Source organism: Chlamydotis macqueenii, chromosome 5 (assembly GCF_036417535.1).
Source record: "Chlamydotis macqueenii isolate bChlMac1 chromosome 5, bChlMac1.mat, whole genome shotgun sequence".
Lineage (NCBI taxonomy): Eukaryota > Metazoa > Chordata > Aves > Otidiformes > Otididae > Chlamydotis > Chlamydotis macqueenii.
Genome location: NC_141560.1, coordinates 20,344,109 through 20,416,197, shown reverse-complemented (window position 1 = coordinate 20,416,197; position 72,089 = coordinate 20,344,109).

Genomic DNA, 72,089 nt, shown 5'->3' with positions numbered 1-72,089 from the left:
GAATTGGGAACATTTAAAAGCTAATTACAGACAGCAAAGATAGTGTATTTTTCAGTGCACTAGTTTTCAGATGCTCAAAAAAAAGAGCAAAATAAGAGCTTCAATAAAACTCAGCAAGGCAAGAAACTGTAAATAATGTGGGTAAAAAAGGCTTGAAATGTCAATATGTTTTGTTATGAGATTCCCAATTCAGCCCTTCTGCGGTAAATGAATTATAACGAGAATCAAGACAATGCCAAGTCTTTGATAAGCTTGTTGAAATTGTGATTTACCTTTTGAGTTTGTCCCACCTATTATATCAAAGAGCAGCCACTGGGGAAAGGGCACTGAACAGTGACATAAGCATCTCTCTAAATCCTGTATATGCCTCTACACACAAATATTTATAAAAATAGTAGTCAACGCTTTCCAAGGCAAAGCTGGTAAATTCATACCTAATCAGTACTCTGTGTTCTTTTGAGATTAATCCACGCAGGGGAGCGGCAGTCCGTGTCTATTCACACTGTCTGAATGGCAGCAGCAGCAGAAGGCTGGCTGTAGGCCAGCTGGTGTGAGCTGGCTCATGACCAGCTCCCAAGGACTCGTGCGCTCTGAAGTAGAGCCACTGCAAAACGTTTGCTCCAATTCTCCTCCGGGCCTCTCACACAATTACTTTTTTGGTCATTTTCCATTTCAAAGTGCCCAAAGTAATGAAACAGTACTTCAAACCTGACAGAGTAGTGTTTTGGTAGGGTGCTGGTTTTTTTTCATAATGATTTGATATTAACTGTGCTTGTTTTGTGCCCCAGAGCGAGGCATGTAATGCACACTTTTGTTCAGCTTGTTAGCCCTTCTTTGCAGAGTTAATTAGATTGTGCTTGTTTAAAGCTAGCTCAGATACAGCTTTCCAGTCACAACATCCATTATGTTCGCAGAAATTAAAACCAGAGGGAAAGATATTTCCCTTCCTATCCGGTAGCACGCGTTTTGCACTACAGGGCCACCTAGTTGTGTTTACAGGCCAGAAGATGAAGCCTGGAGCTACGTCCCTCTAGTCCTGTACAATACTACTTTAGGAGAATGGTACTTCCAGAAGGGACCTTAGGGAAATGTCTCTGTAGCATATATCTGTATCTTGGGCTTCCTTTTACTGGGCCTCCCTTTCCCAATCTATAGAAATAAGGTCATGATCTTAATTTGCAGATTCCCTAAACTACAGTCTCTGTGGATCATCACAAAAATAAAACTTTCAACGCTCTTCTCAGAACACTTCCAGCCAAAAGGCAGATTAAAAAAAAAAAAGAAAAAAAGTCAAAGCCATATAAAGCCAAGGCAACTACTGCATGAAGTACTTTGGGTGAGCAGATAAGTGAGCCAGCCAGCCTGCACAGCCTCTACATTGTCAATAGTGAAAAGAACAGCACCACCAAGAAAAAAAATGAGAATAAGAGAGCCTGTGATATGAATGTACGAATATGGCTCTCCTCCTCTGCCTGGACACCTGCTGCCATAAGAAGCCTTGGAAAAGTCTGAGAAATGTGGTTGAACTAGATGAATGAACTCAAGAAGTTCAGAGATCCTTCTCACAGTTCCTAAGGAAGCAAAAACTAAACCCAAAAGGCCGACATTACTAGTATCTTTGTCAGTCACGGTAAGTGTAGCTCTGTCATTTTCCCCACTATCCACAAATTTCCTTTCTCTCCCTTTCAACTCTTTCTCATTTGGAACTTAATATATTTATTTGCCTGCTACAGCAAATCTTTGCACCTCTAACACTATCATTGTCTTCTCAGGGGATTATGTACAGGGAAGATTCCCAAAGTTGAGGTACATGGATATGGTACCCTATATCCATGAGGGGAGAGAAGGATATCAGCTAACCCTTTGACAAAGACCTCTGAAAACTGGAGTTTTAAACAAAAATTTAGGGAATAAGGAAGCTCATCTCTTTAAATGGGGTCTCGCTTAGATGAGAAGGGATACTTGAAATCTAGATACTGTTAGAATGTTATACAAATCTTAGTTAGACTGGCATTATTTGGAAGTAAATGCACGAAAATTAATGTCAGTGTACCAGAGCAACTGAGAGCTGAAGCATGCTTTCAAAAATTATTAGGAAAAATTGCCTTCTCTGCATATCATTTTGTACAGAACAGTCAAGCAGTGAAATACAGGAATCAAATACATCCATTAACTAGCCTTCAGAAATCAGCACAACTGATCAAGTGAGAAATAACTGACCCTGAGCAATTTTTAAGCTCTGCAAAGCTTGTATGGTTTCCATTAGGTCATGATTCTAACACAATATTGTTGAGACAGACAGGTAAAAAGACAGTGTCCTCAGGTGGTGCCAAAGAGCAACACAGTAGTACTCCTTAAGAGAAAATACAACATCACCTAAGTTACCAAATAGGAAAGAAAGAAAAGTGAAGATATAAACAGTCAGTTTGGGTCAGTGCCTGATTCTGGATATACTGCAGGTTAGTGAACAGCATGGACTCCAGCTAAGCTGCTCATTACTTGAGAGGAAATGAAGTTTTCCTGAGTATAATTTTTTCTATTCCAATTGCCATGGCAAACCTGTTTCAGATCTCCTCCTAAAGACTGCCTGCGCTAACTTGTATGCACATAACAAACATAGGAGTTGACAGTCTCTCATATCAGAAGCACTTCCAGTCCAAGAAGTAATCTCCAACAATGGGCAACACCAGCTACATCAAGACAGAACAAGTTTTACAAGGGGCAACTGTCTAACACACTGTTCAAAGCATGGTAAGATAGGAATCGCTTCCATTCATTTATGTGGGAGACTCTATATGTCATGTGGCTTGGAAACTATATTAAAAATGTCCCTGAAAGGAGATATATTATACAGCAGCAAAGAGTTATAGTGGTAGATTTAAAAAAAAAAAAGTTTTCACTAAATAATACTGGGATAAAAAACTTCTAAATCACCTTATGATACCTATGAGGTATCATATAAGGGTGCACAACACCAGCTCTTTTGTTCTTAATATACTCAGTGGGATTATTCTGTGGTATGTCAATGCATATCACTAGGCAGAAAGAAAGCAAGCAAGGTAAAGTGGTGACATGCAGTGGTTTTCTGCAAATAACACTCTGTTTTTGTTGGCAGAATTGAATGGTATTTGTTTGACATTTAATTAAAACTCAGGACCACTAGACTCAAAGGCCTAATGATGTCACAGCACTTAATTTGTTAGAAAATACACTTCTAATGGCTCTTTACTTAGACAGTTTAGGAGAAAAAGGGAAAATAAAAGGTCAACAGGAGGATTTTTTTTAGATGCTTCTAACTTCTTCCCTTATCAATAAAAATAGCCATTCAGCTTTCTAAAATGGAATGCATGAAAAGCCAAGGGCATGAAAATGCATTTACTCTCCTGTAAACTGGTAGCACATTAGTATGCTGGAAAGGAGAGGGAAGTATAGTTTGGGCTTGGAGAGCCATGAGATTGATAGCCACCAGGAAAATTGTTTCTTTAATTAATTTTCTTCTGAAAATTATCCAGACCATTAAAACTTCTTTAATACTTGCATGCAGCGAGAGTTGGTGCTAACTTATGAAAAGCTGCTGAAACATAGAAGACAACACAGAGCAAGAAATTCTGAAAGGTAACCTAATTAAGTCAGGTTTTTAACAACTTTCTTATTAACAAATAATCATTTTCTTTTTTTTTTTTTTTTCTTCTGCATCCTGCAGGCTAATAGTAATTCTTTCCTTTTCTGATGGAACATTTCAGGGTGCTCTGTCACTGCCTAATAAATGAGCAAGGAAATAAAAACATTTAAGTACTGATGTACTAGCATACAGAAGAAAGCATTTTAGGACTAATAACAATATTTGTAGTTACATAGCCTAAAATGACAATAAAGGAAATACGGTTCCATATGAGTTGATTCCTACTGGGAAAGGAGGATAATAGTCAATTGGCCTGTTGCAGTGTAGTGACACAAGGTGGGAAGGAACAGGGACCATAATCACAAGAATCACCAGAGATAACAGCAACATCAGTATTTGAAAATGCTTAAGTCAGACAGTTGATAATTTCTTCATTATAGAATTTTGGGTTCACATATAGCAAAAAAAAAATAGCGTCTCTGTAACAGGGTAAATCAGAGAATGCGTCAAAGTCATAAGCTAGACTTGGCATGCTTCTGGACTTCACAATGCACCTGGTTTAAGTTACAAGGAAAGGTCTGCAATTGCCCTGATTCATACCTATCTCTATTTAAACCTCTTCTATCCAGAGGCTCTTCAGTCTCCCCTCCTTGTAATTTCAGCAGATTTATATGCAGACCTGAAGCTGGCCATGCAGTACAAGGAAAACTATACCACAGCAAGCACTCCAGAAAATGTAGGCAGAGTATCTGATCTCTGAATCCTAGTAAGGCTTCAATAGGATGCAGGAGCTGACAACTCTGAGTATGCTCAGTAGCACAGCGTTAGGCACCTAGGCAAATTTTATGTTGGTGAGGGAAAGTTTAGCTGTCCCCAGTATCAGCTGAGTGGGAGCTTCTACAGGGCAGTTTTTAAACTTAGCATGAATGTAAATAGTCTAACCCTAGAGTAACTATAGCATGTTCTTTTCTTGCACCACAAAACAGAAATCCTTTCAAAACCATAATTTACTAGATTCAAGTTACATTTTAAGATCATTCATATGCATGCACTTTCACATCAAAAGTGTCAATATTTGTAGTTTTAATCCTGAAAGGGAAAAGAAAACCACACACCACAAGGGAAGCAGTCAAAAACCATTATAATAGGCACTGGTAACTCAATCTTGCAAATTAATAAGAGAAAGATGATTCAGCTCATGTTCTAGTCCACCTGAGACCTGCTCCCTACAAGATATTTTCTATTTCTGAAACATGTGTTGTTTCATATGGCCCAAGTGGGAAACTGCCCAGACAGCGTTCTGGAGTATATTTTCTGTAGTATGATGAGATATGTTCTTAAGATCTGTAGGTACTATTAGAACTGGCATAGAAATACAATCATACAAATACAGCCTAGTAGTTCTGGTTATCTCTCGTTTTGGTATCACATACTGACTTAGAATATAAATCATAAAATAAATTGAGAAAAAAAAAATAGATTGCATATGCTTTCCAGAGTTAGAGGCAGCATCCAAGATCTCTAGCAAGGCATTAGTGCTGCTGCATTTGGGCAGAGGGAGCCATTGTTCTCCATTCTCTGAAAGCAAAGCAGAACTAGTAATTCCATATGTAAGAGGCATGAGCGGTGCCAGGCTACGAATGATCTCTTTTTAAAAAATACCACTACCAAGGATTCTCCTGTTTGCTAGTTTCAGACCACTGCAGTTGGCCTAGTTCAAAGACAATACAAACAAAAGGAATCTCTTTTCCTTACAAAATCAAGATACAAATTCACTTTGCCTTGTGAATTGAGCAACTGAACACACCTAGTTTGAAAGGCAGAGCGCAGAGATGCACAGGAACAATGCAACTGGGAAGAAGTTTGTGGCTGGGTAAAGTACAGCAACACCCATCTTTTGTTCTCTACTGCAGTATGAATCTTCAGGTCTGGAGAAAGATACATGAACAAGTGTTTTGAGAAAGCATAAAGCAAGTTGCTAGGGTCAGCTTGGCACTCCTGAGGAAAAGCAGTGATTTGCCGCATTACAAGACGAGGATTTCTTTATGTCATAGAAAGACAAAGATGCTGGAAGCGGGCCAGCTCCCTGCCAGATACAAATCAGAACCTTCTTGTTTTAACTAGAATGAAAGTTTCAGGCTAAGTGGAAATTAAGTGAAGGCATGGGGAAGGTCAGATTTGAAATATTTACTTGCTGAAAAAAAAAAACTTTAAATAATTCTATTTATATCCACAAAAGTATTTTCATTAAAAATTCAATTGTGTTTCTCTGTCAAATATGAAGCATAACAGCTAAACGATGTATTATACATTATTCTAAGAACAGACATACAAAGAGTTGATGTACTAATAGGAGAAGAAACACGATTGCCCTACTTCAGATAAAGAACTAGGCATCTAAACAATGGCTTTCTGAAAGACGTCTTTGTCGTAGTAGAAAAGGCAATGAAATCATAATTGTCAAGAATTAGACATTCTTAGTGTGTCACTTTGTGGGTAAGGCTGAAAGTGTTCAAAACAAAGAAGAGTTCCATGTACAACACTACAGAAAAAATCATCTGCCAGAAAGTCTGCTCATGAAGGGCAGTGAACATTGTGGCAGGTTAGAAGAAACAGGCAATGATTTGCTTTACTATCCAAAACAGGATTTTTGAAAATTTCTCACATTTAATCATAGAATGGTTAGGGTTGGAAGGGACCTTCAAAGGTCATCTAGTCCAACCCCCCTGCAAGGAGCAGGGACATCCCCAACTAGATCAGGTTGCTCAGAGCCTCATCCAGCCTGGCCTTGAACGTTTCCAGGGATGGGGCTTCTATCACCTTTCTGGGCAACCTGTTCCAGTGTCCTATAACTCGCATTGTAAAAAATTTTTTCCTAATTTCTAATCTAAATCTACCCCCCTCAATTTTAAAACCATTACTCCTTGTCCTATCACAACAGGCCCTACTAAACAGCCTCTCCCCATCTTTCTTGTAGGCCCCCTTGAGGTACTGGAAGACCGCTATCAGGTCTCCCCAGAGCCTCCTCTTCTCCAGGCTGAACAGCCCCAACTCTCTCAGCCTGTCCTCATAGGAGAGGTGCTCCAGCCCTTTTATCATCTTCGTGGCCCTCCTCTGGACCTTCTCCAACTGGTCCATGTCCTTCTTATGTTGGGGGCTCCAGAACTGGACACAGTACTCCAGGTGGAGTCTCACCAGGGCAGAGTAGAGGGGGAGAATCACCTCCCTCGAACTGCTGGCCACGCTTCTCTTGATGCAGCCCAGGATGCGGTTGGCCTTCTGGGCCGCAAGGGCGCATTGCCGGCTCATGTTGAGCTTCTCGTCCACCGGCACTCTCAAGTCCTTCTCCTCAGGGCTGCTTTCAATCCATTCCCCGCCCAGCCTGCATTTGTGCTTGGGATTGCCAAATAGGAGCTTAAAAGATAAAACAACCCAACCACTGTAGCAGATGCCTACAAATATTTTTAATATTAAACCAAACATCATGTTATTAGCAAAACAGAGAGGTCTATCTAATTCTCTCTATTTTAAGCCCTTATTTGCAGTTGATTATAACTTTTCAAAATCTTTTGCTTTCTTTTTACCTTAGGTTATTTTGCTTTATTTTGAGAATTTAATCCAACATGGTTCAGCTGCTAGAGAATGTTGTTAGAGAAACAGTATTGCGTTGCAGACTTCCTTCTGGAATGTAGATTAGGCACTCGGAGGGTACGCGAACATTAGCTTTTTGGTTCAAATCCAGGGTTATCTTTTTCAAATGAATCCCTTATAGTTAGTCCTTTTATTTGCAACATGAAGAGTTCCTGACACTCAAACTGAACTTGTTTGAGATGAAAGTAAATCCAAAAAAACAATTGCCAACAGCATACCTAATGCATTCCAACTGCTAAAGGGCACCCAGACAGGAATAGTCCAACACACACCCACTGAAAGGTAAAAAGCAGACATCAGGTCCTCGGCACTACCTGTTTGGCTCTCCAAATCCCCTCCGTCATTCCACATTAACAAGCGATGTAGGCACAGCTTAACACAGGAACTGGCTCACAGAGTGACTTAGCAAACAAGTGAACAGCCACATCTGGCCAAGGCAGTGAGCCAGAGGACTGAGGCTTGTACCCAGTATTGTTCCAGGACCTCCTTGGTGTTCATCTGGTAGGTTAACACAAGTGAGCTCCAGAGTCTAGGCCACCAAGCCTGCACACCGACCTTTCTAGGTTCTTGGCCTTCCCACCAATTCAGGACACCAGATAAATGATACTCTATCAAAAAAACTTTTGGGTTCTGTCAGGATTCTGCTGAAATCCCATCTCACACATCATTCCTATTTCCACGGACTAGCATGTTCCAATGAAAAAACTTTCTCTTGCACTGTAAGCACTAAGTCAGCTCCCATGGCTTCAGCAGCTGAAACATGACATGCAAAGAGAGTTAACCATCATGGGAGACAGTGTAAACCAATATGCACACATTGACCAGCAGGAGTGTCTACATGGCTGGTTAACTAATGTAAAGAGCTGCCAAGACAGATATGAGTCTTCTTGGCACAGCTGTGGGAAATATACACTAGGGCCATGAGAGGAGGGAACAGAATAAAAAAGGTTGAGGCAAAAAATCAGCACACCAACTTTCAATCCAAACAGTAAAAGTTTAACAAAAGTTTAAATTAGCTTTGGAAAAAAAAAAAAAAAGTTTTTTAAAAAATCAGAAGCTGAAATGTTAATACCATAAAATAGTGCCAATTTCATTTGCATTCTGTAGTAACAATTTAAAATATGTATATTAAGCTATAGCTACATAGGGTTTCTACTAGCTTTACTTGCACAAAGCTCAGGTTATCCACTTCGGAAAAATACTGGCTAAACCTATTGAGTTCAGAGTGTTCTTTGTCTGTAAGAGATGCTGCTTCTTTTGTATCCTGGAGAATAAAAATGCTGAACTACAGTAATACTGTAGCACCTCTTCTCCAGTTTACTCCAAAAGAGGACTTATTTATAATTTCTTTTTTTCCCAACTGTCCATACATTTTATTTCTTCTCCTATAATTATTTCTAAAATCCAAACTGTTCTTTAAGGAATAAATAATAATATCATGTTAATCCAATAACATTAATTTTTTGTTTTGCTGTGTACTCATAAGTGGGTAAAGCTATACAAAAATGTGGAAAACTGCAAGTGTACATTTTTTCCAGGCATATGCCTCTTCCAAAATTGCAACCCTCAACTGGTGTCACAGTCAAATTCATTGTTGAGAAGCAAGGCATACTGCAGGCAACACAGGAGTGAAAGTAAAGCACAGATAAAGAGGGGAGGGGGAACGTAACATCCTTCTTTCTATCCCTCAATCCAACTGGTAGAATTAGGCAGATTGCACTAGAGTCCTGCATATAAACATGGGTCTGATGACTTGGCCACACAGCGTGACAAAAAGTCCATGAAGCACAACTAATCTCTGTCCCAAGAGTATATCTTCATTCCCTAATTCCCTCTCTAGTGGCCATTTGAATTGAGTCTTTTTTTCATTACAGTCCCTTTCAAAAAGGAACAAGAACAATTTTAGCCTTTATAATCAAAGCTAAACTTATCATGCATGTACAGTATACAGATACATTCCTGCATTCAAGCACCATCTTGAGAATACCTTAAAAGAAAGCTTAGTATGTGCCCAGGTGCATAATTGTTTCTTTGTAGTCCATCTGCCCTATAGCACCATCCCTTATGCACAGCCCTTTGCTAGAAGTGTCTCACCATAAACCACCACAAGACCAGAAAGTATGCGCGGGTGTTCCAAGTTCGCTCTGGATGCCAGCAGCTAAATTATAGGCAAAATATTAACAGCAGTGTGGACAAGATGGATGAGGGAGCACAGCAACCTTGATCCCACTCCCTGACCAGACAATTTAAGTTAAACTGAGTGAATCTGCTAGACATCGAGGGTTCAAGTACAAGTGATGATGCATTGCTCCACGTATTCATCAACACCGGTTCAACAACCCACACAGCTACCAATGCCTTGATGGAATTAACTCATAAATGAATAGCTGAAACCAAGCAAGATACAGACAAGCTTAGTGAGCAGAGGAAAGCCTTTGGAAGGGCACTTACAATACAGTCTCCTTTGGTTAAAAACATATGTCTATAATTAGTCACTTTGAATACTTGGTGATAGTAAGCTCCCATACTGGTAGAAAAAGACAAGTCACCGATTATTTATAACTTCACAACCTTCTGGTAGGCTAATCACAACATATTAGAGATTATGTTGAAATACACATGTCTACAAAATGTGGTAAGTGGGAATCTCAACCATAACAGAAATCTGAAACTCATCTCTTTAGCACCACAGATGGCACTAAAAGCTTTACGCCATTCCTTCACTGTAAAACAGCAAAAATAAGAGAATATGCAGTAAATGTCAGTTACACTTCTCAACACACAGTTGAAACACACGTAACACACTAAACATTACCAGATAATATGCCTGATACAAGAAAACAAATTCCATTCAAGATACCACCAATGCAGAGACAGAAAATATTCTCACTTAAAGCTGTCTGAATCTAAATTATGCTACTGTATCCATCTTTCATGCAGCTGTGATACCAAGTGGACTATGATGCATTGTATCTCCTTAACATCATCTCTGGAATCTAATGTGACAAAAATTATCTCTGTGGCATATCCTGCATTCTCCTTTGAAGACACTAGATATTTAAAATAAAGTTTACAGCATGGATAAAACTTTTATGTCTGGTGCTCCTCACTCCACACTTATGATTTGAAACATGGTTGGTATTCTACTGAATGTGTTTCTTTTGCCCTTCCTGCTAATAAGCTTTCTGGAACAGTGGGTATCATGTACACAGAACTAATACAGACTGCATGACAGATCTCATTTGCACAACAGATCTGCAGTGCAAACAAAAGCAAAGAGTCCTTCTCTGTTCATTCTAAAAAGCAGGAAGGATTCACCACACGGATAAATACTAGAGAGGTATTTGCATTAACAAAATGTGGGTATGTTTATCCTTGAATTTTCTCATTCTACTGCTAAACACTCAGAATCCCCAGCCTCATTATGGTGATACTATTTAAAAAAAGACCAATGCAAATCTGTTCATCTGCACCTCACCAAGAATGGAAGTCTAGTTTCCAGGAAGACAAGGACTATTTTGAGAAACACTTTCATGTGACAGAAAAAAAAAGAAAAAGGAAAAGAGCGTCCAGAGATGAAGGGAAGAGATACTTCATTAGACACAGAGCAAGATGCCACTTTCATTTAAATACATCTGACTGAAGCTCTGTTATCCACAAGTAGTCAGCATAAAGGAAAATACATACATTCTTCGGAAGCAATACTTCATGCACACCAACGCTTAGCTGAAGCAGATTAAAATCATTCAAAAATTAAAGGATGCAGAAAACATGAAAGGTCTTTATCTCTCTAGCAAGCAGGAGGAATCTGTTCATGAAAACAACCTGGTAAGCAGCATCATTCATATGGTAAGGAAACTGAGATCTTGAAATACCTTCACAGATAAGGCTGAACATGAATATCATCTAGTCTGACCTACACTCAAACACAGGACAGAGTTAATTCCTCAATGAATTAAAACATGACTTTAAAAAAGAATTTTTTTAATTATGGAAATACACTTTTTTTCAGTAGGCAACTAACCTACCCACCCTACACATTATTTCCAAACTGAATTTGTCCTGGTTCTAGCTCTAGTACTTCCGTTTTACACTGTTATGTTTTGTTACTGATTTTCTCTTTGTTATCTAAATAACTCTGTCACTAATACTGTCCCAGTATCATCTTACACTTGGTGACAGCCCTACAGCAGAGTAAATGAACAGGTGAGAGAAAAGCCAGACACTAAACCCTATTAAAAAATTACATGCCTTCCACCACATTGATAACTAGAGAAGCAGAGTACATAAGGGCTGTTGTAAGGGCTGTAAAATAGAGCTAGTGGATAACTTACCTTCGTCTCCTCCTCTATGCTGACTACTATCATATCTAAATACAGCAGCAGTCAGTAATATGCAGCAGAAATTAATCTCAAATATGTGACTATGATTTTGCATTTCTCAGCCTGGCCCAAAAAAACCACTATGTCTCTCAGTGACTACAAGTCAGTCTACAGTTTAGTCAGGTATTGCAGAAGTTATTGCCACAATAACCCCATGCAGCACTATAGGCTCGGAGCTGAGTGGCTGGAGGACTGTGAGGAGGAAAGGGACCTGGGGGTGTTGGTTGATGCTCAGCTGAACATGAGCCAACAGTGTGCCCAGGTGGTCAAGAGGGCCAATGGCATCCTGGCCTGCATTAGAAATAGTGTGGCCAGCAGGAGCAGGGAGGTAATCATCCCCCTGTATTCGGCACTGGTGAGGCCGCACCTCGAGTATAGTCTTCAGTTTTGGGCCCCTCACTACCAGAAAGACATTGAAGCCCTGGAACATGTCCAGAGAAGGGCAACAAAGCTGGTGAGGGGTCTGGAGCACAAGTCTTATGAGGAGCGGCTGAGAGAGTTGAGATTGTTTAGTCTGGAGAAGAGGAGGCTCAGGGGAGATCTCATTGCACTCTATAGCTTCCTGAAGGCAGGTGGTGATGAGCAGGGGTTTGGCCTCTTCTCCCAGGCAACAAGCAGGACCCGAGCAAATGGCCACAAGTTGTACCAGAGGAGGTTTAGATTGGACATGAGGAAAAACTTTTTCTCCCAAAGAGTGGTCAGGCACTGGAATGGCCTGCCCAGGGAGGTGGTGGAGTCGCCGTCCCTGGCAGTGTTCAAGAGGCAGCTTGATGAGAAGCTACAGGATATGGTGTAGTAGCTGTGGCAGCAATGGTAGTGGGAAGACTGTTGGACTAGATGATCTTATAGGTCCCATCCAACCATGTGATTCTATGAATTCTATGAAAGTCATCGTGTGACTGTGTTTTATCACCTCAGCAGGGGAGAGATAATGTAAAAGTTCTGCCAAAGGTCTGGCGGAAATAGGCCCAAAACTCCTTCTGGAGGAATTAACGATAAAGAAAATTGGGCAGCAGGGGATGGGGAGAGAGGGTCAGAGAGATGGAGAAAAAAAATGAGGAAGAATAATTATTTCCATCTGAAGTTATTTCTAAGAATATGTTTATATTTGGTATATGAAAAGGAAGCTGAAGTTACTAGATCCACTTTTCAATAAATCCAGCATGCAGAAACAGTTGCACAAAAACTATACAAACTAGCTTGCTGTGATAACTTAATAGATTCTCAGCTTAACCATAAGGAGTATGAAGAATTATTTTAATTTTCTTTTCACTTTTACTCACCTGTTTCCATAAAATTTGCAGTAACTTTGCTGCCAGTTATTTATAATATCCAAAGACCAGATTGTGTTAAGAATACTTTCAGGGTACTGGTCAGCAAATGCTATTTTTTAAGGTATTGTAACATTTTCCAGGATCTAGGAACCATGTGTTTTTCCTTCTGATTTTGAAAAGCTAATATGATATGTTATGCTTGCCCTAATAGGCTATTTTGAAGGAGCAAAGAAATCTTATCTAAAGACGGGTTTCCAATGGTTGATACTTGCCAGGAAGAATCCCGAACAGGTTGCATGGTAGTCAGAAATATGGCTGAACTCTGACTACACTGAAGGCACAGGTAACAATATTATACTAGATGTCTTAATATCAAAACGCACTACCAGTAACACGATAGGAAGAAAGAAATCACAGTGCTCAAAGTTGTATATAGAGAGTACGAAGAATAACAATCAAAGCAACAACAATACTGATAACCAAAACTGTATTCTCTTAGCAATAAATCCTGCCTTTTATCTTGGAACATGAATAAGTTGACCAAAATTTCTACAAACTCACAGCTTACTGCCATGAAAAATATAGACCAAAAACATCAGTAGACCATAAATCCAGGTGGACAACAAGGTGATAACTGCTTAACTGCCTTTGATTCTCAGGTATTATTCTTAGTAGAGGTCTCAGCAAAAATAGCAGTACAATTAAACACAGTGAACAAAAAAAAAATTGCAATTGCACAATTTTCTGCCCCCGACTCAAAGACTACTATCATACAATTTTATGGCTCAAAGAAAGTGTGACGGATGAGGAGAAAGGTGAATTTTACAGATCCATATGAGATGTGCTAAACAACACATGAAGGAGTGATGTTGTATTACTAACGAGAGATTTAAATGGGTTATGTACAATGTCTAGAGAACTGCTGAGTGGTTACTCAGTATCTGCAATAGTGCATGAAAAGATGAAAAAGTATAAAGTGACTGTATAAAAGGGCTTAATTGTCAAACTGCCAGAGAAAGCAGTTCTGCCAGGTTGTAATAAGGAAGTTATTGGGACCTGCTGATTTAAGAGTGCCTAGTTTAGTAGCTGTTACTTAATCTCCTTAATTACTGTTGGAAAACAAAGCATATTACTTCACCTAGTTCCTTCCCCCCGCTTCCCCAAACACAAATATTTATTGAACATGTCTGCCTTTTCTGCAGTCGCATGATCAATTCCACTACTGGCATCAAGCAACACACTGATAAAATTGTCAGGATTTATCTTGTTCTTCGTATATTTAATCCTCTTATTTTCCTTAATTCTGCTGATTATAAATTTCACCTTTTGTCCTTCTCTTATCAGTTCTCTGCAATTTTCAGTTTTTGATTTACATTATTAAATTCCTCTTTCATCCATTTGTTATATACATTTATTATTCATAATAGCGTTCACGTCCCCTTAGAGTCACTTTCTAATCAGTGTGATTCACTCTGCTGTGGCTTTTTGGGCATTTAGTAAAGTGAACATTTACCAATTGCCATTCCCATTTTCAGTCATAATTGTTTTCTGTTTTGTTGTAACTGACCCTTCCAGGGCACAGAGCCACAGGCAGTTGGTATCCAGTCCATCTGTGTACAACTAAAATCAAATCATGTTCATTTGCACCAAAGCTACCAAGGGATTCTGAGACTGTGATCAATTGTATGATATGTCAGAATGAAAGCCTTAACCTTAGCACAACCCTGTGGGTTAAGAGACAGCTAGTTTTATTTTGTTATGTTGAGATGTAACACTGATTTGGGAAAATCATAACCTGAACTTTCATATATTCAGAGATTTCTGAGTTGTCAGGATTGTCCATCTGTTCTAACACGGTGGAAGTGAATCACCCTAATACAGGTGAGCCATCACACAGTACTGTCAAACATACAGAAGCAAATAGTAGACTACAGAAAGCAACCAAGCAGTGAAGCTTTTCTTTCTGTCCACAGTTCTTCTGATCCCTATGCAGTTTCAAGCCCAGTGAAGCAGCAGCATTTTAATTTTAAATCCAATTAGATATGGCCATTTAGAGAAACCAAAGTTTTATGTACCCCACAGGGGTTAGCTTTACTAAGCTGCCTCCTGTAGCTTCTCAGAGGAACAATACAGGACTGTCCTCTGGGCCAGTGTTTTAATAACACTGCCTTGCTGAGTCTTGCAGGATTATTTGTCTAGTAGACCCCAGTTATGACCAAGTCCAGAGACATAACTACCTACATTGCAGGTATAACTTAGTCACATTTTCCATTATTCAGTAGTCTCCTTTCATGCACTTCCCCCAGTAAATTTACTTCTCTCCACGGCTACCCTAAATCAAGCTTTTGTTACCACAGTCATTGCTTCTTTCACCTACCTGTATCACAGGGCATCTGTAGATAACTTTGTGTCACATTCAGAAAACAAAGGAAAATTCTGACCATCTAACATTTCAAAATGTAACAGTCTAAACAAAATAAACTACCTGGGGAGATCAGAAAAACAAAAAAACAGGAGCTTTTTTTTCCATGTTGATTTTCTGAACCTTGCATCTGTGGAACATATACATGTATCATACAGAGCAGAAGAGAGAAGCCAGATCAACAAAACTTTTCTAGCATGATGAACTTATTTCATCAAAAGATACTATGAAACTTGTTTTTGCAGGCAAACACAATAAATCTTCTCTTCATCTAGATATATCAAAAAGTCAACAAGAAAAAGTGCCATGTTTAATTCATTGAGGAAGCTCTCATCAAATGTGGCATAGGCCATGATAGGTGTTCTACTGTAACACTAGACTTGAAACACAATAGAACTTACAACACCAAAGGGAGATAAGAAAAGGATTTGTTCTAAAGCACTGATTACAGCATAAAGATAGATTCTACAGAAATGGTATGAAGCTCCCTAGATGCACAGAATGGCGATGTCAGAGGAAGAATATTACCTTCATATTATTTCAGATTATATGTATGTATGCACACACACACAGGCACACTTCCTGACCAGCTCTGCTAATACGCTTTTTTAGTAAAGTTATTTAAATTGGTAAGTTTGACAGTAGAGCTGCTAAGTTGATTTGGTCTGACCGTTTTTATTTTAGTAGATAAGTTGTCTAAAATTAATGTAACATGCGAAAGATTTCACTGCCTGATTTAAAGAAACTTCTGAGCTGAATCCTACCAATCAAGAACTTCAGCTCATGCTTCCTAACAACCAAGCTTCCTACCTATCCTTTTTGAATAATACTCAAGCATATCAAAATCTTTTTAAAGTATCAGGAAAACTCAAATACTGTTATTCAAACAGCAGTGTAGGTATCAATTACTCCTAAATTATGGATTATTTTGATCAATATTAAGAAGAAGTAGATAACTAAATACTTTACTGATTATAGCACTGATGGAGGATATGGCTGGAAGACCTTAAGTGCACTATTACTAACCTTTTAACCGCAAACCTAACAAAACCTCAAACAAGTTCAAACCTAAACCAAGGCTTTACTATTTAAAGACATCCTTTCAGATATCATTCCAGGGGCTGTACCAACTTCCATACCAGTCTCTCAGGAGAGTATCAGGAGAGTGTAGCACCAGGGAAGGACAGGAGCAACTGGGAGATTTCATCTTCCTATTGAACATTGAGCAAAGCAAAATGATACCTTGCATCCAAGTTTAGCTAAAGAAAGCCATACCTTATGAAATTACCTTCAGTTCTGGCTAGAGGTATATATTTGTTTGTCTCTAAAAGGAACAGAACATTCTTTTCTTTCTTTAGTAGCATACTTCAAGGAATCATTTACTTATTTCAGAAATTCAGAGATGCTAAAACGTTTCCTACACCAAAACTGTTTGTCACACAGAGATAGGCAAGACCTTGCTAGTTTTTTGTGGTTTGGGTTGTTTTTTTTTTTTTGCCTTGGCATGTCTCAAGATCTATTTTACCATATATATATAGGTAAACATATATATACAGGTAAACATTAATTTACAATCTTGTCAAAGACTTTGGTTTTTTATTGATGCTATTCCCATAAGGAATTCTATTAACTCTTAACACAAAATAGTTCCAATTTGCTCCCTGCATTGTGTTAATCCCATTGTCTACTACAACTCATGGCTTCATAACAACACATCTGCACTTTTCCTTGTGAAACTTCAGCCACAGATTTCTATTTTCAGACTTATGTTTCTCCTTTCTTTCAGCTATATCTTTTCAAATACTTTGAGTCACTTGTGTTTGACCTCATTAAGGTCTCTAAAAAGGCATAAAAAAAAACCACCACCAAAGATGACTAGTACCTGTCAGTGCCAGACACAGAAGTATGACTCTGAGGAACTACACCACAGATTCGTTGTAGAAAAATACCACACAAAGGGCTGAATTGTGCCTCTCCACTACCACAGTTAAGCTTTAGAAAGTATGGTTACTTATACATACAGATAGTTCAGTTATTATGGGCAGGGTAACAGCTGATGCTACAAAATCATACCTTCTTAAAAATCCAGTCATCAGTGAGAGCCCAGAGCTGGCTGATGCTGTATATGCTAACTGGAAAGCCTGGCAGTAGCTAAGGGCAGGAGTACCAAAGCATGGGCTCATCCAAGGGGACTGCCATGCCTCAGTATTGTTGTTCAAACACATACCACAGCACCTGCTCACTTAGCCGACAACTGTTTATTTGTACTTCTGGCAAATCTACCCTGCCCAATTTTACCTGTCCAGATGGCATGGACTACAAATACAGGATGCGCTGGCTTCCTACATGAGGGTAATCAGGTTAGCCAGCATGAATCTGCACATTATTTTCACAAAAAATGTTCTGGAAGATGATACAGCTACCTATAAATGCTTACTCTTTCTGTTTAGGGCTCATTCCAAAGTTTGAAGAACATTAGCACTGAAGCTATGGAGAAACAGTTTATTACACTATATGCACTAAAAATCATAAATGCATCACTTTTTGAAGGAGAATGTTCCTGTTCCCCAACACATTCAGCCAAAGCTTGTGTTCAAGGACTTTTTTTCTCAAATATCTAGAGTTTTGATATACTGAAGAAATGCTGTTAATTATTTTCACTTCCACACTGGGTTCTGAAATAACTTCTCCAAAGATAAAATATTAATGAAATATTCCCAAACCTACCTCTTCTGTAAACATATATTAAGCAAGTTAATTAAAATAGACATATAGTACTGAAATAAGTCGCACTGTGCATTCATAATGAATGACATAAGAATAATCTAATAAACTATTACCATTTGAAGTACTAAGTAAAGATCATGATGGACTAACCAAACCTTCTGCATACTCAGGTCTTAGGACTGACAGATAGCTTGCAGAAGGTAATGTCATGGTTTGGAGCTGTCAAGAGGATAACAAGGAGATTATTGCCCTCCACCTCTTCTTTGAAATTGTAACAATAAACATGTGACATTTGCCTATTGTAAGATTTGAAAGAGGGTAAATAATGAATATCACTAAGGACATTTGTCATTTTTTTACATTTGTTGGCCCACTATAGAGAAAATTAATAATGACTTTCTATAAATATTTCACAATTGCTATGCAGCAACAATGTCTAAAAGAAGGAAATGAGACAAATTTCATTTGCAGAACTTTGTTTCTCTACATTTCAGCTGGAATAGTAATACAGTTGTGCTTACTCTCCTAGAAGAGAAGAAGGCAATAGAACCCAGTCAGATATGGGACAAGATAGAGAAAAGGAAATCCAGCAGCTTCAGAAGCTAGGAGTTGACAGCTCTGAGGCTAGAGAGTCTTGAAAGAGTTGAAAATAGTGCTACCGAGGAGAAAATAAAAGATCTAGCATGACTTTTCATAGCTAGGGTTGGGATTCAAAGGTGGAAAATCTGGGGTGGGGGCGTGTGCATTTATATATATGCATGTTTGTTTATTTTTATGTACATACACATAGCATGAAGTTTCACCTAACTCACCCATTGTTATACAATTCTTTATAGCTACCTTAAACCTCTGCAGAACAAGGCATATTATGTAGAGATGTACTGAATCTAAACAAACAGACTCAAGAGTTCAAATTCGATGCACCCAAAAGAGAACTGCTTTTCAATAATGTACCATTGAAAACCCGAAGCGTCCTAAACCCATGTTCCTGAATAAAAACAACCAGCTTCTGTAGTTTTATTATGAACAGTCCTAAATTAAGTTCCTAAGACTCCATAAATTGGAGAAGAAACATTTTGCCACTTCTTTCAGAGATTAGGTTAGGTTCTTTAAAGTCACCAAGATTCTTGAAGAAACAACATCATACAAAGCAGAAGGTAACATTATTGACACTGCTGGAAAATGGAAAAGTGACACTGCCAGCAGTACAGCCATCAAAAAGATTGTACTGTTCACTCAAATTCTCATAAAGATTCTAACATATATTTCATATTAGTAGGTATATTACAATCTTCTCTTTAAAAAGAAGTCTAATAGGATTCCATCCATTGGGCCTTTTTCACCTATACTCCAGTGTTCAAAAGAATAAACAGAGTTTACATATGAAACACATGAAAATAACCTTTGCATTTGGTGGAAATATTTTTTTTGTTCCAATAGGAATATATTAAGGATATGAGTTTTTGCAATTAATTAGAACTGTCTAGATGCTAAGTAAGTGCCTCTTGCTCTTTCAAGTTTGGTACCATTTTGCCATCTAGCAAGTCAATCCTGTTTCCATGGCAAAAAAAGAAAAGGTCGGTTGCAAGGTAGATTGGTCATGCTTGATTTAATTTAGGATATTTGAAAAACACTGCAGAAAACATTAACGGAGATTTAGAATAGCTACAAAAATAGAAAGCCAATGTAAAATAAAAATGTTCATCAACTGACAAGCCACAAACCTTCATTTAAGAAAAAAAAAAAAAAGGCAGCACTGAGTTCATGATATTTTATGAAACTTTAGTTTCTCTTTAAATGGGAAAGCTATACAAAAATTAAGCTCATCAGCAGCTGTCGTAGTTCAGCCCCAACGGGGACCAGACTACACAGTCTCTCTCTCACTCCCCCCACTCTCCGAGAGAATAGGAGGAGATTTGACAAACAAAAGAAAACCAGGAAAAAAAAAACCAAACACGTGGGTTGAGATTGAACAAAAAGTAAATTTAACAGTAATGACAGAAGAAAACAAGAGAGTGATGGAACACAAATACAGTATAATAGCTCACAACAGATCTCCACATCCAGTCTCTTCCAACTAGCAGGGCCTCCCTTCAGCACCCTCCTCACTTATATACTGAGCATGATGTCAGATGGGATGGAATAGCCCTTTGGCTAATTTGGGTAAATTAACCCCAGCTGTTAGCTAATTAGTTAACTATCCCAGCCATAGGGGCTACCAGCTTCAGTTCTCCACCCAGCTCAGGTAAATATTAACTCTATCCTGGCCAGAACCAGGACAGCAGCATAGAATCCAAATGACTTCTCAGTGCTGATGCTTAAAACTGTAGTTATGTAATTTTTGTTCTTCAGGTTAGTAACTGCAATCAAAGCACTCTTCTTTCCCCCTCAGGAAGTATCAAGAAACACATACAGAAAAAAAAAAAAGTAGCGGTCATTATTTTGTTACCTTTGACAATGTCTAAGATATTTTGAAAATATCTGGAGAGGCACAAATGACAGACTATATGCTGTTGACTAGCCAGAGTACTTCCATTCATAAAACCCTATGCCAAATAAAAATTTGGTGTGATTCTGAAGTCTCTACTGCCACCTGATTCAAGAGAATCTTGTTAAGTTCAGTAAAACATTCAAATGACTAAGTATTCCCACCTGACCCATGAAAGACAGTAAATTAGCTAGAGACAGGGAAAGGGACGGTAAAGTTTGCTGCCTAACCAGAAAAGGAAGGCATCATAGGCAGGAAGTGAAATTCTGGATGTAACCAAACATTAGACTTCCCAAAACTGCAGATGCTGAGAATTAGTGGACAAGTCCCAGACAGAAGTTAACATTCCTCTGTTGGCTAATGTAAAACAAAAAACAGATGACAGAATAGCGATCAGCAAGGTCTAAAGCATACTTGTGCAAGCTCTAAAAAAACCCAGGAATTTAATAAAATTGCAAAAAGTAGAGTTCACACGCAACTTCAGATTCCCCAGATCTTACCTGTGAATGCACCGGTTTAGGCTATAATAGAGTTAATTTTCTTCACAGTAGCCTATACAGTTTGGATTTGTGCTGAAAACAGTGTTGATAGCACAGGAATGTTTTAGTTATTGCTGAGCAGTGCTTACACAACATCAAGGCCTTTTCTGCTCTTCATCCTGCCCTGCCAGCAAGCAGGCTGGGGGTGCACAAGAAGTTGGGAGGGGACACATCTGGGATGGCTGACCCCAACCGACCAAAGGGATATTCCATGCCATATGATGTAGATCTTCAGAATAAAAGCTGGGGAGAGGAGGAGGTAAGGGAGGACATCAAGAGCAATGGTGTTTGTTTTCTCAAGGAATCATTATGTGTGATGGAGCCCTGCTTTCCTGGAAATAGCTCAACATCTTCCTGCCCTTGGGAAGCAGTGAACAAATTCCTTATTTTGCTTTGCATGCACATGTGGCTTTTGCTTTCCCTGTTAAATTGTCTTTATCTCAATCTGTGACTTTTCTTACTTTTACCCTTCCAGTTCTCTGCACCATTCCAGAGTGGGGGAGTGAGGAAGTGGCTAGATGGTGTTTAGTTGCCAGCTGGGGTTAAATCACAACAGTGAATAAGATTAAACATAAGACACTCAGCAAAGGAGTCATGCACATGCATGATTTTGAACATTTACAGTTAAAGTCTCTTTTCAAATGATTTTTAATTCTGCATTGAGAAGGATTTTTTTAACACATGGAGGCCACTGGTTAGGCAGAGAAGGCACAGTAGCCATTGCAGCCTCCAACTCTTTGAAATCTGTAGTTTCAAATGCAGAAAATTACTAGGAAAAGACCATAATACCTACATTCTCCTCAACAGGCTGCTAGTATATCCATCACAACACTGGGACCACAGTTATAACTAAATCTCATGCTTCAAGTCACCTGTAGAAATTAGGGCAAATTCCTCCAAGGCTGCCCTTGCACAGATGAAGTAGGTGCAGCCTAGGGATGTTGGAGGTTAGTTTTTCCCATGCCTACAGTTTCTTCAAAAAGGAAGTTTTCTAAACAGGGGAAGGAAGTCACAGTTTTGCTCCAGTCAGGTTTGCCTTACTCACAGTGTTGAGGTTGTAAAGTTTTTGGAAGTTCAGTTTAGGAAAAAGCTTTTTCCTCCCAGACAATGTGTATCTCATCAGGGTTAGAAAAGAAGGGAGGGGAAACCAACTGAGTGACTATCAGAGTTATCTAGGCACGTGTCACTCCATTGTTACTCCTGTCATTAAAAGGACTTAAAGATTTTAACTTACAGTTTAATTTCACAAGTGCCACAGTTCTTAAATTTTAGGTAAGGAATTGAAAACTTGAAAGCCCAGGATTGGTCAGATTATATGATTCAGTAGTCTCTTTCAAACTTTAAAAAGCACACAGATTCACATGCTTTACTCAATCTTTGGTAACTGTTTTTATCTGAAAACTGTAATGCTTCATACAAAGAACTACATCTAAATACTTAATTTTTATCAGGGTAGGAAGTACAACTTTCTCAGAACATGTCACAAAAATGGAGAAAGTTTGCTCTTTCATGGTACATGAGGTAGCTACTCCTGTGACCTATTCAGTGTCCTAGAAAAAAAACTAACCTTACAGTCTCCATCTCCTAGTTGGAGTTGTTTGTTTGTTGTTGTTTTTTTTTTCTCCTTCCTGTCCCAGACCCCTTACCTTTGCCTGCTCTTTTTTAGATGACTTTCCTTCTCAGCAGGGACTTGAAGTATGTTTCACCTCTTAGAGCAGTATCTGCTGATTCCTGCAGACCTTCTATCACCAAGGAATGGGACTACTAACAAGAAGCTCATTCTACCAACCTCTCTAAGCTCCAGCACAAGAACCCTGTCTTAAGAAACAACATGCTATTATTTCTTGGTACACTAGCATGCCCATCATCAACCTTTCTCTGGGCAGCCCTTCTGCAGCCAGTTATGATAGAAAACATTTACTAAATCCATAGCCTCTCTAAGCTTTCTTTTTTCTAAAACACCAAAACAACCTCTCCACCACTGATTTATCTACTCCTCACATCTACAGCAGCTGGCAGGGATAATAGGACACAGCTGGCCTCACATATCATCTAAGGGCAGACTACCTTCCCACCCTATCCAGAGCTCTGGATGTTTGCTTTATGTGGTTTTCTGTGCTAGTTCTCCTAGTGCTAGCAGTGGCATGAAATCTGCCAGGTCATTTCTTCAGTCTGTTTGATTATTGTGCTGATTTTTAAGAATTTATAAGATTCCCTGATAGTCAGATAGTCTGCTACCTGGAACTCTGAATAATCAGTTTATCACAGTCCCAGACATGCTGAAAGCACTTTTCTCCTTTTGAACTCATACTGCCTTGAATGTTGCTGCTTTAGTTTCAGGATGGAAGAAGGACTGTTTGTCCAGCTGCATCTGTTTGTATAATAGACATTACCTCTTTCCACAGACCTTGCCTTTCTCTGAATAAACAAATAATAAGCAGTTCAACTTTACAAAAATCTTAGCGAGAGCTTTAAAGGAGCCTATCAAAACCACATTAGCAAGTACATGATAAATGCTGCAACTGTACTAAAACAAAGATATCTAATTAACAAAAGTGAACAAGGGGAGATGTTAGAGTAACACAAACACAGCAGGAGATCCTCCTTAGTCCCTGCGAAAACAAAAAGGAGAAAACACAAAAAGGAATCTATTTAGCACTTTTTGTTCAGAGTATCTTCTGTAACACACTGAATTGTGCTTACAGCCTGGAAAGATGTATATTGTAAGTTAACTGAATTTCAAGCAAGTCTCACAAAGGTATTTTTTTGAGATTTAATAGGCAAATCCATACAAAGTGTTGCATCTGTATTAATCAATCCACGATGGATACTGAATGTGTGAGATACCTTCTAGTAGCTAGCGTATATTGTACCTGCTTCAGGTGTATACAGTCACATCCCACTACATAGTGCTTACACACTGTTACACAGTGTTCTGGTTTTGTTAGTGAGGGGGGGCCTAAGGTGGTAGCTTCTGTAGGAAACTGCTAGAAGTCGCTCCCCTTTGTTCAGTGGACTCGGCCGGGCCTAGGGCGGACCTGCTGCTGGCCAAGGCCGAGCCAATTGGTAGCAGAATGTCCCGTGATAATGCCTCTGCGATAACGTATTTAAGTAGGGGAAAACAGGAAAAAGAGGGGAAGATGTGAAGCAGCTGAGCGGGGGGCAGAGAGGGGGAGGCGTGAGCCTCATGGGCCTTGCAGGCCTCACCCTCTGGCCTCCCGCCGGGCAGCCGACTGGGCCCAACTCGGCCCGGCCTGGCTGCAAGAAGTAGAGAGGAGATGAGAAGTGAATAAGATGTAAAAAGGATCCTGAGAGGTGTCTGCCAGCCTGTTGTGAGGAACGGCTGCAGACGCCAAGGTCAGTGAAGGAGGGGGAGGAGTAATATGGCTCCTGGCCAAGATTCCTCTGCAACTCGTGGTGAAGACCATGGTGGAGCGGGTTGTCCCCCTGCAGCCCATGGAGGTCCACGGAGGGGCAGAGATCCACCTGCAGCCCGTGGAGGACCCCACGCCAGAGCAGGTGGAGGCCTGAAGGAGGCTGTGGCCCGTGGAGGGCCCGCTGGGACAGCTGTTCTAGAGGGACTGCACCCCGTGGAAGAGATGACCCACGCCGGAGCAGTTTCACGGAGGACTGTGGCCCGTGGGAGGGACCCCACGCTGGAGCAGAGGAGGAATGCGAGGAGTTCTTCCCCCGACGGTCATACAGCGGCGTAAAACAACGCGTGATGAACTGACCGCGACCCCCATTCCCTTTTCCCCCCCCGTGCCGCTTGGGAGGGGAAGGTAGTAGAGATAATGTTAAGCCCGGGAAGAGGGAGGGGTGGGGGGAGGTTATCTTGTTCCCTGTCTCATTCTCCTGCTAATTTTAGAAATAAATGAATAGTTTTCCCCAAGTCGAGTCTGTTTTGCCCGTGACAGTAACTTTAAGGATTTCTCCCCGTCCTTATCTCAAACCTTGAGCCGTTTTTCTTATATCATCTCCCCCTGTTCTCTGGGAGGGTGGGGGGAGCAAGAGAGAGACTGCGTAGTCTGGTCCCGATCGGGGCTGAACTACGACACACAGCATGAGCTTAGTAAGGCATCATCATTCACTGGAGAGCACACACTCTCCAGTGAATGAACTTAAACTGATAACTGGCTCATTGAGCAATTTTCTTTCTCTCCTTGCTCCCTCTAGCCATGAATAAATGGGATTAATGGCAAAATAAATGCCACTAGTAGCTCTTTATTTTATTCTACAAATTATAGCATTGACATTCCCCAATATCACCGCACCATCTTTGAACAGCTACACTGCAGGAATTCCGAGCCCTGGCACAACACACATATGTACATATTACTGCTACTAATATGTTCAATTAAATGTCAATTGTCTAAAACTTTAGCTTGTAATCAATCTAGATGTATATAACTTAAAAATTAGAGATGTCACCCTATTTTTTCTACAGTGCTCAAAATTATTCACATGTAATATAATATGGAAGCATAATTAAAAGTGTCTTTAAAGTCAATATAATGAAAAATAATTGCTTATGTAAAAAAAAAAAAAAGTTTGATGTCAAAGGAGAGTGAAATAAGAGGTAAAATATTCTCCTGCCTAGGAATAAGGGTTCATCTCTGAAAAGCAAAAGAAAAATACTTCTGAAAAGTAAAATTCTTTCTTCCACCTGTTTGTAGAGCTAGCACTAAATGACTTTGAGTTGTTAGCAAAACATAAAGGCAGTCCTGCAGATGACTGCAGCAGAAATATTGCAACAGAAATGTAAAAAATCCTGAAAGAAAATACCAAATCACTATCAACACTCTCAGGACAAGAGCCAAAGCAACAGTTTCAAATATATACCTGTGTTATATATATATATACACACACCCATACATGTATGTATAGAGCATGTATATATAGCTATTAATTCTAGAAATGGATGAACACAACTTCTGAAACATCAGATTCTATTTGTACATAATCTATAGTTTGAAAGCCATTACTAGTCCTCTCTGCTATCCTGAATAATGTCACCTGTTGTTTTCAGTTTTCAACCCTGGACAGAATAGGATATAATATTATCTCAGATCTAGCATATAACCATTCAGGTTAAGCTTTGACTTCCTAATGATAAACCTCGTGTGAATAGGTGATGTCAGGACCCAAAAGTATGACAGTAATCTGAGAAATATCATTTTTAAAGACAAAAGTCTGCAGAAAATAGCAACATATAAAAAAAAACCTAGAAGCACGGTAATTCAAAGCCCATTCCACTATAAATTTATTCTAGTTATACTATTTGAGAATACTTCACTATTTAATCTATATGACAAATTAGATATATCGAGTCAGACATCAATTAATATATTTAGAAAGCAACATCATATTATCTTAGCTAACCGATATCTGATTAAATTGCCATATTTTTCCATTACACTAAAACATGTTGGGATACACCAAAAATACCTACACTTGCAAGGGTCTATAATTTTGACTTAATTACATAACAACTAGCTCTGTTGTCTATGCCTACTGTGAACAGTCACATACTCTTCCTCATAGCAATCAATTTGTATTTAATAATGTAGCAGAATGACTTATTAGGCCTAAATTAAAAAGCAGTATTTGATACATGCAGTAGCACATAATAATAATAGTTGCCGATTAAATTAGTCAGCTTGGTACAAAAAAGACTTGAATCACAGGATCTGACACATCAGAGAAAGAAAAAGACATATTGTTTCTTTTAGCGCATCTACCTATGGATGCATAATTTATCTCAAGATATATTTTGAAGTTTTTGTCTAGCCTAATTTTAAATATCTCAAATAATACTTTCATTGCTTTCCTACAAAGCTTAGTAAATCTTTTTAAGAGAAAGTTTACCTGAAGTTATGTTAACTGAACTAACCTAAGAAATTATTTGTGTTCCCATTTATAATATTTAGGTACTAGATAGTAATAGTCTTGTTATATTGATCCCAAGTTTTGTCTTATTTTTTCATATATAAAATATTTGTTAAGAAAACAAAATATATTAATGACATACAGATTTTGTCTCCAAATTACTGACGAGGATGTTGAAATTGCCAGCAGATAAGCATCTGTCTTACAAATAAGCACTATTCCTTTAGCTGGGCTCTTCCCAAAGAGAGCATAATTCAAAGACATTAACTCATGATGAAAAAAAGGATTTACAATAAACACCACAGTTTGGGTAATGTTATTTTAAAGGAAAACAAAAAACAGACCATTAAACAAGGGAGCTGTGAGGAAAAGGGAGAGATCAGAACCATTCTCCCAGGCAGCAGACAAAAAATCTCTATTCCAAAGCTCTCATTAGAATAGAAATGCATTTTAAATCTGAAAAGTGACTTTGCCAAATGATGTTCTCTTAGTCAGATTCTTTTATGTACAGTCTAAACAATTTCTTTTGACAAAGATCTAAATCCCTGAAGGAAGGTAAGTAGCTGAAATTACAAAGATCTTAACTCATTAAAGTATGTGAACTTCATAACCTTCACTTAAAACCTTAAATGCTCAAATTCTTAGGAATACAAGCTTTTGCTGGAAGGTTCCCAGGGTTCTGCTAACAGGTTCCTTTCCCCCTTCAGACCTTATCTCACCCTAAGTCCCCCAAATGTCCATGTTCCCTGAATGACCTGGTTTGGTAGCTTCATTAAAATACTATCTGGCACAGTGATGAAAATGAAATAAAAGCACAGCACCCAAGTATCTTCACATGAGGAGGTTCAGACTCATCTCTTTCCTCTCCTAAGAAAGTACCAACACACACAACGATAGATGCTAGTAAAAGGTTAGGGGAGAGGAGAGCACTGTTTTGTGGGATAAAGGATGCTTCAGATCTCTCCTTGAAGGCATAGTGCTTTACGAAGAATTCAAGATTCACTGGACTAGAAAAAGAGATTAGTAGGAGCCATAATTCCCTGCACGAGAGGTCCACACACTTGAGAGAGAGAAGTCCTCGGCCTTCATCGTAGCACCAAAACCTATTTCACTGATAAAGCCAATGATTGCTTAGAATAAAGTGCATAAAGGTGTCCTGGGAGCAAGGGTTAGAGTCAACCACCCTTCTCTGTCCAGTGACTTTCCATAACAGTCTATAATAGATTCATAGCCCTTAGATCTTTTAAATGACATTGCTTTAACAGGAAGAGAGCACTTACACTCTGCACAGAAATGCTTATTTTAGACCTTTCAGATGGAGGACAGCCTTGAAACTGAATACTTGAATGACCACTCTAATTGCTGTACTACTGAATAAAAAAAGTATCACTGTTACAAGTGACCATAAACTGCGGATCTTAAGGGTATGCTGAATATACTTTAGATATAAAGAGAGAATGGAAAAGCAGAATGGGACAGTTTGAAACAAAAAAGTCCAGAAAATTGAGCCGGGCAACAGAAGTATTCTTCTGAAAAGTGAACTAGTGCAAGACTGGGGTGTATGTGAAAAAGGGCTGTAGGAAAATTAGACTATATTATAATAGCTGGGGTTTTTCAGGGAATTTTAATAGCTTTTACTTATATTCTTTGGTAATTTGTTATATTGTGCTTATTTTCTGGAGTAAAATAATCTATCCCCAAAACAAACAAAAAAAAACCCCTGCCAAGATAAAAATTTAGACATAGTGACTATTTTAAAAAATAGTTGCAATATCCCTATTCAATGTCAAAGGAAATAGCACAGATGCAGCAGGTCATCCTGCGTCCAGTATTCAGTGAGAACTGGCTTTATTTGTGGTCCTACAGAGGGAAGAAAGTCTTGATCTCATTTTGAATTTGTATCCCCACCTCAGAAGAAGGCCATGCAGTTTGATCAGAAAGCTAAGCGTGTACTACACATTTCAAAATACGTACCACAGATGGCTTCTCCAAAATTGCAAGCTTCTGTAAATCCCATCTCAACTCCCTGACTTACCCCATAAACCGTATAGTTTAGAAATCTAACTCAGGCCTGTGGATGCCACTCTGAGAACCAGCTGAAACTAAAGCACCATCAAGCAGCACAAATTACATTTCTCTGTGCATTAATTCCAAAGTTTTTACTGCAGTTAACACTGAAGTCTCACCCTAGCTAGTGGCCAAAAGACAAGGAGATAGGCTCTCTTACTGCACGTCAGTGAAAGAATTAGTAATTACATTCTCATTGCCAGGAATCCTGCCCTCAGATACAATTACATAAGACATTTATGGAGAGGGGTTAATAACAATACAGTAACTCACTACCAGGTTTGGTCCAGCTGCATCTTTAATAGATGATAAAGTGCAGGGCAAAAAGAAAACATAAAAATCGCAGGGCAAAAAGAAAACATAAAAATCGCACAACCGAGGTTCAGTCTACAAAGATGAAAATTATAAAAAGACTCATCCTCTCCTCCACCAAAAACTTTCTGCTTGTAATTGAGAAAATCTAAACTGAAGACAATAAATCTGAAACAAAATCAATATAACCTTATAGTGTGATTTATAATGAGACACTTTTCAAAGGAAACTGGCACTTTAAAAGCCAGGATGTTCTCTCTGATTAAGGATTTTCACCATGGAAATGACTGGTAAGATGTGGCAGGTTTACAGGGTAGGCAGCAATCATTCATTAGGTCAAAACAAAACTTAAACCAAAATCACTTTCTCAGGTAGTTACATAGCCCATTTTAAACAAGTTTTTGGGGCTTACTATAAAGGGAGTTCTTGTCCACACAACAGAACTAGCTATCTGACCTTAAGCAAATATTTAACTTGCTACTTGTCTAAACAGTTTCTTGAATACAAATGTCATTATTGTAGTACAAATATGAACAACAGAATATTACATTTGATTACTTGATTTGTTATTCAAATAAAAGAAGAAAAAATCTCAATGTATTTCAGTGCATCAATTCTTGCAAAAAAACGTAATGAAATTTTAGTAAATTATTCAGAGGGCTAAGATTCCGTTATATTTTTGGTTTCTTAGACTTTTTTTCTCCTAAGGATAAAAACATTCCAAATATCTGTTATAAAAAACAGGTGGCTCTTTATAGCAAAAATGCTAGAACAGAAGTAGCAACAGCTGTGAAGGAGGATATCAAAATCAAGAATATTAAGATGAAGTATCATTTGTTTTTATAAAGAGATGTTTATTTTGTGATAATAGATGCAATTAATAACAGCATATGCTAGAGTGTTCATAGAATCAGTAATTAATGTAGCATTAATTTCAATGTTTTTTTTAAATGCATTTGCAACGCTACACACATTCAGAACTGCCATCAAACACAAACTCACTTGGTTAATAAACCAGCAGCCTCAATCGTATTTTTCTATAACATGAATGTTACAGGTACTTCATCTCCGGCCTGATATTAATACTAATAACAGAAATGAGTGCTTTGTGCTTCTAATTTAATAGTTTAGGCATTTTAAATGTTGATCATAGGAGGCGAGTGATAATGATGTAATTTAAGAACAGCTGTGAACTGACATCTTTAATGTTCATCTACTTTAATTTATGCTTGTAGCAATATGGCTGTTTTAAGCAAAATTTAAATTAAAGAGAACTAGATTTAAATCTGAAAGTAAAAATCATTGCATGAAAAATTATACTGTACTGAGGTATAAACGGTATGTCCCCACTGCAATACTTGGAGCCTTCAAAGTTTAACTGTACAGTTCTCAGGTAGTAAAGTGAGAATAATTAAACCTGTAGCCATTTAACATTAATTAAGACTTTGTCCTTCTATAATGCATCTATTAAATGGTCTCAGTGGTCTTTCCAAACATTAATGAATGAACCGAAATGCACTGTGAGGTACAGTAGGTTAGTAAGGACTCACTCCCATCATACAGGTGAGAAAACTCTGGCACAAATCCAGTGTAAGGCGGTCTGAAAATTAATATCTTGATAAGCGGCTACAAGTGGCTACAAAGCAGTGTAACTTCCAGTGCCTTGACATTTATTGGGTGTGCAAAATGCATGTAAACCCACACTGACTTTAAGTTCTGTGGAAGTTGAAATGAGACGTTGCTGTAAAGAAACGTGTTTCCCAGGAGGGATATTTGCACTCATCCTGGACTAATGTCAGTGAGTTATGTAGTGCAGTGGTGGGGAGTTTTTTGAGCAAAAGACTCCTGTCAGCCTTCACCACTCCTCCGGCCTGTCATATATCCTCAACTGCAAACTCTGCACAGAAAACAATCGAAAATAATGCTTACTGCAAAACAGTCAAGCTGCGGACTGTGCACTATAGCCTTAAATATCAGCAACAGTCCAAACAAGAGTTTGGGAATCCCTTTTGTAGGGTAAGTTCGTCTGTGTGTGGTGAGGATCTCTTCCCTACAGTCAGCTCCACCCCCACCTCCCCAATGTCACAAGGGGACTCTTTGTCCATCTTGTCGCATGGAGTTCTGTGCTAAAAGCAGTCACAAGACTCGTGCCTGCAAACAGGAGCTAAAAAGTAGCAAGTTAATCATGCGATCATTGTAGGTTTTTTATCAAACACAGATTAATAGGTAATTTATAAAAAAATATTTTTCACAGGCATTGCTTCCATTTTGCCCAAGTTTTATCTGATCAGATCTCGCAATCAGATACTAATTTAGAAGTAGAGCCAGCAATGAAACTCATGTCTTGTTGTCAGGCCTATATCCAGGTTCACAGATTATACTTCTTTGCTTCTCTGAGCAGGTCTATGCTCTGCAGATTTTAACTAGTTTCTGGAAATCTCTCAACTGAAAGTGCCTATTCATATTTGGTCCCTTGACAAGGGTCATGCCCTGGACGTACAGTGCATAAGCAAAACCAGCTGCAGAGAATTACTGTCTACTAGCAGATATCCTAAGCTCTTTTTCCCTATAGTGCAATCAGGCTGGTATTTAAGCAAAGAATGCTTATATCCTCCTACAGCAAGGGGCTACGGCACATCCTTAACCTGGCAGTACAGGGGTAGCCCAAGTCTTCAGAGTTTCATCATGCAGGCATCAAGCTACGGAGTTGTGACCATTGTGAGAAGTAGATAGAGTATGAAAAGAACAACTTGAGTTGCTCTGTGGCCAGTCTGATAGGCTTTCAGGTAGCTCATGAATCCCAAATTATGTCATTCTAAGAAGCATCATCTCTTGCCTAAGACTTCAGCTGGGGAACCATTTTCTGATGTAAAGCTGTAATAACTCACACTAAATGCTTTCTTACTCCCAGGGAGGCAACAAACACAGAAAATGATGCCTTTTTTTCCCAGCAAGACATTTTATCATGGAAAAGATCTTTTCTTAAATTTCTTGAAGATGATGGGGGCTTCTGATTCAGAAGATTCAGTGACTCAGGAGTTTAAACTGGGAGAAGTTAATAAATTCCTTTCATGTCTGACACAAACTACATGACTACTGTGTTTTTTGTTTTTTGTTTTTTTTTTTTTTGTAAGGAGAAGAACAGTAATTTATTAAATTTCATGTTACCGTACATTAATTGTAGTAAAAGAAAACCCCAGCTATACAGTTACATAGCCACTATCAGAAGCTTCTAGTTCAGAATTAATTCAGGCAGCCAGCAGACATGGTATGAATAGTATCCTGACAGATCTTTTTTGCCTTTGTGTCGATTCAGCATATTTGAGCTTTTAGACACATGAGCAAGATTGCATATGCTTAAGATCCTGAGCCAAGAAATGCAATTTGACCTCTAAATTCAGCAATATACCAGATTGGCTTTGTTAGCATAAAGACAAAGCAAGTTGTTCAATACAGTCAATTAAGGAAAGAATCACATTAAAAATGTGAAAGAATTATTTTCAAATTGTACTCATTTCTTCAGGGTTCAGTTCTTTGTGGTTTTGACTGTGTATTTTTCCAATTGCGCACAACATTGTACAATATCCTACAGCGTAAAATTCATGTTGCTAGTTAAAATTCATGTAATGTTTGAACGAGATATACATTAGCTATGGACTTATCTGTATAAATATTTAGCATTTCTATGTTCTCTTGGAAACTAAATGCCAATGAAATAATATATTTTCTCAAATTGCACAAATTACAGCATTACACAGAGAAAATGTCCATTCTATTGTGGTTTATGGAAAAACATGGTTATTGCTATTGTCATTACTGTAGCGCCATTTTGATATGTTCACCTGAACAAATATAAATGTTTGAAAAGAAATTGCTGAAAGACTTGTCCTCACATTTGTTCACAGGAAGCAACTAGATATTTTAAGAATACTGTTAGAGGCCTAGTGACAGTGGTCTATAAGCAATCTGCAAATTGCTTGGGGCAAGCCAGGCCCCTGACGAAGGAGCAATCAACAAGATCTGTCACTTCCTTTAGATCCTTGTTTAGGAATTTGAAAGGAAGGGCCTGTGCCATCATGTTTTCATTAGCACCTTGTGTTGCTATTTGTACTGTGCAGCTGATGACAGGAGAGAGACCATGCTGCTATGCAGCACTGTCGACTACTGCAGCCACAAATACGGGATACCTAGACAACGTTGTATGTCTTTATAATGTGAAGTATCTGTGTGAGCACAGGTGTGGAAAAAGAGAGAAATTAATGAACTCTCCTCAGAATATTATCTGAAAATACTTCCTATTTGACATAATGTGGTCCTTTCCAAAAGAAATCTTGTATGAAAACACTCATAAGGGCTGCTCACCTAGCTCTGCCATCTCCCTGGAACATGCTCAAGGGTGCAGTGATCTTTCAGACAAATTTCTTTGTAGTTCAACAGCATATACTAAGAGGTGAGGTAAAACTCAGGTAAGGTAGTACCCTATGCTCAAGAAGAAGCCTGTGGGACAGTCTCTGCCATTTGCCTTACTTCTGCAGGTGTTGGCAAGCCCATTTCAAGTATGGGTATTTCTGGAAGCTGGTTTTGAAAAGGGTCTTTCTTCTGACATACCGCTGTAACTAACACATTCAACAATCACCTGCAAATCTCAGCTGGATTCCAGGTCAAATGGATGTAATCTCCAGAGCTTTCTGACGACCAAGACCGTATTTCAACTGTAAGGAGAAAGACATACATCTGGAAGCTCTCAAACCCTGACGTATAAGCAAGCATTTATCCCTGGGTAAGACAAAATCCCCTGTGATTGTGAGTCACCTCAGAACCCTAGTCTCACCATTTCATGAATAAGTCTGAACATCAAGCAGGGGACATCACCAGTGAAAGACTTTCAGATGTGAACAAATAGATAGGTGAATAGGAGTGGTTAACCTGGAGAGGTCTCCAATTTTCAGTGCAGGGATGAAGGCAGCTGTTGGCTTGAGTCACGGACAGTCTTTCAAAGGGATAATTCAGAGTGGGAGCCCTCTCTAAAGAGGGCTTCATTATTCTAAAGATAATGAAGTTATATAGAAAGTGTGAAGGAAATTATTCAGAAGGGGTTTCTTCCCGGATTTAAGCATAATGACAACCTACAACGGGGTTTTGGCTCTTGGTGCGTGTATCTCAGTATCTGCCGCTAGCCTGTCCCAAAAATGAGTATTTAACAACCAAATCACACAGGCTATGCAAATTCTACAAACTGATGTGGTTCCTACATGGCTCTCCGTTTTATACATACTGAGAATTTTATTCAATATCTCTTCTAATGTGTGAGGTGAAGCATTAATTGTACCTCCCTGTGAACAAAGTTTTCTTCACATATATCAAGCTGTCAATCATCCTTTCTTTAAATGGAAACCAGCTTTTTGGTAGATAAAAATGACTCTGTGGAGGGAAATGCAGGCATTAAGAATTTGAATTAGTACGCCTAGACACCGATCCATGCAGATGTGATATTTAAATATTAGGGTCATAAAACATGACCACAGTACCTTCCAGAGTCTCCTTTTATATGAAGAAGGTTCAGTGGCTTCTTTTGTAATTATAGTTTTCTTGACTCAAAACAGTCGATTTCTGAAAGCTATAAGTAGTAAAAAGCCTTTATAAAATAGCTTAAAAAAAAAAAAAGAGAGAGTGCGCACTCTCTCCTACCACTGTGAACTATTTATTGGAACTTACATCTTTCAAGTATAAAGTTAGCTTTTTGTTAATGATTTTATAAACAAGTAATTGATATTTAACCATATGGAAATTTTTTTATTTCCTTGTGAGGGCATTTCAGTTTAACACATGGTGTTGACTCCATCAAAATGTTTCTCATTCTTGGTCTTTCAATTCTATTTCTGTTATGTTCTGATACTATATTAAAAAAAAAGAATGGGCTAGCATTTATCTCCAAAAAGCCCAAGAAGCAGAGACAGGAGTCTACATAAGAGTGAGAGTCTTGCACCATTTAGATAGTTGCATCACACTATGTCAAAAGAAATTTGCAGATTTTGCAGTATTTACTCTAATCTTACCAGAAATGCCAGAGTTAACTCTTTTCCTAGGACAAGTATGAGTGTTTTTTGCTTTCTCTCATTAAATCCTTAGCTTTCTACAGAAACATATAATTATTTGTTAGCGATTTGCCTTTGTTGTTAGCAATTTGCCCATTTTAACAGGAAGTAATTTTGCTAAAAAATAAGTGTTTCGGTTTATGTCTTTGCTTTTACATGGATTCTAACTTCCAGTTAGAGCAGATACTTTATTCATTTTCTCACTCTTAATGATGGTTTCAAATGTGAGGACACCCACTGTGTGGGTCACATTGGTCACCCAATGCAGCCGCTCACCCATAACATGCCAAAAAACACAGGCACATCAGCAGCTCCAGCACCTGTTTAGGTGGTGTCATTGATGAGAATCAAACTGGGCTTTTTGGTGTTCACTTTTCCAAAAGCAAATGCCCTTTTTCAGCATTACTGATACTTAAGACTCTTCCTCAGTAAATAGCTAGTATTTCATCACGGATCCCTCTTCCTATTGCAATGTCACACACTAACACTTGCAGCAGTTCTTCTCCATAGAAAAGATGTGATTTGTTGCATCCCAGACAACAGTCCCCAGGCTAAACTACATTAAAGAAGTCTCCTCATAATCCTGAAAGACAGACAGCCAAACCTAAAGCAGAAAGGTGTTACCTTCCATGTCTCATGGCTGCCAAAGCACCTCTTAATATGCACAGATGCATTTTCCACCTGAAAATCAGGAAACACTTTTTTACTGTGCAGGTGACTGAGCACTGACTCAGGTCACCTAGAGAGGTTGTGGAGTCTGTCTCCTTGGGGATATTTAAAAGCCATCTGGACATGATCCTTAGCAGTAGACACTAGATGGCTCTACTTGAGCAAGGATTTGGACCAGATGACCTCCAGAGGTCCCTTCCATCCTCAGCCATTCTGTGATTTTGTATGATTCTGTGATTAGCAATCTTTTCTATTAATTCTTTCTAAATTGATTTTGTCAGATGAAAGTACTGTTCTCCTCCATGTGGACTGTACAGCAGTCACAAAATGGTGCATATGAGTGTGGCTCAAGGAGAAACTCCCAGATTAACCAAATCTTTTCTGTGGCTGAAGCAAGGGAACTGAATTGAACCGCAAAGGTGCTTATGCAAAATTCTGTTCAACATCTTTGTCGGCAACATGGACAGTGGGATAGAGTGCACCCTCAGCAAGTTCGCCGACGACACCAAGTTGTGTGGTGCCGTCGACACGCTGGAAGGGAGGGATGCCATCCAGAGGGACCTTGACAGGCTGGAGAGGTGGGCCCGTGCCAACCTCATGAAGTTCAACCAGGCCAAGTGCAAGGTCCTGCACCTGGGTCATGGCAATCCCAGGCACAAATACAGGCTGGGCGGGAAATGGATTGAGAGCAGCCCTGAGAAGAAGGACTTGGGAGTGCTGGTGGATGAGAAGCTTAACATGAGCAGGCAATGCGCCCTTGCGGCCCAGAAGGTCAACTGCATCCTGGGCTGCATCAAGAGAAGTGTGGCCAGCAAGTCGAGGGAGGTGATTCTCCCCCTCTACTCTGCCCTGGTGAGACCCCACCTGGAGTACTGTGTCCAGTTCTGGAGACCCCAGCACAAGAAGGACATGGACCAGTTGGAGAAGGTCCAGAGGAGGGCCACAAAGATGATAAAAGGGCTGGAGCACCTCTCTTATGAGGACAGGCTGAGAGAGTTGGGGCTGTTCAGCCTGCAGAAGAGGAGGCTCCGGGGAGACCTGATAGCGGTCTTCCAGTACCTCAAGGGGGCCTACAAGAAAGATGGGAAAAGGCTGTTTAGTAGGGCCTGTTGCGATAGGATGAGAGGTAATGGTTTTAAAATAGAGGGGGTAGATTTAGATTAGAAATTAGGAAAAAATTTGTTACGATGCGGGTTATAGAACACTGGAACAGGTTGCCCAGAAAGGTGGTGGAGGCCCCATCTCTGGAAGCGTTCAAGGCCAGGCTGGATGAGGCTCTGAGCAACCTGATCTAGTCAGGGATGTCCCTGCTCCTTGCAGGAGGGTTGGACTAGATGACCTTTGAAGGTCCCTTCCAACCCTAACCATTCTATGATTCTATGATTCTATGAAATTACTGGACATATTTATTCTACAGCCAAGCCACTTAAAGCCTCTGCTGGACTGAACTCTCCAGCAGCCTGTCTAGATAGTTAATCTAAAGCCAACAGAAAAACTCCATTTGACTTCAGGAAGCTCTGAATCATCTTTCTGATTTACCCAGCCACAGACCCTTCAGAAAATTCGGTAATGAATTAGACATTGCTTGGAAATTCCTGCAAACATGAAAATGAGTTAGGCAACTCAATTAACTTTTGAAAAAACCTAGTCAGTTATATATAGTGTATGTGTATTGCCAACACTAGTTTGGTTATGCTAGAGGTATAAGGACAGGTGAGAGGTGAAGACAGAGGATGTTTCTCATAAATCTTCCTCTTTAATAGTGGTTAATCTTCCTTTTTTTCAAAGGGAGTATTTTCTTGTCTTTTTTTTTTCCCCAAACATCCACACTGACCCTCTTCTCTTATGCAGATTAGTCATTATTGTGCACAAGCACTTGGTTGCTTTGACTTTCTGCTTTGACAGCTATTTATTAGGCATTTCAAAGTTTGCCATGAGCTGCTGCCACTGATGCTGTGTTATTGGTTTTTTCTTACCTTAAACCTCTGTGTTTCTCAGTTTGGCAGCCATTGCTGCATATGATTTAAACTAAAACATTAATAGGTAATAACATTCATGAATACTTAACTTTTTCTCCCCTTCTTCCCTTATCCTCCAGGCCTGACAACCAAAGTGATGAGTAAAGGAGGAGAATAACTCAGGTGAAGTAAGGATCAATTTGATGTACTTTCTGATTTCCTAAAGAGCATCGTTATCTCTGCCTTCCTTGTACACATACTGTACAAACTCCACTGCCCAAAGGTCCATTTCTTGGCCTGACAGCAGTGTCAAAAAAACTTCATGATGACCAGAAAATCACCTTTTTGTTAAACAGCACATCTAGCAAAGGGAAAGTAATGGAAAACCACTATTCAAAGGCACAGTCTCTTGACTAATCTACAGAAACAACAGAGACTCTAAGTGAAAGTTTCCCGTTTAAAGAAGTTATTTTAGCAAAAAAAAAATCAGAACCATTATCGTGTTTTGCTCATTTTTTTCTGAGTTTTGTCAAATAGCTCAAACGGAGAAAGGTTAAGGCAACAAAATATTTTCCTATGATGTTAAGTATTTTCCATGTTTCAGCATGAACTATACTTTTAACATTTCTTTCAATTCATTAATCAAAAAAAAAAAAAAAACCACTAGGAAACCTATACCAGAAAAAAAGTGCTAAAACCCAAATGACAGCTCTCACTGGGGGATGAAGATAATGCTTGTGTCTTCTAAATTCAGCAATAAAGAAAACTGTTAACTTGTCCTTGGCCGTGCTTAACTAGAGCGCCAGCAAACAAAATTTTCTGATGATTAAATGTGAAGTAACTTTGCAAAAGAAAATGTGCAATGAGCTGGTTATATAAAGTAATTAGTTGTTCAGCATACTTGTTAGTTTTTCTCTGTGATCAACTGGCCACAAGGAATCTTTGAAGCAAGTTGTCGTGGTTTTGTTAGTGAGGGGGGGCCTAAGGTGGTAGCTTCTGTAGGAAACTGCTAGAAGTCGCTCCCCTTTGTTCAGGGGACTTGGCCGGGCCTAGGGCGGACCCACTGCTGGCCAAGGCCGAGCCGATTGGTAGCAGAATGTCTCGTGATAACGCCTCTGCGATAACGTATTTAAGAATGGGAAAATAGAAAAAAAAAGAGAGAGGAGAGAAGATGTGAAGGAGCTGAGCAGGGGCAGAGGCGCAGAGGGGGAGGCGCAGGCCTCATGGGCCTTGCAGGCCTCACCCTCTGGCCTCTTGCCAGGTGGCCGACTGGGCCCGACTCGGTCCAGCCCGGCTGCAAGAAGTGGAGAGGAGATGAGAAGTGAATGAGGTGTAAAAAAGATCCTGAGAGACACCTACCAGCCTGTTGTGAGGAACGGCTGCAGACACCAAGGTCAGTTCAGAAGGAGGGGGAGGAGTAATGCGGCTCCTGGCCAAGATTCCCCTGCAGCCTGTGGTGACGACCATGGTGGAGCAGGTTGTCCCCCTGCAGCCCATGGAGGTCCACGGAGGAGCAGAGATCCACTTGGAGCCCGTGAAGGACCCCGCACCGGGGGAGGTGGATGCCTGAAGGCAGCTGTGGCCCGTGGAGGGCCCGCTGGGACAGCTGTTCTGGAGAGACTGAACTCCGTGGAAGAGATCACCCACGCCGGAGCAGTTCCACAAAGGACTGTGGCCCGTGGGAGGGACCCCACGCTGGAGCAGGGGAGGAATGTGAGGAGTTCTTCCCCCGACCATGAAGCAGCGGCGTAAAACAACATATGATGAACTGACTGCAACCCCCATTCCCTCTTCCCCCCTGTGCTGCTCGGGGGGGGAAGGTAGTAGAGATAATGTTAAGCTTGGGAAGAGGGAGGGGTGGATGGAGGTTATCTTGTTCTCTGTCTCATTATCCTGCTGTTTGTAGTAATAAATGAATAGTTTTCCCCAAGTCGAGTCTGTTTTGCCCGTGACGGTAACTTTAAGGATTTCTCCCTGTCCTTATCTCAAACCTCGAGCCGTTTTTCCTTATATTTTCTCTCCCTGTTCTCTCGGAAGGTGGGGGGAGTGAGAGAGAGACTGCGTAGTCTGGTCCGATCGGGGCTGAACTACGACACAAGTATATTATATTTAAGGTTATATTTAAGGTTGTGTATTTTTCCCATGAAGTCAAACTTAAATTTCACAAAACAATTTCCTCTCTTCATAGGTATAAGGGTGTAGCAGAGTGGAATCTCTGCACTTGCTACATTTATATTTAAGTAGAGATGTCCGGTTTTAATTGAATACATAAACTCAAGAATAAATAGTCACTTTGGAGATGTGAATAAAATGTATTATTTTGTACTAGTGCCACATTTATAATAATTACATAAGAGGTCTTTGGGCAATACCCATGTCGATGATTCGGGAGTTTCTTATCCTCTTCAGTAATGTCTAATGCTTTTACAACTTGTTCATTTGTTCATTCCCTCAGTCTATGCAGAACTACAGTACCTGTTTAAGCAGTCTAGACTGACCTTTTTCTCCTTTGCCAATTTGTTTCAACCATGCTTTCTACACAGTTCAAAGACCTTGAGCAGACTTTAGCTGTTACTACTGCTTATCATTTTTAAAGAAAAATGCAAACCACAGATCAAGATCCAAAATCGCTGTGCCATGAGTACGCAATTCTATTGGTAGCCTAACACCCAATTCTGACAGTGATCACTGATGGCAAAAGGAAGTGCTATGAGTGCACTATCTCCATCAGATTCAATGAATGCAGTTCTGAAGTCAGAACTAATTTCACTGAGCGAGGCACCAAACAACTTCATCAGTTTTGGAAAAGTCACATGGACTTTCTTCTGGGGTGCATCTTCTGGCACTCAAATACTTTTTAAATTCTGTTCTTTGGGCCAAAAAAAAAGTCACATTTTCTCGGTTTTTGTCTGGCTAAAGTCAAATAGCATATTGAGTAATGTTGCCTGGGATTTATTTCTCCAAAGATTTTATTTTTTAAGATGTGCATCTTAGCTGGTTACTACTACTGCACAGAGAAAATGTCCTCTGACAGTTTAGTTTCCATGAAAGAACATACTTTTTAATTTTGTCTGTGTTCAGAAAACACAAAGACTGCCTTTGTTACAGGTCAATATCTTTGCAGTAAGTAAACTCCAGTCTTTTAAAAATTCTTATGTATCACAAGAATGTTGCTTGTTTTCTGGTACAAAATAGAGAAATTATTAAATGCAAGAAAATGACTAGCTGTTTTATTTAAGATTTACAAGAGATAAAATATTGTCAAAGTATCTGACAGCTATATTAATAATTCATACTTCTTTTTCCTTTCAAAAGCAGAGATGATCTACAGCAACACTGTATGAATCATTCTTTTGTTTCTTACCATTACTTTAGATAAAATATGCTAAATTCAAACACTCTATGGTGCAGCAAACTGCAGAGTTGTTCAAAATCAAATCCATTTTGACTCTTTTCTTCACAACAGGCCTAATGAGGGACACAGTTCCTATCTATCACTATGAAGTGATAGAAAATACTGGACTTTTAGTAATAGCAGCAACCCGAAGATACTGGCTGGGAAAGAACACAAGAGCTGGTAGGGTTTTTTGCTTCCTTTTTCACCCAGACTAGTGTGATACCAGCCTGAAAAAGTTCTTTTAGTTCTATATTTCTGTAAGATGTCTCAGCATCTCCAGACTGAGAGATGCTTGAAAATTAAATTGGGCTCCATATTATCAACTTTACATTATACCAACATGTAGTCCTCGACAGAAAGTCTAGACTCTAAGATTCGTTTTTACCCACGAGTGGCAGACATAGACTACAGAAAATAATGATTGTTTCTCTAAACTGTTAGTGCACTATATCATTACCTGTGTCAGTCACCACACTGTAGGTTAATATAATACAATTCCCACACAGGTGACAAACAATAATCAGATGCATGCTTTACAATGATTCTAACAGTTTTTTTCAGTATTCAGTCAAACTTTTCATTGTGAAAATAGTCAGAAATTATTTAAAGTGAATACAGAGTGCCACAGGAATACAGTAATAAAATAGAGATATTGATCAAAATTCCAACCAGATTGTCAAGAAAAAAAAAAAATCATAATATTAGACTACCTAACCAAACAATTCTACTGAAACATCCCCTGGAAGAGGATAACTTACCAGTGAAAGAGTAAGAGTTTCCATTTTGAGGAATAATTCTAAATAGCTTTTAAAATTTCTTAAGGAAAGACTGTTTTGGGAAAACAGCTGTCTATTTATAGTAAATGCAGATGATCCACTCTGTTGTGTAATTTCTCACTCCACCTCCCAGTAAAAATTCTTTGTATTCATAATACATTCTTAGTGAAAGGCTGAAATCCTTGCCTTCAATCCTGGCTTTATTCCTTTGGAGAAAAGCATCATTTTCTTAAAGAATATTTTCTTTTTCTGTCTCAGGAAAAAAATCATGCTAAGTCAAATTGAAACAAAATCGTTAAGCACCTGCACACATCAAAAGGGCTTTATGCAATATTTCGGTAAAGATCAAGATGTTTTTTTTTTTCTTCAGGACTGTGTTAAAGAAAAGATTGTGCTTCAAATTAGCTGTGAATCTGGAGAAAAGGATTATATGCTCTTGGTTTCTTAATGCTTTTGTTTTATCAAGTATTAATCTCTCTCTAATACTGTTTCCCTCAGGTTATGAGGTATGAAGATGAAATATTATGAGGTAACTCAATTGTAGAGGGTTTGGTATTGTTTTGTTTTATTTTTTTTTTTAATTATGGGAACTGAATTCTTTAGTAGTTTTCTTTTGGTTAACAATACTTATACCAATGACTCCTTGCTAAGTTTCTTCTAAATAGGCACAGCAAGGGATAGTTTTCTACTAGTTTGGATTTGACTTTCCTTTTTAACTTATTATTTCCTTTAATAAGAGGGAATGGTTCTATATCTCTAAAACCAAACACTGCTACACTTTGCATTCTCACTCTTTCTAGATCACCTGCATACTGTTACAAAGATTTAATGAGATTCTTATGCAAAGGAGAATACTTCCTGCGCAGTGTAAAATTGGTGCACTACGGATATCTAAAAAAGCATGCAATTATTTTCAGAAAAGTACTGTTATTTTTCAGGTGATATTTTTCAGGCAATTTTTGAACTGAAAGAGAACAAATACTATAATTCAGCAAGATTGTTGTACTCCATCTGGAAGTAAAGGTACAACTAACTTTCTTATTTTAGACTTTCAGCCTGGTGGTGGCTCTATCGCAAAAATACTTTATTTGTTCTTCTCCTTCAGAGTTCATATTTATTCATATTTCTGTCTCTTGTTTAGTTTATTACATCACTGAAAGACTCCAAACTGTCTATTGTTATGTTCAATCCTTTTGCGGAGGGCTGACCCCAGCCGGTAACAAAGCACCCACCCAGCCACTGGCAGGACAGAGGAGAGAACAGGAAGAGCAAAAGTGAGAAAAACTTCTGGTTCCAGTTAAAGACAGTTTAGTAAGTGAAGGAAAGAGGGAAAAAAACCCCACAAGTGATGCAAAGGCAACCGCTCAGCACCTCCCACAAACAAACCAATATCCAGCCAGTCTCTGAGCAACAGCTACTTCATTAAAACTACACCCAGTTTTTGTCCCTGAGCATGATGCTGTATGGTACGGAATATCCCCTTGGTCCATCGGGGTCACCTCTCCTGGCTGTGTCCCCTCAAAACCTTTTGCCCACCCCCAGCCTACTTGCTGTGGGGAGCGGAGTGAGAAACCGAGGCCTGGATCCTATGTAAGAACTGTTCATCAATAGCTAAAACATTGTTTTATTATCAACACTGTTTTAATCATAAATCTGAAACACAGTACCATATGATCTCCTATGAAGAAAATTAACTCTGTCCCAACTGGACCCACTACCCTTTTGTAGCAGGGCAGAAAAAGGCAGCTACATAGTTCCGTGTCAATTCTCTTTTAGAACTTAAGAGTTATTAATGGCACAAATTCAAGAATTAACACAAATTCTGTCCAGGTTATTTTTACTTAAGGGGACTATCAGTATAAAGCTGTGGATCTGAGATGGTTATTATTTGTACTTGCCCATGACAAAGTAAGGAAAAGATTGTTTCGAACTCTCAGGTTGAGAATCACAACTATTCATTTGAATCTTGGACAATAACTAATATATTTGCACTATGCAACACTTGTCATTTTATTTCACACACCACAGTAGAAAAGAATTGTATGTAATAGAATTTCCTTTCTCAAAATAGAACTATTCTCTACAATGGATCTTTGCCTGTCTTATTTTCCCTTTTTTTAAAGTGGCTTCACCATGGACCTTCTGTCAATTTCTTTCAGAAAAATAAATGTTTTAGAGATACATGGGTCACCAAAAAAAAAAAAATTATTTGGGTTTTTTTAAGGTTGAAGGTAATTCCTCAGTTCTTTGACTAATTTTATAGTTCTAAAGTTCTTTTCTCCAATTATTCATAGTCATCCAGTTTCACATGTCACTGGCAGTTATTCTACCAAATTCTGTTTGTTCTACTTAAATAAAATAGAAGACGGACTGTCTTTTCACCAATTCAGAGAGCTGATCAAAAGGCTTACAGAAATCCAGTATTACTGCTCTCCAGAGACCAGATCTCATCTTTTATGGGGTTGCCAGCAGTGCTATATACTATTGCAGTACATGTAAAACCTATTTTCATTTCTGATTTCTTCTTCTTTTTTAATAATTAATTTCACTAAAAGGAAGAGATGGTAAGATTATTATGCATTTTAGGAACTTGGCTGCAGATGCACAGAATTTAGAGCTGGCCTTTTCCAGCATGAAACCTGTGGCACTTTAAGTCATTCTTCCTTAGTTTAAGCTCCTTTGCATAAAATGCTCTGGGGAATAACAATCACAACCATATTTGCTCTATACCACAAGCTGCCAGATACCACTCGAGGATGCTACACTTACCTTCTGTTATTCAGGTTTGCTTTGTGGAGATGCTATTTCAAATGAGCCGTGACATATTATATTCTTGAGGAGCAAAGGAACTTTGCCTGGTTCTTTCTGTGACACAACAGATGAAGTCACAGAACAAACAGCAGAAGATTATTTAATGGATTCAAAGCTGTGTTTATAACTTGGAAAAAAATTGTCACTTTGTGGTTTTGGATGTCATCCAGTAATTGAAAGCTGAACATTAAGAGCACTGAAGAGTAAGATGTTGTCACAGCCCTTGGTAAGATGGACTCCAACAAAAGCAAAAGTATATTGTGACCAATTGATACAACTCAAAGTGTAAAAGGCAAAGTTGTTGAACTAGCATTTAGAAGTTCATATGCTACTCTAATTAAAATAGTAACTTTTTCTTCAGTATTCTTAAGAACACCACTGTGTGCTACTGAAAAACAAACATAAGCTTTAATATCTAAATTCTTGCAATGGGTATTTCCTTTATTTCTACATCTAATTTGTAATAGTTGGTACTAAGGAAAATGTTCTACACTTGCCTTCCTGCTAGGAAACACAAATATAAATGCAACTACCTGGGATGAACAAGTATGTATTAGGAAAAATAATTCTTTCAGCAACATTATCCATCACCAAGAATGAAGGTGATAAATCAAAACCAGGTTTTAGAAAAAGCACTCACAAATCACTTCACAAACTTTCTGTTTTCTGTTGAAATTAAGTCATACATGTATATGTCAAATTTTTATCTTTCCAATATATGAAAATATTTTATAGTGGTGAAATTACAGAGACATATACTGCTCAATTTTTTTAGTTTCTTGCTACTTTACAGGTAGAGAAAAGACCTGGGAATGGAAAATACAGATCTCAGTCAAGAACTCAAAATCAGCTTTCACTGCAGCTGTGGCAACATACACCTCCACCTGAAATGAACTTCATGGTTTTGAATGATGAATTTAATTATTAAAAGGTGACATCTTTGATTTTCTATCTATTAACATTAAAAGTCTGATGCTCCTTAAAGTAAATATTTCAAGTCATTTATATACATTAACAATGTGGAAGTGTTTATGTTTTCAGTTCTGCATTGTAAAAGCACCTTGGACACTTAGGGAGACTATCTGCATGCAAAAACTCATGTTAGGACGTTGCTGCTTCTTCTGTAATCAATTAGTGAGACAGGCTGCTTTAGAGAGTAACTCAGAGAAGCAGCTTAATTCAGGCCCTCTGAGTCATTCTGATATTAAGGACCATTTCTCTGTTGTGATAGATCATTTATGACACAATAAAGCCTCATGTTAACCAACTTTTCAAATTTGCTTTGAGCAAGCTTACAGTGGTCTTGTTGAAAAGGTACGGACTATGCTGATGAAGTAACCACTTACACTGAGATCCAAAAAAAAATTAAAAAGTCAGGGTGTTTTTTCAACTAAATAAATCATCTGAATTTTAGAAGCCTACCTGGGGCTAGAGAAGAGCTGTTATTTTGCTTACATAAAAAGAAGGGATTATTTTCTCTCAAAATTTTGCCTTACAGTACTTAATATCAATTTGATTGTATAATGCTGCTTGTTAGTAGATTAATTTTAGGAAGCTTTTTACTATTTATGTTCATAATAAATGTTTTAAGTATGCCAGAGGCTAATGCTGAATTATAGACATCAGTGTTAGAGCTAACAGTGTTAAAAACAATAATTCAGTGATTAGGTCATCTCCTGACACTGAAAAACCCTAACGTCTAGTTCCTGCTCACCTGATGATCTTTGTGTCCTTATTTTCTTCCATTACCATTAGTATGCTCTTAGCTACAATACTTTTTAATAAGAAGTGTATTGAGAAATATAAGTTTTGAAAATATTGCATTTCTAAATATTGCACTAGGTGAAGGTTGTTTCTCTGGATGGTCATCATGGCATAGAGAAATTGTACAATTCCACAGATAGCTTCCTGCTCCAATCTTCCCGCCAAATTGGATAAAACTGACAACTTGGAGCAAACAACATCTGTGACTTCTGAGGCTGACGAAGGTGGAATTAGTTTAGAGGGTGCAAGATTTATTTTTCTCTGAGAAGTGAGATTGATTTTGTTTGTCTTCATCAGTGTAACTAAGAACAGTACAAACATTAAATAACAAACTCAAGTACTACAGCCGTATTCCTGACTTGCCAAGGCCTAAACATGGGATGACAAAGATTTTCATCACAGATCCAAATTGAGGGACAAAAAATTATTCTATTAGGCAACTGAAACAAATACAAAAAGATTTTATTGAGGATAAATAAAGTTTTTCTGTAATCTAAGCCTCATGATTTCTTACAAGAAAAGTCAGTCAATCACAAGTACTGACAATTTGCAAGGGAGGTCAATAACTTCAAAGTCAAAAGATGATACCTGTTCTTCAAAATAAGAACCTCTCAGCTTGTAAGTGATTTGCCGTTTACCCTAAATTTCCCAAATACATTTACATTTACACAAATATTTTTGTTTTTTAAAGAAAGGACTTAGAAATCTACCCACTGTTCAGAGAATGATAGTGATTCACACTACATGCACACACTGTGGACCCTATCAATGAGATCATGCTTTTGTCTTTTGAAAATTGTCACCGGAATTGATGAAGAGAGGTGAAAAAAATGGAATAGAAAACTCCTCCAATATCAGAGAAAGTTAGTTCTTTTCACCTGCAAAAGGCCAAAATCTAGTTGAGATTAAAACAAGGTAGTGAGGCAAATTCTTTCCTGTGATAAAGGTAACCAATATTTTAGTCCTTCAAGGCCTCTTGACCTTGCAGAGTGCCTTAGCATATAATTTCCAATGCCAAAAAAAAACCTAATTATAATCCCAGAAATTGAACAGGAAGCTTTTTGATGCCATTAGCTTTCTCTTGAAGCTAGAAAGATGAGTACACATCATCCTTATCTCTCTCTTCCATCACACTGCTTGTTTCCTCACTGATTCCAAAGGAGTTTGGCACTGCATCCCAGACTCAGGTTTTTTGCTTATATTGCTAATAGATTCAGGTAACCAAATCAAATCAAGTTATTAGTGTGAAGGAGTGTTCTTTCCAGTGAGTCTTGTCGGGGATATTTCTGTCTTTTACAGCAGTAATTATACCCCCAAAAAGCAAGAGTTCTAATTTGCTTCACAACTGTTTTTTAAGTAGTCCATCAGTACTGTGAAAGTCTCTCCTCTGCTTAGTTTTAATTTGGCCTTTTCAAACATAGGCATCTAATGAGAGTTTCAGTATGCAGGCTATCCCCCTGCATATGGACTTATTAGCCTGTGCAGATGTCCTACTACGCCTATGCAGATGTACCATACACCTAGTCCTATCGAAGGCATTTATAGGCTCCTGAATCACTTTTAAGCTATGGCAAATACAGTTATTTTAAAAGTCAAACCTTGCACTTTACTTAATTTTCTTCTGACGTTAGGGCTACTCACAATATGAGAGGTACTGATCATCCTCTCTGTTAGTAAATCTGGTTGAAACAGGTCAAAGGATACATGTTACCACAACATTCTCCTTGTAGTAGTTTACTCCCTGTTATGCTTTAGTGAAGACACAAGGTACATAACTGTACTTTCTTCTAGCTTTCCATCCCCTGTTTCCAGAAACAAAACAGGACATTCGGGCAGATTTCAGGGGAACAGTGGGATTCAAGAGTCTTGCTATAGAGTCTACACTTTTGCTGTCATACTACGTAGAATACAACAACCTGATCCCTGCTATATTAAAACTGAACTTGCCCTGCACACTTTATTTTAGCCATAGGTTTACTTCAGTTCAGCTAATGTATTATTTAAATCCACACAGTCCAGGAATCTTGCTAAATGATCAACCAAAAATTTCGTCTGTTGGAACAGTAAAATAAAATTTCTGCCACGATTCCTAGTATCTTTAAGATTTAGTCACTTCGTTCAGCTCCTAAATAAAATGGGTCTCAAATTCACACAGTGACGATGAAACCAGAAGAATTTCTGGCCAAGGAAATTGATGAATGGTTTTAAAGAGGGGTAGAGGGGCTTCTTTTTATTATCAAGATCCCTCAAGATATATCAGGTCAAAATTATTTTTAATTATAATGCAAACTATTAGGCATGGTTTCTGCTATTTGACAAACAATATGGAGAACGCTTATTTCTCCATGAAAGGTAGATAAGGAAGAATATTCTACCTCAAATTAAGGTGCAGTTTTGGTATCAGCACAGGCTCACTTTCACTGGCATCATTCTGCAATGCCTCTAGCTTGCTCTCACTCCACCCAGCATTTCTGCTAGGCTATTGCCCAAGTTTCCAAGACAGTCAAGAGCTAAACTCCTCTCATCGCTATCCCTAACTCAAGCCCCAAAAATACATATTGCTGAATATTACTTCTGAGAAAAGAAGCATAACTGTGCTTCTTAAGGGCTCTATCCCAGCTCTTTAAATCAACTTTTCTTTGTACTTCAGATTTAGTTTTCTCCTTTACACCAACTTCTGTGAAAAAGCTAATTAGCTTGAATGAAGGAGTCAGTCTGGCTTCTGTTAGTGTTTCCTCTACTTTAGAATAGTATACAATTTTTAAACAGAAATGAAACATTCATGAAAATATTCATAAGCTACTTACTTTTTGCAACAAATGTGAGCTCTGCTAGCAATAACCAAACATTTTGTATTAACTGCCAACATCTTAGATATCACGTTGATGGTAACCAATTTAATATACACCAATGTCACTGTTGTCACAGCCAAAGTACCAGAAGTTACAATTTTTGGACAGTAGAGCATGATCTGATTTTCAGTGAGACACATTTCAAAGAAAATCCTGGATGCTGCAGGAAGCATACTGTAGTTTATTACACAATGCTCTTCTGTCAAGAGGTTCTACTAAGCCAATATTCTCTGATGATGTTTACAGAAACTACATTTTTTTTAAAAATGCTTTATTTTAGGAAAGCATTTAAAAAAAAAAAAAACTCTCCAACAACATCATCTTTCACCCGCCCCCTTTCTTTTCTTTATTTTGATTCAACCACAATGCACAATGAAAATGCTAATGTTAAAGTAAAAATTTTTTATATAAATTTCCAGACCCTGAATACAGAAATTGTTTTAGTACATTTGGATACAAGTAAGAGTTAGTAAGTTCATTATCTGATCCAAACCAAGACTTCTTCTCCTTTTGTTAGATTATAAAGTGTTCTCTGGAAGATTTGTTTTGTCTTTTTGGCCTAATGAAAACACACTTAGTCACTACAAATATTCAGTGCTGCATGGAACAAAGCTGCTTTTCAAATGTAATTTTCTCTTATTGATTGACTTTTATTTTCTATATAATCATTTGTATCTTTCCTGTAAGAAGTATTTAAAGAAAAGCAAGAGCTCTGCCCAATTCATTTCCAGAAATCTGGACATTACACTTACAATTTGCATTGTAATTACTTACGAAAAAGAAATGCAATTCATTTGGTTACCATAACTCATTTGTCAGATATAATTGAAATGACCTCAGGTGGCAGGTTAAAATAGCACAGCTGATGCAAGCAAAAACCAAAACTTTCCATAAAATGAAATATTCAGTAAATTCTAGTGCACAAGAAAGCACAGATAAACCTTCTTACTTATCTATTGCAAAGAAGCAAGACACAATGATACTAATTCTTTCCTACTCAGGAGCTAAGAATGAGCGGAACAAAATAATGATAATTCTGAAATTATCTGGTCAAAAGAGGTCAATTCTGAATATTCTGAACATAATTGCAGAATAAACTAATACATAGTGTAACTTTGCTGGAATTACATTAGGCATGAATCTGACACCACTTCTTTACAAAATACTACGAAGAATGTTTTATATATAGGACTGTTAATATATAAAGTGTTCTTAAAACAAAATATACACTCTCTTCCCTGAAAAATTTACTATGGAGTAACACTGTAAGCCATTACTTATGCTACTAATGCATATCTTTTAAATGAATAGGTCTATTAAAATGACCAGATCTACTTAGCTGAAAGGTATTTGATTGAATCATAGAATTGTTTGGGTTGGAATGGACCTCTAAAGGTCACCTCGTCGAACTGCCCTGCAAGAAGCAGGGACATCTTCAACTAGATAAGGTTGCTCAGGGCCCAATCCAACCTGGCCTCGAATGTTACCAGGGATGGGACATCAACCACCTCTCTGAGCATCCTGTGCCAGTGTTCCACCACCTCCATCATAAAAAATTTCTTCCCTATAACTAGTCCAACTCTACTGTCTTTAGTTTAAAACCACTACCCCTTGTCCTGTCACTACAGACCTACAGACCTTAGTAAAATGTCTGTCCTTATATTTCTTATAAGACCCCTTTAAGTGCTGAAAGGCCGCTATAAGGTCTCCCGGGAGCCTCCTTTTCTCCAGGCTAAACAATCACAGCTCTCTCAGGCTTTCCTCACAGGAAAGGTGTTCCAGCCCTCCGATCATCTTAATGGCCCCCCTCTGGACTCACTCCAACAGGTCCATATCCTTCTTATGTTGGGGGCTCCAGAGCTGGATGCAGTACTCCAGGTTGGGTCTCACCAGAGTGGAGTAGAGGAGGAGAATCACCTCTCTCAACCTGCTGGCCATGCTTATTTTGATGCAGCCCAGGATGCAGTTGGCTTTCTGGGCTGCAAGTGCATATTGTCAGCTCATGTCCAGCTTTTCATCCACCAGTATCTCCAAGTCCTTCTCCACGAGGCTACTCTTAGTCCACTCATCCCCAAGCCTATATTGATACCAGGGGTTTCCCTGACCCATGTGCAGGACCTTGCACTTGGCCTTGTTGAATCTCATGAAGTTCACATGGGCCCACTTCTCAACCTTGTCCAATGGTATTCCATCTGTCAGGTGTGTCAATCGCACCACTCAATTTAGTGTCATCTGCAAATTTGCTGAGGGTGCACTCAATCCCACTGTCTATGTTGTTGGTGAAAATATTAAACAGTACTGGTTCCAATACAGCAACAGAGCAGTCAGAACACTCCTTCTCACTCTTTCCTTTGTGAGCAAAATACTAATTGTGATAGACAAGCCCCAAAACATGCTTTACATTATACCAGAAGCCAAAGTTAATTCCACTGATGACTGGAATACCATAGGTCACATGTCTCCTCGATCTTTGCAAATGTTTCTCTGAGCAGACTGCAATCCAATTGCTCCTTAGTGGAACTCAGTGCCTGAAACAGTCAAGACTGAAGTACATTTTTGTTCCCCCACAGGCCCATCTGTTAGGTTGATATCAGGCCCACTTAGGAAGTGCCATGGCAGTTTGGTTAGACCCTTTTAAACAGCTGTTAACACATCTTAGAGATTTACTAAAGGGCTTGCTGGAATTTTATACGATGTGCTCAGAAAGAATATGTTAGTTTGAAAACCAATGGGACACAAAGAATAAGAAATCTTGGTTAGATATCAATCTGAAACAAAAACTGTTTATGCACAACCTTTGTATTACAAGCTGTTAACAGTGGGCCAAAGAAAATGTACACATGAAAACAGTAATCCATAGGAAAGAGACTGAGGAAAGGGAGGAAAGAAGGCCTTGTGGGCAGGCAGGGATTTTTTATCTTTTCTCGGAAAATGATTTGTTCGGAAGCTGCCTGCTCCCCAGCATCCTTTCATGGCACTCACAGCAGGTGTTTCATCTTAACAACTGTGCTAGCCTTTTTATTGTCTTCCCTGACTGTACTCCCTTTCTGCTTTGTCATCAGTTCAATGTCATTCATTACCAAGAATATTCTCTCAACAGACACATTAGTGCCTGGGAAAGAAATGCAAATGTGGAGAACACTCAGAGAGTGTGAAAACTAAAAAAGATTTCTTTTATGAGGTGAAAATCTCTCAGTGTCCCTCCTGTACAGAAGTCCTCTACTCTCCTGACAGTCAGTCTTATAACTTCATTTTACCATTTATTAGAAGATCTAAACTTTTATGTATCATTTATAACACTTTCCCTAGCAATTAAAATCATTGAGATTTTTCTCACCTTCCCATTATGGAATGCATAAAAAAAGTACTACTCTTCAGAACACATCCTTGCAAGGACTCTGGTCATGCATAGAGTTATAGTTCGGGAGCTTCTTCTCCTCTGTGGACTGCGGGGTTTATTTCTGACATTGGTATTAACCCCAAGACACAGTAACACTCCTAAAGGCTCAAGGCACTGAAAAGAGCTAACTTCCTGAATGTAACTCTCCTATTAATCACTGAGATTTGCAACAGAATTCTGGCAGGGTTTATTCTCTTGCTGATGCATTGAAGGAAAACCATGCACTTACTATGTGGATCTCCAGTGGATGTAGTACAGCGTGAGACAAAGCTTCAGTCTGTGTCTCAGAGACATACTGACTAGACAGCTGAAGGTGCTTGAGTCAACCCAAGAAGAATGTGCACTGTTAAAAAAAAGGCATCCCTTCCCCATTTTCTGCCTTCCCTGTCAGGCTTCCCTGATCAACCTCTAAGAAAGGGAAAAAGTATCCTTCCTCTTTTCTTCATGAGAATCCTGATCAGAAGGGGAAGGACTCTCTGCTCGAATTGAATTATCCCATTTGCTTTGAATCTTCCCAAGTATATCTGCAATAAACAGGGGATTAAGTAGCAAATTCCACTTGCATACATAAAAGCCCACATAAATGACACAGGTAAGTGATTAAATGTGTAGACATTCATTTATATTTGTGAAGAGAATAGCAGAGTAGCAGAATAGCAGAGGCTCAGGCTGTGTAAGAAAGTGTGGGAAAAAATAATCAGGAGTTGTTTCTTATCACTTTTTTCTAGAACATTTACTTAACTAAAGTAACAGCTGGCCAGTAGGACAAAAGTCTGTTTCAAATATGGAAGGCGGAAATCTACACACAATTATACAACAAAACTGGTAGGGAATCCCTAAGGAGAGCATCCTCTTGGCAAGAAAAAGATATCAGCTGAACTCTTAAGGAAGACATATTTGTTTTCATTTATCTAAAACAAGAGTGGGGAAGAAAGTTCATGACATCAGGGTTCTCAGGAGTGTTCGGTTCTGCTCAGGCTTTTCATCATCCCACATAAAGCCTTTCTGCTCTCTGTTATTCTTGCTGAGAGAACATGAGTACAAGTTTCATTAATACGCTTTCCAAAATGCTATTAGCAATAAATTAGTCACACTCCAAATAGGAAATGGGTAGTGGGGCAAATATCTATTGTTTTTTTAAAATTGGTTTTAAAATGAAATTTTTCTCTTTTCCACTTATCTACCAAGACAAGACAGTTCTTCTCATAGTAAAGAGCTCTGCCCTTCCACAGGAAGTTTGTGTGATTCGGTAAACAATATGTAACTTTTACTGACAGAATCTACAATAATGGCAGATGAATAATCTAAACAGTTACAGCCGTGACTTGATGTTATGACCAGCAGCTGACATTGCTATAATTTGTTGAGTCTATGATGAAGCTGTTAAGGTATTTCAAGCTATATAAAGAAATATTACTACTGACATTTATAGTATTTAATTTTTTTTTATGTGTGTGTTTGATTACAGAAGGAAAACTCTGTCTTCTGGTCTTAATATAGACAATATAGTTAAAGCAAACCACGTCAGCTTAAAGACTGACATAGTTCTATTCCCAGCTGTGGGGGAACTCCACTTTCCCATGACTCAGTTTCTACATTTGTAAAATAATGATAATGATAACCAACCTCTTTTACAAACCTGGAAACCTATGGTTAAAAAGTGATATAAAACAATGATTCATTATTTCTTTGCACCTTTCCTCCTGAACTATAAGCTTAATTCTGTTGACAATGTGTCCTACATACCTAAACTAAAAGCTACAGGAACTACATGGATGCTGTAGAGGTCTAAATTGGGAGCTACTTATCTCTACTTGCAACAAGTACAGATTCAAATATAAAGCCTAGAGTCAAGAAACCATCGCAAGTCAGGTGTCTTCTGGATTCCTATGGTTACCCTCTGTTTTTCAGTTTTTACAGACTGGTCAGGAAATCATTAAAACACAGAAGAAATGTTAGACATCTGTATTTTACAGGTGCTTCAAACTACGGATAAATCCCAGTCACTGAGACAGTCAGCTCCATGTTTTTTATATTTTGAAATAGCACTGCTTAGGAGTTCAGAAAGGTAATAGCAAAAAGTACTTCCGGTTGTAATTAAACAGATGATAAGCAAGGAATTCTGATTCTTCCGAATGAAATTTAACTTGGATATTTCCAGGGTGCAGAAAAATTACAACCAAAGAAGTAAGAACACAGAAAACGCTGTACAGGTTTGAATCAAACATTCACTTCCTTCAGTGCCTCATACCTAGCTGTGGTCAATAGCAGGTGCTTAATGAAGAGAATAAAGGTAACCTACTATGCAGAAATATTTCTACAACACAGTCATTGAGCCTCCAGGCTCTTGGGGGAAGTGGGTTTTTGTCTCCATGACAAACCATCACACCTGAAAAACACATGGCTATGTATTAGTTATTGTGACAAAAAGACAGACTTCAAATTTCCTCCTCTCTGAAACCAAACTTCACCTTTCTCTTACACTCCAGTAATTCTTTTCTTCTATAGATACTTCCTTCTATTTTCTCTTCAACATGCTTTCATATTATGGTATCATACTTCCTAATTTGTTTGACAAAGCAAAGATGCCCAACACTTCCTTCAGTCTTTCAGATCCACTCTATTTAGGCCAATGATGTGCATACTGGAAAACACTTTGTTACTAGGCATGCAGCTTTTTCCACTTGCCAGTACTCCCCTAGCCTGAGATCTTGACAAAACAGTTGACAAATTGTTTGTTTTCTCCTCTACCTCTGGCCAGGCTCCATATGAAAATAACATTTTAACAAAATACCACAACACGACTTTCAAGTTTCCTCCTCGGTTCATTTCAACTCCCTCCTCTAGTCATACTCAGCGTAATATTAAATCTGGAAGACTGCCATTCCTGAATTGTGCATGCTGCCAGCCATCTGAACCACAAACATCAAATAAACACACGAAAGAGCTGCTTCTATGCCACTGTTAGATGAGACAAATCTCTGTCCTGACATAAAAGCACTGAGATATCTCACACAAAACAGAGATCAGTGAGGACCATCTGGTTGGTTTCTTTTACAGCCAAACAACAAAATGAGGAAAGTTGTCACGCTACAAGAAAGGATTTTCCTATTTTGGAATTACTGTAACATGCTGGAATGTACACTGTGCCAATGGTTTTCTTAATACCTACCTGTAAATAATCAAAGAGAATAGACCGGGTTGTAAAGCTGGTAATAGACTCCAAATCTAAAGAGGCAAAACTCCTCAGTGGAAAGGGTTATGCAGCAGAATCTACAGAAATACAAACTCAAAATTTGAGAAAATACATAAACTGGTATTGGGTTCATAGCCACCCTTTTTAGAAGACCTCAGATGGCACTGATGTTGATAATGGGCTCATGGGCACTGAAAACTAGAGACAGTATATCAGAGCTTTCCCATTTGGAAACGGTTTGTGTTCTATCAGCACACAACAGATCACTTCTGGTGCAACTGTATTCTCACTCGCCTGATCTGGAACATCTTCAGGAGAAATGGCTGAAGACAGTGATCTCCATTGAAAATAGTAATTATATGTCAACTATCCCTCTGAAGAGTAATGTCAAAACGCAACCAAGTTTAAAGAAATAATGTTGCGACATGCTGGATACTAGATTCATGGAACAGATCAGTCCAGAAAAGCTCGAGAAGAGGGTGTTTTTTAATTCCTTGAAAGATACACTGCAAAATTAGGCTAAGGGCAGTCATGCTTCTGTTTCTAAGTCAAGACTGAAATCCAACCAGCACCACAGGAGAGAAGTATCACATTGAAACAAGTGTGGTGGCATCTACACTTCAGAGAGGGGATCATTCAACCAAAAAAGCTTGCCCCCTAGAAAATGCCTTGAAAATTTTAAAATCAACTTAGATGCTATGAGGAGCGGCTGAGAGAGTTGGGATTGTTTAGTCTGGAGAAGAGGAGGCTCAGGGGAGACCTCATTGCACTCTATAGCTTCCTGAAGGCAGATGGTGATGAGCAGGGGTTTGGCCTCTTCTCCCAGGCAACAAGCAGGACCCGAGCAAATGGCCACAAGTTGTACCAGAGGAGGTTTAGATTGGACGTGAGGAAAAACTTTTTCTCCCAAAGAGTGGTCAGGCACTGGAATGGCCTGCCCAGGGAGGTGGTGGAGTCGCCGTCCCTGGCAGTGTTCAAGAGGCAGCTTGATGAGAAGCTACAGGATATGGTTTAGTAGCTGTGGCAGCAATGGTAGTGGGAAGACGGTTGGACTAGATGATCTTATAGGTCCCATCCAACCATGTGATTCTATGATTCTATGATTCTATTTCAGGGAAGAAAAGCAAAATCACAGAAGATATGAATATTAGAGCTAGGTAGGAGTGGCATGAGAACGGCAAGTTTGAAAAGCTATTTTAAGTCAATGTTATCTTTTTGAATCTAGAAATACAAACCTATGAGGCCCATATACTGTGGCAGGTAGATCTAGAATGGCATCCTTTCTCCTTTAAATTGCCAATAGCAATTTGAATTCATTTATTTTTGGCAAGTGATCTGAAGTTATGGGTATGAAACATCTATATAAATATTATTAATTGTGACTGTCTTCAGAGTCAAATCTTAGCCTTGTTAGAGTTAGTGGGACCATGTAATTTTTTTTCACTCTTCTGTCAAGTATACACTGTTATAAAGTTGCTGAATCTGGGACACAGCATGAACCTACTATTTTTCCTAAGATCAGGGTCCAAGTTGCTGCTCTCATTCAGAATAGCACTCTTGTTAGACATCTTTGATCATTCTGTACGTAAGGAGAACAACTGCAGATTCAAGTTTTTATTTGATTTTTTTAAATGATGACATAATGCACAAGTGTTTTTTTTTTTTTCAATAACCTTATCCACTTAGTGTAATCCTACTGGATTTAGTTCATCCCTAGTGCAGCTATACTGACATTAACATTCTGACTCTGGTGGAATTGTGCCAGCAATGAGTTGGGCATATTAACTGCAACAGGGCTACACAGAAGATAAATCAGTGCAGAACACATCCGTCACTTAAAATTGTATTTTGATTATAATAACACTATATGGAAATGTAAAACCTGCAGGGAGCAGGTGGCATTTTAATGTATCTATATTCTACAGATATTTGCTTTACAGCTCATAAAATATGAAAGTTTGTGTTGTAGAATCTGATGACACATAAGGCATTTCACTTTCTACCTCATATCAGAGGTAGTCTGATTATATCTTTTCACACATGAAAACATTATTAAAGCAGCACCAGAAACTGTGCTTGGTTTTGTACATAAGTGCAATCAGTGGCTAAACACATACACAGGAACTCACATATGTGAGTAGTTCTCTGTTCATAGCATTAGTTGTGCCCACTGAACATACTGAGACTGCTGAAGTCTAATTAAATTTGTTTACCCACAAAACTTCTTTTTATCAGCAGAATCTACTCATTTTAATTAATGTGCATTCCTTATTACCTTACCTTGTGCTCCCTACATGTTTCTAATATCAATTTTTTTGTGTCTCATGAGAAGCTCCCTGACGTGGGACACCAATTTTCATACGGCTCTACAAATGATGATCAGCAGCAGAGATGGGGAGAGGCTGTTTAGTAGGGCCTGTTGCTATAGGACGAGAGGTAATGGTTTTAAAATAGAGGGGGGTAGATTTAGATTAGAAATTAGGAAAAAATTTGTTACGATGCGGGTTATAGAACACTGGAACAGGTTGCCCAGAAAGGTGGTGGAGGCCCCATCTCTGGAAGCGTTCAAGGCCAGGCTGGATGAGGCTCTGAGCAACCTGACCTAGTCAGGGATGTCCCTGCTCCTTGCAGGGGGGTTGGACTAGATGACCTTTGAAGGTCCCTTCCAACCCTAACCATTCTATGATTCTATGATTCTGTAAATTAAGATGATGGTACAGCTTTGCCGTTTGAGGTGATACGGGTCATATATCTAGTGCCACCCAATGAAGTTTATAATTGTCAGCTTGCTCATAATATGAGCATTAGGTAGTTGTTAGTGTTCTTGAGAGGTCACTTCCAGTGTTTTGTTTTCACATGAAGTCAAGGAATCATTTCTAAAATAAAACTGAGGAAGAGATCCAGTTATAGTAGTAGCATTTTTTGTCCTGTCTTTGTTCATTTAAATCACAGAACTTAACCTAAAAGAGGTTTGTTTTCTGCACAGGTCTTAAGTGGAAGTTTAATCAGCTTTTGCTTGACAGCTTTTACTTGCATTTTTTTTTCTTCAGAAATAGACTAGTAGTCAAGGAATATATATACAGTCTGCCCATACAGTGAGAATTGCAGAGCTCCTTTTTTCAGCTTAGTTAATTTAATCTTATCTCTAGTCTGTCATTAAATATACATATATATATTACATATGTGTACAGGATTAGCAATAGAGTTAACTTTGAACAGCCAACATTTTTTAAGATTGGTTTGCTAAGATCAAAGGCTTGTTTTCTCAAAATGTTGGATTGACACCAGTGAGAGTGCTGTTGTGTTACAGACTGCAGAACATCAGGACACTCAGTCTGAATTTTCATGACAGCTTTAACAACACAGATTTAAGCACCATTTTGAAAAAGCCATCATTGCTCATTTTTATAGGTAATAATATGTCTACAGTTACAGTGAGGTCTCCTAAAGGCTGCAAGGACAGGCAATTATGCTTACATTACATAAAGTTAATTCAAAACATTTGTATGCTACATATTTATTAACAGCATGATTATAGCACCTCGGAAATAGACCCAGTTGCACTAGATGCTGTATAAACACAGGAGGAAAACACCTTCACAGCAGTTTCATTAGCATGATGCATCCTGTTAAAATGGATTACTTAACTATTAGTCATTGCAAAAAAAAAAAAATCAGTGCAAAGGGCTGATTTTGAGAAACATATTTGTCATCTCATATTTTGTCATTAAATATGTATTCAGGTGACATTGTTTGCATATATTATCTCAGAATCCAGTCCTTTGTTGACTTGTTTAAATACATACACATGTAGGACATGCTGCAAGAAAATGGGAAGAGCTACATACTTTGTGGAGACCTTGGAGGATAATTGATAGGACACTGAAATCTTTATTATTGAATGTAATCGTTGGCCCTAGCACATTAACTTAATTTAAGTTGCTTTGTAACACTATATTTCTAGGCGGTTACTCTTATCTGGAATGACACGTAACTAAAACTTAAAGTACTTAGGTCTTCTGCAACTGTAATTTAAAAAATTAAACAAATGTCCACCCAGATATGTATGCACACTGCCAGAAGCTTTCCCCCCCTCAAAATCATGCCTACATTTTAGCAAGGCAATCCAATAGCACACATTCCAGAGGAAGATTTGAAACATTGCTTATACTCCAACTTCAACACATCCCCCAGACTTACTTCTTTTTAAACAGGAATGACCAGGCTCACCAGTTAACCATGAAATACAAGGGGTTTGGTGCATATATAAGGGTAATGTCCAAATGAAATAAAGTGGCAGGAGTTTCAAAATTCCAGGGACAATTAAAAAAACCCACCACAACAACTATGGACATTTTATCCCTGTCTAGTAACAAAATTCCATCAAGGGAGGACATTATAATATTGTTTGCAAACTAGGTCTTGTGGGAAAAGCTAGCTATTCTGTAAAACCAAATCTTTTATGAAAAAATTGTCAGTCAAGCACAAAACACAGCAGCAGATCAGCTGAGGTAGATTGCAGAAATCAGTGACAAGTACAGTTTGCATTGATCACGTCTGGGAGACAATGTCATTCCTGTGGAAGTGACTGGTAAACTTTCCCCTATTTTGCTGCCAGCCAGCAGATTACTTGACAATCAGATACCACCCAATGGTGATGGCTGTTTTGATAGAGGTTTCATTTTTATGCCTTAAACTTTCCTCAACCACTACAGTTTTGGTTGTTTAAAAGGAATACTGCCACCTTTCAACTTCAAATTTTTATCCACATCCAAGTTATTAGCATCTTCTGGGGAAACTGTTTCTCCTTTCATAGTGTTGTGGTAACATAACCATTTAGGTAAATTTCCTACTAGTTTACAGACATACAGAAGAAAAAAAAAGATGCTCTTAATATTCCTGCACCATCTTTCTGCAGTCTGATGCATTAAATATTTCTCATCCACTAAAACATGCCTGGGGTAAATTGTGTTTGATGAAACAGAAACAAAACCAAAGTATTTTCCAAACTCTAAGCAAAGCTTTCTCAATCTCTGAGAAGTTGAAAAACAGTAGATGGAGCATTAGAGTTGCAATTCCATGTTCTGGCAGGCAAAGGACACAGAACTCTCCAAAGTACTGTAAAAGAGGCTTTTTCGTCCAAAAGATGTCTGTCCAGATCAAATAGAGGCTTTAGGTTCCTGGAAGCCATTGGCATTTTCTTCCCCACAGTGAGCTGTCTCTGGCACCACATCTTCTAGACAACCAAGTCCTGACAGATCTGTTTAACAAATACAGGAGAGCTCTTCATAGCAAAGATCAAATAAGCATCTCGCTTTGGGAAAAATAATCATCCCCACCAGCATCATCCAACTAATGAAAGTGCCTTTGCTGAGCTACCCTCACAACATGAAGGACACACCTACTAACAACGTTTTTCCTAGCTGAACTGGAATTCTCAAATCTTTCCACAGACTCTTCTCATGTTTTAACAAAGATATAGCTGCATGGAGAGCTCCTTCCCAAGTACAATTGATCGGTTCTTGCCCTTTCTCCATTTGTTTACTGAACAGCACCAGCATAAGAGCTGCAATGCTTTGTCAGGAAAAGAATTTTAGGAACATGTCTATTATCACCCCTGTAGCTCTTAAATATGAAAAAAAATAAAGCATTAGCGCTGATCTTCAGCAAGTAGTAGAGACTGAGACTCAGAGAGACTGAGCAGCAGGTTAATATAATTTTACATGTGATAAGAGTATATTTAGTCAGACATGTCAGGAATTAATACAAATCTAATGAGAAAGTAAGTGCATGGGTGCGAGAGGCTTTCTATGTCTGAATTTGGCCTGACGCATGGTCCCCAGGTACCACAGAATTCATCAGAATTCCATATATAAGACAGTATAAAATGACAGTATAAAACACTTCATATGACCATGTAAAACTCTTCTCCCTTTTTAAGTTTTTGACATGTTGCTTTCCTTAGGCAAAGTCCTCAGCCCATATCTAGTTTTATTTCTACTGAAGCGTACTGGAATTGATGTACCCTTCAGCAAATATTTTACATCATTGAACTGAGTCTTATTAAGACATCTAGAAGATCTCTTAAACTCTTCACTAAGCTAAAAGAATAGCATGGTATGCACTAAAGTTAGATATTTTCCTGAAAAGTGACTGCTCTTTGCAGAACCGCAAGGCTAGTTGAGTGGCATGTCAAGGGCTGCCACCTTGGTTCCCCTCCTTAGGAACTGTGCTTGTTTAAAAGTCAAAATTGCCTTGTCCGTTTCTATTCATTCTGCTGAGATCAAAATCAAGGGTCCCTATTTAACACGCACTCTTGAAAGGTGTGGGGCACCTTTTGAAAAAGTGGTGGGCATCCACAACTTTTCAGGAAATCAATACAGTAAAACTTTTGTGCTCTGAACACTGTCAAGGCCTGATCTTCCTCCTGTTAATTTTTAATATCAGCATGAATAAAAACAAAGTTTTACCCTTCACCAATGAACCTAATGGAAATTTTGCCATTAGCTTTATTAGAAAAGCTATTAGGCCACAGAAAAGAGATTCCAGAATATCAGCTGAGGCTGAGAGTTCTATGAAGAAGTGATTTACAATTTTGAGAAGTGATTTGCAACAGTCTTTACTTAGGTCTAAATACAATAACACTATGGAAAGTCTCTTTCTATTTTCATGTCTTTTTATGCTGCTCAGTGACAACAAAACTCTAACACACAGTTACCAACAAGACAGAAGCCAGCAATGATCTCAGATAAGAGAGAAGAGATTAAGCACTCATGGATTATGATCCTAATAATATCTCAAAATCCCACATAAAGTTTATTCAAGGAGATTTCTCTACCTGTTAGGAACAGGACAGTGGTAATAAGAGATCAATTTTCTATCAGCATTTTGTTGTCTCCTTGTTACCAACATCTGCAATGTAAACTGGATATTGTAGTGCAGGGAAACCTGAGCAGGAGGTGTACTCAGGACAGATTCTCAAGGCAGCTTAACAGAAGGATCATTTTCTAAAGGGGTTGCAAGCTTCCCAGTTAACTCACTGCCCAGGGCCTCCTGTAGGCACCTCTCTCCTACAAATCCATGCTCTTCTTTCTAGATTTCAACATTTACTCACCAAGGCTGAATTTCATCAGTAATTCAAGCTACAAACAAATACAATATCTTGATATATGATACATATCATATATATAATATATATAACATGATAAGCTTCACTGGAGTTAGAAGAGGGAAGATTTTCTGGGATCTTCAGAATGATATTTTGTCAGAGGCTTGGTAAACTTAAAAATAGATCAATGCTTTAAAAACTTTTCATCCTGCAGTTGTGACACTCTGATGAAAAAAAAAAAATTAATATAATCTGGACATAGTGCTTAAATCCAATACTTTTCCACAAACACCTATCTCAAAACAGATTATCAATTGCAGACATTTTCCAGACTTTGCAAACCGTACTATAAAGCAGTAATGACAATACAACAGAGCCTCAGGCCAACAGTGCTTCAAATTCATCTAGGGTCAGCTATGAAGCCAAGCAAGCAGATCACTGTCAATTAAATCTGCCTGATAAAACTGGCTACAGTTGTTTTGACAGCCCTTCATCTGAAAAGATGGTTCAGCATAATTTAGTCTCACTGAACCCCTGAAATATATTATTTCCATTTTACACATGGATAAACAGAGTTGCGTACAGCTAGCAGGACAAAATCACACAGTAAGTAACCAGGGAGCTGAACAGAGAAGCAAATGGTTCTGATCCCCAGATCTGTTCTCTTCGTCAGCTAAATCACCTTCCTACACATTTAATAAAATTTTTCAGTTCAGAGCTACATTAACACTAAGGAGTTAATACATATAAAAGTAATAGTCCTAAGAATTCCAGAGATATCAGTAAATAAATAGCCTAATCTGAAGAGGATTTCAGTATCTTTTTCAATATGCAGTGATCATACTCTCTAAATAAATATAAATGGAAGAATTCTTTAAGAAAGGATTAACCTCCCAAATCTATATAACTGAGAATCTGAATCATTCACCCTGGAAAGAGTGTTTTGATGGAGCCCCAAGCTTCCATTACAAGGAGGTTTATGCAGATATTTTCATACTACTTGGCTCTTATCTCTCTGTGGCTGTTTCACGCAAGGCAACATGCAGAAACACAGCTCAGCTTTCATTTTCCACCTCATCCCTTAATCCTCCTGAATTCTATTGTGCTTATCACTTCATCAGGAACCCAGAGAGGCTGATTGGGCTGGAGAAATTGTATTTACCATCTTCTTGAAGAAGCAGCACTCTGTATATGAATAATAAATCAACAGGCAAGCTTTGTCAATTTTTGTGAAAATGGAAAGTTTGTGAGCCATTTAATATGATCTTAATAGACCAGCCCTTGCATTCTGTTCAAACCATGCACTGTGACTTTTCCCAATTGATCACACCCTGGACTGCATTTTCCTTGTTCACAGAATATACTATATTTCCCAAAGCTACATGACATGAGACAGCAATATTCCTTTCATTACTTTGTGTTGTTGTGTATTTAAAATAAACTTTGCACTATGCACTAGGAGAGAAACCAGAAAGCCGTGCGGCTAGCTCCCAAAATGACATTTTCCATAACGGTTAATTGTTGAATTTGTTGCTATAAAGGCCTTGCCATACTCAAATGGGAGAGAGCAGTGGGTTACTGGCAGTGTGACATGCCTAATTACTGCACCCTAGTCAGTCATGGCAAAAACTGTACAGCCCTTACCTATCCAATAACATCATAATTGACTATTTCAGCAGGCACAGAATCAGACCCTATATGTTTCTGTTAGGTAAAAGCTGATGTTTCTATTTTCCTGATTTATTTTCCTACTAAAACTGTGACAGGCAACATCTGCCCTCAGTTAATACATCATTTGAGATTTATGTTTGACAACAGAAGTGAAAAGATGAGAAAGTGCATAGAGCAGCTGACTATTGATCAGTAGGGGTGCTGGACAGCTGCAACAGCACTCACTTTAAAGCAAAGGTGGTGTGATGGTCTTCATGACAAAACCCTTACAGTTTGGAGTTTGGGCTCAGAATTGAAGTCACTAGATTTTTTCAACACCTACAAATTAGGCACTGCAGCCCTTAACTTTTGAGTCCCACAGCCCACAGAGACAATGCAGAATCCTGAGAAGTATCAATCTGAACCTGTAAGTTAACAAAGACCTCATATGCAAGTCTCCTGCTTTTCACTAGCATAGATATTTGGGCAGTATGTAGAAGATGAGCTCAGTCCTTACAGATGAAATTTAAAAATAAAAAAACTCTACCAAAATCAATTGTATCTACTTAGTTTCAAGGAAGGATTTGGTGCTGGTGGATTCTTTGGCAGCTACAAATGAGGTCTCTCCAGTGCACAGCAACAGAGCAGTTTAGACAGGCTCCCTTTCTTCACTGTTACCCAGTTGGACAGATCTATGTGCTTTCCACTGCCTGGTTTAAATTCTGTTCAGAGAGACACTTAACCCTTCAGAAAAGTGTAACTTGGCCTTCTTGCTTATTAGAGAGCCAGATGCTCTGAAGTTGGGTGCTGCAGTGCTTAACTTTTACATACCTCATCTGTCACACACTTGGTTTTGCGTATTCCACAATGAAATGCAAACCCCATGTGTGCCCCTTAGATTTCTTAAACTTCAGCAGTGGTTTCCCCTACAGATGAAATCCAAATGCTTCCAATCAAGCCTCTTAAAGGCATTTTTGCTTTAGCCCAAGGAAAGTAAATTCGCTTTAATCAAAACTGTTAGTCACTAACTACACTTACTGAAGGGCTGGCGAGCGCTTTGTCTTATCAAATCCCCCTTACCTAGTTATTTGGGGCTCAGCATGGCATGTTTTCAAATGATCATACGAAAGCAACAAAGGCATTCTGAAAAGACTTCCCAGTTTTAGGGATTTAAACAAGTTACAAAACACTTCAATTGTATTTATGGTTCATGGGGTAGTTCTCTTTCTCATAAATTAAAAGAAACACTTTTGTATTCTAATAGTGGCCATAAGATTTTCAAAACAAACAAAAAAGTTATCGGTAGCCCACAGCTCCTTTATCCATACAGTCACTTAGCCTGACTTCCAATGTTCATTACGCTCTCCTCCTGCTTGTCCCTCTCACTGCACCTCCAGCATTAATGCCATTTTAAAACTAATTCCATTTAAATCAGCCATTAGGAAGTCACTGACACTTTCCCTTCCATAGCAGGTACATCATGCATAGATGACTTTGGCAAATTTAGAAATTCAGGAGGTATGTTTTGCCTAGATGTATATAAGCCCAGCTTCTATCCAGTAGATTTAAACACCTGAAAAATCCCAGAGACTATGAGGTAGCTTCTAAATAGATGTTGCTGAGATCCTTGTATTTGCAAAAGGTTAATTCTACCTGGATGTTCTTCAGCATAAATGGTTCTTCTGTTTTCGTTTTTGGAACAGTAAAAACCTATGCAGGATTATTTGCAGGATATGCAGTTACTTTGCAGGCAAATTTTACCTGGATATAGATGGCTAGTCATTAAAACAAATGCATACTAAGTGTTTCTAAAATATGTGGCACTTCTAGAACAGCTAATACATTAAAAAGGATATTTTTTCCTGTTTATAGAGAAATATAATAGTATGCTACAGTTCTGTACTAAGCAACTGGTACAAATTTGTACAATTTTGTACCAAACAGTTGTACCATCTAACAGGTTTTAATTTTATTTCCAGTGTATTACAAACAGTGGTACCTTATATTCAAAAAACAGTATGAACAAGCAAGGGCATTTCTGTATAAGCATACAAGGAGAAATCAATTAATAAATGTTTATTTTCTCTTCTGTTAAGCCCTCAATGGCTTAAATTGCTTCCTGCAATCACCTGAGGCATACATGTGAAAGTACAGTATATAGCAATGCTAATTTATAGACCCATTTATAAATAAATTAAAGTTAATTTTAGCTTCCTAATAAACATTGCTTACCTACATCCACCAATTCTCTACCTTTATCTTCAAATCTACTTGGGATGCAGCTTACAAGCAGCAAGTATATTCTTCTTTTGTATTCCCATCTGGGGCTTCAAAACAACCCAAATAAAGATAAGTTCTGAGAAACCTGACCAAAGGCTTTTACATCAGGCAACACTTCTCTAATATTCTCTTTTTTTTTTCCCACATAATAATTGTCAACCTCTCTGCCCATACAGACACAAGATACTTGCATTCATTTAGATTCCAAGACCTACATCTCCACAAATACACGAGTGTATCACATGGAGCAAGAATCAGTAAAGATCGTAGGCACCTTCTGTAACCTACAGAGACAGTTTTGTAGGTGGCTGGGCCGCTCTGTAGCACCTATGATACTCAGTATACAGGGACAAGGAGCTTTGGGCCAACAGCCTGAAAATCGCCCAAAGTTACGAATAGAAGATGTTAAAATGGCTCACATCTCAATTACCACATCTTTTACAGAACTGGTATATATGAATATTCTGCATTCAGTAAAATTCATAAGCAGTGCTGTGAGGAGCTCATCTGAACCTTTTCCAGTGAATGAGCAAGTCTTAGTGCACAGGACTTGTGTCTTCTCTGCTGCAGTGATAATCCTTTGTCTGTGCCCCTTGTCACAGAGTGAAACACTTCCCAGAAAATGGATAGTGCTTTCCTGTTTCTCTTCTCAGACTAATTTGGTAACTGCAGTATTCTCACAGGTGGTAGGTTTGAATTTGCTGCTGCTAAGGAAAAGGTTTTGACCCTGCATTTCTCACACCCTAGACTGTTTCTGTTTCCAGAAATTTGCTTCTTAACGGTGTGTGTTGAGCTCACTTCCTACACCGAGTTCTTAAGGGGCTGCAGGAGAACTTGGACCCTCTGTTTTAAAAGATGGACCTTGTCAACTGCATGCAGTTCTGTATACCAAAGCAAGGAGAATTCAAAAATAGAGTCATCTAAAAAGAGATCCCGATTACCACTTATTCCATTTAGCCACCTCAAGTTTTCCTGAATCTTACTTTACAGCTTACAGCTTTCATTTGCTGAATTTCTACTCCAGTTGATCTCAGATCAGTCAACATGTTGAAGAGCCGAAGGGATGACACTGGACATGAAACTGGTTGTTACAGGAGTTTGGAAACTACCACCACAAACTTTAGTTTCATTTGGAAGCACCAACTTACTTAAATAGGCCTGACATTTAAGGCAGGAAAGAGATGTGATACTATAAAATCAGGCACCAGATTTGTAGGGGAAAAATGTCATTGATATTTAATGTTAACAGGAGAGTACGTGTATTATGTCTGAGAGTATGGTATCCTCAATGCTGAAACGGAATTTTTGTGAAGTCAGAACACAGCCGGTACTCTCTTCCTTCACAAACCTTATCCTGAGCACATGTTTAATTTGCTTCTGCTGTGGCCTATAACATACAGTTTATCTTGCCTTGTCATCTCCAGTGCTGAATGCTGACGTAAGAAAGATCAGGGCAAGATGACTACTGCTCTGAACCTTTTTCTCTTTCAGTACAGATACGTGAGATACGTAGTAGCCTTATGAGGGAACTAGCATTTAGTCAAATGGAGTGTTTATGGATATTACATCTTTTATGCAAATAAAAACAGGACAAAGGGAAATGCTAAATATAATCTATAAAGAATACATTTCTAATTCTCTTTGCTGCTGTGCCTTAATACTTCAAAGGAGGGAGGCAGACAGATAAACAACTCAGGCAACTGCCTGGCTGAATTCCACAGCGCTTTGAAGGCACAAGGGAAGCTGAGCATTTGTCTCTTTACGTCCAATTACCATAACCAATTTGCTGATCACTTCCAGGTAGACCACCACCAAAGTCAATTGAATTCAGTGGAGCTGATGGATCACACTGCTTAGTTCATGCTGTGAAGAGTCAGGCTGTATCTCTGATCGTTCCAGTTCAAACATTTTAAAAGGGACATTTTTTTGCAGATATATGATTCAAGAAGTTATGAAATGAGAAGTAATTTAAAACATTGCATGACAGCAATGGAATTTGAATGCTGTAATGCCTTACTGGACGTGATCCTTTTGTAACTAAAGAGAAACAAGTTTTCATGGAAATAAAGAAAAATATAATGGTGGACATGCATTAAAGAACACTGCCATGTGAATCCAAAACTGAACATAACCAGAAGTATCATACTAATGTGTGGCCTAGCATCTGAGCTCCTGCTTGAAGCAGGCAAAATCCATCTGGCACCAGACATTAGCCAGTACCATTTTCTTTCAGCTTCATCCAGGCATAAAGTATTCAGAATTGCAACTATCTTTTGTCACAGCAGCCCAGTCCAGCCGTGTGTTCACCACCAGATGTTCTCATTTTCCGTGTACCTAACCCAGAAATCTCACAGGCTAAAAAGTGAGGTGCAAGTAGACAAAATGTTCCCTCTCTGGGTTTAGTATTTTGATGGAATAATAGAAACACTGTTGGCTAAAGAAGCCGATCACCACACTTATTTTGCCATAACCCACTAACACTTCTTAAAACAGCAGAATTGCAGGGCTCAGGAAGGAAGGTGCACATACACCAATTCCCTTCAATATGTTATTTACTGTATTTAATTATAAAATTAATCTTTCTTTCAATGCCTGATATATAGTAAGCTGTATCACAAAAGCACAGAGGAAAATCTAAGGTATGAGGTTTGTTTTGTTTCTGTTTGTTTTGGTTTTTAAACAAGGCTGCCTCAGCATTAGCTACTGACAGTCTTTTTACAAACACAGCTCTGTCTTCCCAGAAGCTACCGAGTGCTGAACATATCTGACAAAATCAACTGGACTCTTAAGTAACCTACATTTGGGTTTACCAATCTGATTTACTTCACCACTTCTGAAAGTTTTCACAATGAAGCCTACAATTCTGGATGCACATTGAACTTCAGCACTTTCTTAAAGCAAATATCTTAATAAGCCCCATTTATGTTTAAGACATTTAATGAATGGAAGCCTAAATTTTCATGCAATAAAACAAAAAGGAGAAAGATAATTACAGCATAGTCACTGTGTACAGTAATTAATGGGATTTGATTTTGATTTTTCTTTCTTTCAGACTAACCTCTCCGGCAAGTCAATTGAAACAGAATTGAAATTTTTTCAACAATGCTGAAAAAAACAAAAACAACCACAGCAAATATCATTCTATGTCATACCTACTTAACTCAAACCAAAGAGTTTTTTCACTTGATACATTTGTTTCACTTTCTTATTTGATCTTATCACTTTTTAAAATACAATAGTTTCAACTTAAAAATAAAAAGTTAAGGAATTTTGTGGTAGAAAAATGTCAAAACAAAATAAGCCTGCATTTCCAAAGCAAAATATCCTTTCCAGTACATGAAGATGAAATGTTTCAATGTTTTCAGAAATTCCTTTTTTTTCCTCCCAATTGTTAATCTAACGTAACGGAAATTCACAAATACATTTTTGATAAAACTTTGCCTATACATCATTTCTCTGTTTTGCAGATTTCACAGCTGTACACATCTGCTGCAGGTATGATTCAAGAGCAGAAAGAAAACGTAATGCCAGTTGTGAAAGTTTTTCACAGTGTTTTGCATGCATATGAAAAAAGAAAACAGGGACTCTGTCAGCAGAACTGCTGTTTCATAACTGTGAGGGGGACACACTGAAGTTTGGAAAATTTAGATTGGAAATAAGCCATCATTAACCACTGAAACAATACAGCTTGGCTGAAGGCCAGTTATCTTACTATAAAAACCAGACTAGAGATGAAATCATGGTTGAGTGCTTAAAGCAGAATTTATTTGAATACATCATTTAGCCTGAGTTGTTAGTACTCAGAGTACAGGATACTTCCCCCAACCCAGTTAATTCAACATTTCTATCTTTTATTGCCTCCCTTTCTATCCTCTTACTGTCCCACAGGTTTTCTGCTGTTTGTATTAGTATCTCTGATGTTTCCTGCATGGCTTATGTCACCCATATATTTTATATGAAAACCCATCCCCTCAAAAAGAGGCATTATTAATGAATGCATATCAACTCAAGGTGAAGTTTTGAACAAGATTATTTTCAATATAAAGGAAGAGAATGATAGTTAAAAATGACACCTACTGCAAGTTAATACAATATATATCAGGTTCAAACCTTAAGCAGCTAGGAAGGTGTTAGCATGACCTTTGCTGAAATAAAGCATATGCATTTTCATTTCTCACATTTCTTTGACTTTGATATTGCTCTAAAACACATATTAACAGGTGCTTTTTAAAAGTATTAATTAAAACAGTTTTCCCTGAAACAGTTGTATTGCTCTTAAATGTACATGAGAGAAGAATCATACTAATTTGTTTGAATACTGCCAAATACAAAGTTTCTTTTCAGACATTTAATTTTAATAGGTCAGTTTAAAGAAGCTTTATAGATGCGGAAAGTTTAAGAAGTTGTTTGTTAAATACTTCAGTTATAATTCATTTAAAAATCCTATTATGTTTGGTTACACAAGACTGCATTTAATATACTTAAAGATGCAGTACTCCTTAGCTGTGACATATTTATGGGCTGCGCATTAAAAAGCTTATAAAATAAGGCAGTATATTCTCAGTGTCAAACAGCTCTCAATGAAGACAATTATTCAGACTGTCTGTTTGTAATTAGGTATGAAATAATTTATGATTATGAAGATAAGTGAGGAATTATTTTTTTTTTAGGAAACTATTTTTTCTTACAGAAGGATTTCTATAATACAGCCAGAGCTCATAAATTACTCACTTTAGATTTCAGGCAGATTTCTTGTGGAA